The sequence below is a fragment of the Populus nigra genome, chromosome 3 (genome assembly GCF_951802175.1).
Source record: "Populus nigra chromosome 3, ddPopNigr1.1, whole genome shotgun sequence".
Taxonomy (NCBI): Eukaryota; Viridiplantae; Streptophyta; class Magnoliopsida; order Malpighiales; family Salicaceae; genus Populus; species Populus nigra.
This window is the reverse complement of record NC_084854.1, coordinates 5,757,885-5,828,752: the sequence shown is the minus strand read 5'-3', so window position 1 is coordinate 5,828,752 and position 70,868 is coordinate 5,757,885. Positions and strand designations below refer to the sequence as shown.

The 70,868-nt window shown below is 33.6% G+C and overlaps 8 protein-coding genes and 1 pseudogene across 9 annotated transcripts; 6 read left to right on the top strand and 3 right to left on the bottom strand.

The window, feature by feature from the left end:
- The first annotated feature begins 3,077 nt into the window (after nucleotides 1-3,077).
- Nucleotides 3,078-14,130, top strand: LOC133688442 ((+)-borneol dehydrogenase 1-like). The gene is made up of 2 exons (XM_062107925.1): nucleotides 3,078-3,350; nucleotides 13,330-14,130. Exons 1-2 carry the CDS (start codon nucleotides 3,078-3,080, stop codon nucleotides 14,128-14,130), a joined length of 1,074 nt encoding a protein of 357 aa, XP_061963909.1.
- Nucleotides 14,131-18,704: 4,574 nt separating this feature from the next.
- Nucleotides 18,705-19,726, bottom strand: LOC133688440 (secoisolariciresinol dehydrogenase-like). The gene is made up of 2 exons (XM_062107923.1): nucleotides 19,701-19,726; nucleotides 18,705-19,500 (listed from the first exon to the last, which is right to left on the bottom strand). The coding sequence occupies exons 1-2, from the start codon at nucleotides 19,724-19,726 to the stop codon at nucleotides 18,705-18,707; spliced, it is 822 nt and encodes a 273-aa protein (XP_061963907.1).
- An 8,198-nt stretch (nucleotides 19,727-27,924) lies between these two features.
- On the top strand, nucleotides 27,925-32,374 carry LOC133689044 (IAA-amino acid hydrolase ILR1-like; annotated as a pseudogene).
- A 2,925-nt stretch (nucleotides 32,375-35,299) lies between these two features.
- LOC133688829 (IAA-amino acid hydrolase ILR1-like) lies at nucleotides 35,300-38,021 on the top strand. The gene is made up of 5 exons (XM_062108446.1): nucleotides 35,300-35,725; nucleotides 36,112-36,237; nucleotides 36,333-36,647; nucleotides 37,208-37,336; nucleotides 37,417-38,021. Exons 1-5 carry the CDS (start codon nucleotides 35,378-35,380, stop codon nucleotides 37,819-37,821), a joined length of 1,323 nt encoding a protein of 440 aa, XP_061964430.1. The 5' UTR covers nucleotides 35,300-35,377; the 3' UTR covers nucleotides 37,822-38,021.
- Nucleotides 38,022-39,991: 1,970 nt separating this feature from the next.
- LOC133688985 (IAA-amino acid hydrolase ILR1-like) lies at nucleotides 39,992-42,510 on the top strand. The gene is made up of 5 exons (XM_062108671.1): nucleotides 39,992-40,457; nucleotides 40,715-40,840; nucleotides 40,941-41,255; nucleotides 41,708-41,836; nucleotides 41,927-42,510. The coding sequence occupies exons 1-5, from the start codon at nucleotides 40,107-40,109 to the stop codon at nucleotides 42,329-42,331; spliced, it is 1,326 nt and encodes a 441-aa protein (XP_061964655.1). The 5' UTR covers nucleotides 39,992-40,106; the 3' UTR covers nucleotides 42,332-42,510.
- Nucleotides 42,511-44,993: 2,483 nt separating this feature from the next.
- On the bottom strand, nucleotides 44,994-47,266 carry LOC133688989 (putative pentatricopeptide repeat-containing protein At5g37570). The gene has a single exon (XM_062108678.1). The coding sequence runs from the start codon at nucleotides 47,170-47,172 to the stop codon at nucleotides 45,529-45,531; it is 1,644 nt and encodes a 547-aa protein (XP_061964662.1). The 5' UTR covers nucleotides 47,173-47,266; the 3' UTR covers nucleotides 44,994-45,528.
- A 433-nt stretch (nucleotides 47,267-47,699) lies between these two features.
- LOC133690164 (uncharacterized) lies at nucleotides 47,700-48,196 on the top strand. Its single transcript, XM_062110380.1, has one exon. The coding sequence runs from the start codon at nucleotides 47,802-47,804 to the stop codon at nucleotides 47,985-47,987; it is 186 nt and encodes a 61-aa protein (XP_061966364.1). The 5' UTR covers nucleotides 47,700-47,801; the 3' UTR covers nucleotides 47,988-48,196.
- A 5,191-nt stretch (nucleotides 48,197-53,387) lies between these two features.
- LOC133688958 (bifunctional nitrilase/nitrile hydratase NIT4B-like) lies at nucleotides 53,388-56,215 on the top strand. 2 transcript variants are annotated; one of them, XM_062108627.1, is made up of 5 exons: nucleotides 53,388-54,088; nucleotides 54,202-54,372; nucleotides 54,747-55,040; nucleotides 55,249-55,518; nucleotides 55,743-56,215. In XM_062108627.1, the coding sequence occupies exons 1-5, from the start codon at nucleotides 53,650-53,652 to the stop codon at nucleotides 55,802-55,804; spliced, it is 1,236 nt and encodes a 411-aa protein (XP_061964611.1). In that variant the 5' UTR covers nucleotides 53,388-53,649; the 3' UTR covers nucleotides 55,805-56,215. The 2 variants fall into 2 exon arrangements, with proteins under 2 accessions (XP_061964611.1, XP_061964610.1); XM_062108626.1 differs by having other exon boundaries at nucleotides 54,199-54,372.
- Nucleotides 56,216-60,989: 4,774 nt separating this feature from the next.
- On the bottom strand, nucleotides 60,990-64,855 carry LOC133687779 (uncharacterized protein At5g41620). The gene is made up of 3 exons (XM_062107096.1): nucleotides 63,887-64,855; nucleotides 63,079-63,201; nucleotides 60,990-62,720 (listed from the first exon to the last, which is right to left on the bottom strand). Exons 1-3 carry the CDS (start codon nucleotides 64,340-64,342, stop codon nucleotides 61,296-61,298), a joined length of 2,004 nt encoding a protein of 667 aa, XP_061963080.1. The 5' UTR covers nucleotides 64,343-64,855; the 3' UTR covers nucleotides 60,990-61,295.
- Nucleotides 64,856-70,868: the final 6,013 nt, after the last annotated feature.

Here is a 70,868-nt window from a genome sequence, read left to right as displayed (position 1 = left end):
GAATTTTTTTTATGCCCCCCAGTATTGTTTGGGCACTTTCAATCGTTGAGGTTTTTCATGCCCCCAAGAGTTATTTGGGCACTTTCAATCATTGAGGATTTTTTGGCACTTGCCCCCCAGTGTGGGGTGTGATCCTAGCCAAGGTTATTTCAAGAAAAATCTATTAGGCTCAAAAGGGGACTCTGCAAAGGATATATTTCTGCCTTGCGAAAGGATTATCAAAGATGGCCTTTCTTCATCTCAAATGCATGCATTTAGGATCGGTAAGCCTTGCTTTCATGCGAGTATGCAGAGTGATTTCTCATTATTCATGCAAATAAAACTCAGCTTTAGAGTCACTTCATGATGTTTTTTTTGGTTTTCTAGGTGTATGGTTACCTCTCTAAGGAATCACCTGAATTTTCCAGAACTTGTTTGTTTGAACAAACACCAATATAATTTATGTTTTTTGTACTAAACTTTAATTTCCCAAAAATCCTTGTGAAAACATGGGGTCATGCTACTTGTTTTGGGAAAAAGGAAAAACACGCCCAAAGATTCTTGGCGCAATGGTTTTGTAAGTACAAAGGTATGCTCAGTATGTTATTTGCATGAACACAAAAAAAGAAAACACATGATTTTATTAACAGGAAAGGCTCTTTTGACAGAGAAAGTCTTGTGGCATTTTGAGCCAAATTACCGATAAAAACTGGGATAGGTTGAAAAAGAGAAGAAGAAAAAAATCAATTTTTTTTTTGCAGGCATGATCAAGCAGGGGTAGGTTTTTTTTGGGAGAACAAAAACAGACTCCATTCTGCAACAGTGATGCAATTCCCCTTCAGATTGTGTCAAGGCTTTTGATCAATTTTTTTTTGGGCAGAACAAGAACAGACTCCATTCTGCCATGGAGGTGCAATTCCCCTTCGGATTGTTTTTAGGCTCTTGACCATGTTTGCCCCCCAGTTTCTTTGGGTTGAGTCGTTGTTGGGGTTTGAGCACAGATGATAGGTCAGTTGGAAGGAACTTTCCTATGGTCATTTCTCAATATTTGCTCGAGTAAGCCAGAAGCGAGTCAAGCTTTTGTTCAGAGACTCCAACTTTATTGAAAATGGGTGATGCGGCGAGCACACTCTGTATCTCCAATGTTTGTTGCTCAAAATTGGGTGATGCAGACTCATAGGGGACCCACCTTTTATTCTGGTGCATGCATGAGAAAATGTATGAACATGCAATCTATATGATGAACTTGCCCTTCGAGGGGTGACATATGATCGTCACTTTTGTATGATGAAACAAGAATATTGATTCTTGCACAAACTCTACAATGAAAATTTTCGAAGTGACAATCATTCAGTCACCCACAAGTCTTGAATTCAAGATGTTTCAAGAAGGGTTCGCCCCAATGCAGATAAAGGATAGCACATACAACCTAAGGACAGGTTCTATTGATTATGTGAACATGGGTAGGTTTTCTACCTGGTCTCAAAAGGGTCTATGAACTGCCAAGTGACCACCTCTCATGAAGGCAGTATAGGGGTTTACAAGGAATGGTTGGGGCACCCTGTGACCGCCATTACCGAGTAAACACTCAGCTCATAGTTGGATGTTTCACAAATCTGAACCCCGACTGAAAGTCATGAGGCAGACCGCTACTCCCCTCCTAACTTAGAGGTTTGTGTGTGCTTTCAAAATAAATACAGGTGATGCATGAAACAATTCTAAAAATGCATGGATAAAATAAAACAAGACGAAAATGGCAAAATTTAAACACATTAAACACACAAAGCTTAGTCCAATGTTAGAAACAATACCTCCCCAGTGGAGTCGCCATTCTGTCGCACGTCGGAAAACACCCCGCGCGCGCGTCGTCGGCCTGTCCTGGCGATGGCGGTTTTTTTGCTCTCTGTTAATTGGAATTGATATCGTTGGGAGTCGCCACCTAGTATTTAATTGAGGGTTACTAGGAAACCCAGGTTGACTGGTCTTATCAGAGATTCACGGGTAAGGGACTGATTGTGGTTAGGGAAGGTATTAGCACCCCTAACACACCCTACCTGAGGTAAGCTGCTTCGTGGCTTAATGTGTTAAAGAAGTTTTAAAAATTTTGTCTTTTCATCGGAATTTAGAAATACAACTTCCGTACAAGTTTGTACTTCTACACCATGATCCAACCAAAATATTAAACCCTTCTTTATTCTTTTGCCGTCTCATCATGAAAGGATCCCTGAAATAAATACAAACATGCATTTTATATTTTTTTGTTTTTCTTTTTTATAATTCAATAACATGATAAAAAAATGCAAACACAAACACACATTTTTTATTATATTATATTTTTTCCTTTTTCTTTTTCTTTTTTCCTTTTTCTTCTTTTTTCTTTTTCTTTTTTTTTTTTTACATCCACAATACAAATTACAATATTTAAAAATAAATAAAAATTACATAAAATAATTTCAAATTTACAAAATAGTCCCTCAAAACTCCAGAAATTGCAAGGGAACCACTGGAACTGCAGGAATTCGCGCGCAGGGATACTGCGGCGCGTGTTCCAACGCGCCACCGTCACTGGCGGCGCGTGGGTTCACGCGCCGCCGGGAAAACAGCCGGCCAAGTTTCTTCTCCGCTCCTCTTCTGCAACGCTGGCGACGCCGTGACCTGCAAAACAACAAAGAAACGCAACAATCACAGGCAGTTGATTTTAGTTTCTTTTATTTCAGATTTGTTCTTCTCGGGTCCTTTAGATCTGCTCCGGGTCAGCTGTTATGGGTTCATCTTCTTCTCTTCTGCTTCGGCGAGATTGGCGACCGGCGGTGAAGGAGATGAAGAAAACGGCGGGGTTGCTGCAGGAGGAATCTGCTGCACGGGGAGGCGCCGCCGCTGCTGGAAGAAAACGAAATCGAAGGCAGAGGGGCTAGCGTCCGATCTCTGTTTTTGGAGGAGAAGGCGGCTCGCTTGGCTGGTCCGAATGTTGCTGTCGCTGCCACCACCGGGGGAAAAGAGACTGTTGTTGGCCGGTGTCCACGGCGGCTGAGGAGATCGGGTCTGCTGCTGCTAACGGCGAGGGAGGAAGGGCGTGGGGAACAGCTGAGAAAGGGAAGATGTCGCTGCTGATGGCGAAGAAGATGGGTTTGTCTTGGCTCGCAGCTGGGGAGAAAGATGGTCGGCCGAGAGAGGGGAAGCCTTTGGCGTGCGGCGGTCGAGGGTTGGTGTTGATGGAGGAGCTGGGTCTGCTCGGGTTGGATGAAGAGGGTCCGGCTGGAAGAGGAAAAATGGTGGCTGAGCTGCTTGGTGAGGGAGAAGACCGAGGAAGGGAAGATGAGCATAAACGGGGTGAAGAAGATGAAACAAAAATCCAGCCCTGGGGGGAGACGGCCGGCCGAGGAAGAAGATGAAAATTTAATGTTTTTGTTGGGGGAGGCGGCTGCTGCAGGAAGAAGAAGATTAAGTTTTTTAGGGTTAGGTTTTTTAGGGTTTGTTCTTCTCTTTTTTTTGTCAAAATTGCCCCCCCTTGCTTAGCTGAAATTGAAGGCTATTTATAGGCAAAATAGTTTTTCGGGCTTTAAAATTGGTCCCTCAAGTTTTGTGTTTGACCCCTGATTTTAATCAATTCACTTGGTAAAAATTAAATTGGGTCTCTTAAAATTCTGATTTTTCAATTAAATCCAAATTAAGCTCCCAAACTTAATTTTCACCAATTAAGCCCTCCAATTAATTTTGACCCGCTTAAAGTATAATTAAGTCCTTGCACTTAATTAACTCCTTCAATTGGACCTAAATTAATTCTTAAACATAATTAAAATTCAATTTGGCCCATGATTAAATCAAATTGGCCCATTAAAAATTTAATTATGTCATTAGGCTTAATTTTTATGCAAATTCGTCCAATACTTATTTAATTTGACCTTTGAATTTGCATTTTTCTATTTTTGGGCATAACAGCGTACAATTGGGCCTTGAAATTCTTCCGAAAATTGCAGCTTGATTTTCGCCTATTTTTGCAGCCTTTATTTTATATTTTTGATTTTGATTTTTTGATTTTTTTGGAAAAAAGAGAATTTTGGGGAATCATCCAAAATTGGGTGATGACATCACCAATGGACTAAGACAATAAATACAAAATGCATCCATAAGATCATGTAAAATACTTGTATCATCAAGTGAGAATCACTATGTTTTATTTATATCTTATATTAATTGACTTAGTTTTTAGATGGTGTAATCACGTCTACCTACCAGCCCTCGCCCTTTTCTTTTACAATAAATGTGCATTGGTCCTTTGTATGTAAATTTATTGCATAGCTAAGGTGCATGGGGCCATAGATATGCAATCGTTGCCCCCTGTTTCCAGATTAGGTTGTTAAGGATCATAAATACTACGTGGAAATGCATTGAACCAGGCTACAAGATGAGAGCACCGCCATGTATCACCGTCGGGAAAATTTCAGCGTCTCCAAGTACCATACTAGACCCATCACATCTATAACCCTCCATGTGCAATGGAGTTTCATCTAAGTTCCATACTAGACCCATCATCTCTGTAACCCTCCATGAGCGATTGAGTGTGTAATTAAACCCTCCATATGCATTGGAGTTTCAAAAATATTTTTTTATTGTTTTTATTTTATGAAATAAAAAAAAATTACATCTGGATGATATAACCCATTTAAGGATCACACTACCTATATGGGTTTATTCTTTGAAAAAATAAAGTAAAAATAATTTTTTTTACATGAAAATAGCCCTACGTACCTTTATTTGAAAATTGATTGAAAATTTTTAATGTAAATTTCCTTTAGAATGAAAATTAAAAAACAAAACATGAAAAATCAAATCATTCATATATGCAAAAATCGTTCGGGCTTGAAATCAAAGCATCCATACATAAAATCACACTCTTTTATACTTTTTTTTATTAATAAGCTAGATTGTTTTTTGTTCAGCTGAGTTGCGGAATTATATCAAAATAATTTTTATATAATTTAATTTTAAAATGAAATTAAATAATAAATTACATTGGAACATTTTAAAGTTAATATATTAAGATAAACTTAATAATAATATAAATAATTTTTTATAACTTGAATATTTTTTATGATACTGATTATTTTTTTTTATCCCAGTCATAATGCAACGCGGCTGTAAACTAATTTATCTAATGTTTATATTAAATGATTTTATCCATGATTTATATTTTTCAACTACGAGCCATTAACAGAGGGACCATCTAGGGATCAGAACTTTTAATTCGATAGAAGCTGCCAAGGGTGACCGACTTTCAGCCATAAATGACATTGACAGCGACGTTACAAGAATTTGGTAATGGAAATTTAGATCTATGGATCAGAACTTTTAATGCTTATCACATGAATATCGACCAAAATCTAATGATACGACTTTGTGTTAGATTATCTGCCTTGAAGGAATTTAAAATTATCTACGTACATGATTTGATATTTGTGAAATGCCGAAGGATTTAATCCGTCTGTATGGACGTCAGTGATTGTGGCATTTTAAATAATTATTTTTGAACTCTCTATGAAATGTCAACGGACTTATTTCATCGGTATGGATGTCAGTGATTCTGGTATATCAAGTAATTATTTCGTGTTACAAAATATATCATCCATGACTATACTTCTTTCAAGTAATTATTTCGTGATTGTGGCATTTCAAGTAAAAAATATTTTGTGTTACAAAATATATCATCTATAATCTAAATTACATGAAAAAAAGGGTTTTACACAGGGCTTCATTTTGGTAGTTAGTTAGAATTTTCTTCTTCTTCGTCATCAATTGAATTGTCATCACCTTCATCGCAATCTTCAATATGGATATCATCTTCTTCATCAACATTTGCTTGTCCGCTAGAGCTCAAAACAAAATTCAACTCCTCTACGTCAACATCAACAAGACTATCATCGAAAACATGAAAATTTGAATTTTCTTGCAATTCAATCGAAGGAGCAACTCGATATAGTTCAACCAACTCACTGACTTGAAAGACTTCATCTCGCACACTTGTGTCTTCGTTCTCATCCTGAACAACCTCGACACGACCCCAGGGTTTCTTTTTAAAACGGACAATCAATCCACTCTTGATCGATCCTTTCTAAATGAAGAGGTGTATATGCAATAAACTTGTTAACATTGCTTTGAGAAAACAAAGACATCGTTTATGTTGCGGAGTCAAGCTTTTGAGTTGATTTCGACCAGACCATAGTGCAGATCAACTTTGATTCCTCTGTCAGTCGTGTCATACCAATAGCATTTGAATAAAAACACTTTATTCTGCTCATTATGATATTGCAGTTTGACGACCTCTTCTAATCTACCATAGTAGTCAACTTCTAACTCACTACTGATGGATCCCTTAACACAAAGACCGCTGTTGTATGTCTTTCTTCCTTGCTCATATTCTTCAGTATGGAAAACATATCCATTGACAAAATACCCGTTGTAGCACTTTCATTTTCTTTCAGGCCCTAGGCTTAGTGAAGACAATGACTTAAGTGCACTCCTTTCCATTTGATAAACCTTGTATGTAATGTACATCAATAAATAGTAAATGAACGAGAATCTCGTAATGACATGCATTCGTATAGTAATTTTGCAAGTTAGAATGCGTTTGTGATAGTGCTTACATGTGTTCAAAACCACGTGGCAAATTGTTCATCTTGTAATTGAAAGATCTAGGATTCGATGAGCTGTGAGTTATTGGAGAGCATATATTGTCAATGTTGCCTGCAAGTGATAGTTAGTGTATGATATTACAATATATAATTAACAATATATTACTCACAAATTTTAATTAGTATTACACATATATAAACTTACTGAATAAAAGGTCTCAGCTCATCACAGTTAAATAGAACATAGTTGTGTGCTTGTTTGAACTCTATTTCTGAAAAATATCTTCCTCTTACAGTATTTTTAGGTGTAGGTCGTCCAGTATTGGAGAATATTGACAAGTTCTCATTGGAAGGCACTTCACTGCCATCATTATACCGTGGAACGCGATTGATTCTCGTTCTCAGATGAAGTTTGAAATAGTACGAGATAAATGTTGAGATCTCCTCAACAATATAGGCCTCACATATCGAAGCCTCAAAATGCACCTTGTTCTTAACCTTTTTCTTGAGATTAAACAAGTACCTGGATTGAATTAATTAAGTATTTTCAATTAAGAAAAACATAAAAAATAGTTTTATATGAATTACATTGCAACTGTAATATCTAATCGTTCAAATGGGTACATCCATCTATATTGGACCGGTCCTCCAGCTTTTGCCTCAAACGATAGATGTATAGGGAGATGCTCCATTGAGTCAAAAAATGATGAAGGGAATATCATCTTAAGTTTGCATAGTGTCCGACGATATTCATTTGAAGCCTCTCAATATGATCAACATTCAACTTGCTGGAGCATATATCTCTGAAGAAATAACTGATCTCCATGAGTGCATCCCATATTCCTTTTAGCAACAAATCACAAAAAGCTAATGGGATGAGTGTTTGCATTAACACGTGGCAGTCATGACTCTTCATTCCATACAATCTGCAGTCCTCTATATTAACCAACCTTGATATGTTCAATGCGTGTCCATCCAGAAAACACAAACTCTTAAGCCATTTATAGACTAGTAGTTGTGTGTTTTTCTCTAACACGAAGCTTGCTCTTGGTTTTGCGACCCGTGACTCATCATGAACTAACTCCATATTTTTTCGGTTACATTATAAAGCTATATCCAATCTAGCCTTGATGTTGTCCTTTGCCTTCCCTTTCACATCCATGATGGTGTTGAAAATATTCTCAAACATGTTCTTTTCGATGTGCATGACGTCAAGGTTATGGCGGAGTAGATTGGTCTTCCAATAAGGAAGCTCTCAAAAGATACTTCGCTTTACCCAATTATGGGTCAAACCAAAACCAGGAAACTTTTCCTTACCTGATTGAAGGCCACACACAATGTCACCGTACTCTGAAACAACATCATGCAATTCTTCACCAGAAAGACACGGGGATGCAACATCTTTTTCAACTCTGCCAACAAAGAAATCTTTTCTGTTCTTTCTGTATTTGTGATTAAATGGCAAGAAGGGATGGTGACAGTCAAAAAAAGAAGCTTTACCTTCATTTGCTAGCGTGAATGCCTTATTGTTTTCCATGCAGTATGGACATGCGAGTTTCTCATGCGTGCTCCAACCAAAAAGCATTCCATAATCTGGAAAATCATTGATAGTCCACATCAAAGCCGCCCTTATAAGGAAATTTTGTTTCCTTGATATATCATAAGTCAGAGCTCTAAAGGACCACAACTGCGCCAACTCATCAATCAACGATCGAAGACAAACATCTATATTCCGCCCCGGGCTGCTTGGACCGGGTATGACAGTAAATAAAAACACAAACTTCGGCCTCATACACATTCCCGGTGGCAAGTTATAAACTGTGAGTATAATCAGCCAACAAGAATAAGGAGCAGCAAATGACCCAAATGGGTTGAATCCATATATACACAACCCAAACGCACATTCCTTGATTCAGCTGAAAAGTGAGGATTCACACTGTTAAAGAGTTTCCATGCTTCGCTGTGAAAAGGATGCGTCATCACTCCATCAACCGCATCATGTGCTTGGTGCCATGTAATATGCTCAGCAGTTCTTAGTGATATGAATAACATTTGCAGTCTAGGTGTGATCGGGAAGTATCTAAGTTTTTTATATGCCACTAGAGTCTTTCCCCTGCCAATTCTAGGTTTGTAACGGGATTACTCGCATGTCATGCACTCGGTCATCTCAGTATTTTAAAGGTAGTATAACATACAGAAGTTAGGGCACATGTCAATTTTCTGGTATCCTAAACATGGGGGTTTCATCATGGACTTCGTTGCATAGAAGTTCTCTTTCAGCCTGTTCCCTTCAGGTAAAATGCTTTTTGCCCATTCAATAATCTTGTCATACCCGGCCTCACTCAACTCGTGATCTGACTTGATGGTGAACACCTATGTTACGGCCGATAATTTATTGTGGTTCGTGCAGCTATCCCATAATAGTTCGTCTGAATCTTTCAACAAATCAAAAAACCTAGCTGCATCTGCATTAGGTTCTTCTTCTACGATTGGACATTGACTAACATTACCTTGATTCATTCTCATTGCATCCATAACCATATTGCTGTAAGGATTAGTGTTGTCATTTGCCGCTTCATGCACGTTACTAGCACTAAAAGTAGACCCAACTACCGTTTCTTCCATTCTCCTCTTACTAACAAATAATTCTCCATGTGCATACCAACACTGGTAATTCTCCATAAACCCTTTGTGTAGAAGATGCATCATTACAACATCTGCATGCAGATACTTTTTATTTTGACACTTCCTGCATGGACACCTAATACCGCCTCCAGTAAAATTTCTGGGAATAGATGTTGCGAAATTAATAAAACTCTAAACCCTGTTACAATAATCCATCCTTCGCAGTCCTTGGGGTGAATCTCGATACATCCATGAACGATCATCCATGACTTATATCGAACCTCTATAAAATTATGATGACATCATGTATTAATTAACTAAGTTAGGTAAATAAACTTGCAAAAATATTACTTTACCTCGAGATTATCAACAAATCAATCACAAATTCTCATAAATATTAAATATTCATTATCATTTATCAACGTCCATAGAAATTAAAATATATAAATTTACGGAAATTACCACTCCGTAATACCATTGATAAAACTTTAAACAGACCCATTAAGCAAGCTATTAATTATTTCAAAACAGCACATGTACTTCGGTAGTTCTATAAAGTTTTAACAATTTACAAACAAATACAATCTTATAAAATCTAAAACAAACCATAACAGGTATAGAATTATAGATTCATATACTACAAGTTTGTTTGAGAAATAACAATAAAACATGTACATCTACTAACAAAATACATATACTAAAAAAAAATTGACATTTAATTAAATGTTAGAATTTAAAAAGATAGAATTACTTATAAAAATTGAGAAAATCCGTCGGTAAATCAGAACACGGATGTTGTGACCACAAAACTTCAAGAAATATAACTTGTTGTGCTGATATGAGGGAGATTTTTGTTTGGGGGAGAGGGGGGGCTGGTTGTTTGCAGATGGGGAGAGTTGGGATTAGGAAGAAGAAGGAGAAATAGGGGAGGAGAGGGTCGACAGAGCTGACATATATTAACTTTTTTTTACGGTTTCACAGACGAAAACTCCGTCGGTGATTTTGACCGAAAAATTGACATGTCACCGTACGGATCTGTCATTTCAAATCCCTCGGTGATTCCGTCGGCAATTTAAATGATGAACCGGTCACGTCACTGTATGGGCTGTCGTTTTGAATCCGTCGATGATTTCGTCGGACAAAATAACTCGCCAAAACCTCCACATCAGCGACCCGCCTTTTATTTTAATTCAGAAACTTTTCCGTCCGTAATTCAGTCGATAACTACCGACGGAAAGTTTGCATCGGTAGTTACCGACTGAATTACGAACAGAAAAGTGTCCATCGGTAATTTCGACCTCAAATTACCAACAAACATATTCCGTTGATAAATTCGTTGCTATTTAGCGAATTTCTGGTAGTGTAATGTGTTGGGGTAGAGTGAAGAGTACCAGGCACAAATCCCAACTTCGATGAGGGAGACAACAGAGTATTAACCTGTTTGCAAGAAGTCATACTTGCTTAATGGATAATGTCTAGCATATACTTGTGTTGACTGAGTAAGAGACCCATAGAAGTAGATTTAGCTTCTATTACTAGGAAGAAATGAACATAACTTAAGTCTCGAAAGTTAAACTCTGATTTCAACAAAGTAATCAGTTCGTATTTCTCTTAATTTTTTTTATTGTTTAACAATTCCCTCCATCCCAGGCGAAGCGTGTCTTTGGTGAAGAAATGATGTAGTTCTAGCATCCATTTTCTTTCTTGTCTTCTTTTCACTCTTTCGTGAATGTATTGTGGAAAAAAAAATTATGGCCGTCCAAAGTGATGCACGAAACGAGTCAGTATAACCCACTAGAATTTGTTTTTGTGTTGCTAGTTTATATGTCAAAATAATAAAATTTTATATGTAAGGTGAGAAAAATACCACTTTTTTTTTCTTTGTTTTCTTTCGAGGACTCTGTGGAGAGTATATATATATGAAACAATCTATGTACAAAAGCCTTCAAATAAAGACGCCGAGCAAAAGGCAAGCTTTTTATCTTCTTTGCCTAGGTACCTCCAGCTCCATATATTTACTAAAATAACAGGTACCAGTTCGGTTGCATCACAGAAAAGGTAATCAAAATGAAGTCACTATTATAGAATAATATAAATTATATTTTAAAATTTCATCTAAAAAACTTCAATTATTAGATTGAAATGATTTTTTGATATTTTTTTTATTATTTTTTTTTTCTTTTCATGTGCATTGCAATCCCACTGCCGAATTATATATATAGAGCAAGTCTATACATCTTTATATACAAACAAATTGTAAATAATATTCATATATGTGAAATTACTTTTTTTTCATACTCATAAAATCGTTTATTGATTGTGGGATCAAAATTCATTACTTGTATAATTTGCCACATCTATTTATAGTGAGAGACTTGAACGTTGTAATAATGAATATGGTCATTATCACTGACGTGCTATGTATTGTAAGGAAAAACATAAAAAAAAACTTTAATATATTAAAATTTTATAATTTAATATTTTCTATGAAAGTTAAACATCCCTGTTTATAACCTAAAATCTTTATAAAAAATGATTTTTTATTAAAAATTATATGACTAATCTAACTAGCATTACAATTTCTATACTAATTAAATTCTTATAAATATTAATAGTTAAATAAATATTATAATAAAAACAATTATATTATAAAATTTTTATACATAAAAAAAAAATTCATTCCGACGTCAATCACTGCACCCGTTAATCTGACCCCAATACAATATCAACTGAAATTATAGTAAATCAACTATGTATACAATATCACTGCACTGCACCCGTTCCTCTGACCCCAAACTAGTAGTTGTGACTAGGGACTCTGGCGGTTCGAGTTTTATCTGCCGAGGATGCTTGAAAATAGGTCAGAAGTTATTTTTTAATGTGTTTTTTAATTAAAAATATATTAAAATAATATTTTTTTTATTTTTAAAAAATTATTTTTGATATTAATATACCAAAACAATTTAAAAATATATAAAAAAATTAATTTAATATTTTTAAAAAATTAAATTTTCATAAAATATGATTTGGAACGTGTTTTCAAACCGTTAATTAGGGCGCAATTATGGTCACACTTCTCTAGGTATGTTTATTAATTGTTGCTCTAACCCAAAGTCTCGTTGGGAAGGCAAAGAGAAGGTGGTGGTTGTAAGGGAGGTCCAATTAATCTTCCCGAAGGAGGATTCTGATTAGATTTTTTTATATATAAAATAAGATTAATAATACAATATTTATCAATTGTATTATTCTTAAATCTAAAGTAGCTTCCTGTACCCGCGTTTTACTGCATGTTTGGGCGACACATACAGCTTCCTTCAGGACCGTATACGTACCACCTTTCTTTATTGTCATCGAAATCATCTTGTCATCCTCTTCATCCCATGGCAATTCGTGTCTTTGGTGAAGAAATGATGCAGTTCTAGCATCCGATTTTCTTTCTTCTCTTCTTTTCACTCTTTCCTCAATGTATTAATTGAGGTCGTCCAAATTAAGTGATGCACGAAACGATCGAGTCATGCATGGTGTATACCTCACTAGAATTAGTTTTTGCGTGGCTAGTCTATATGTTAAAATAATAAAACCCTCTAGAATTTTATATGTAATGTGAGAATAATACCACTTTTTTTTTCTTTGTTTTCTTTCAAGGACTCTGTGGAGAGTGTATATATATATGAAACATTCTATGTACAAAAGCAAGCCTTCAAGTAAAGACGCAGAGCAAAAGGCAAGCTTTTTATCTTCTTTGCCTAGGTACCTCCAACTCCATATATTTAATAAAATGACAGGTACCAGTTCGGTTGCATCACAGAAAAGGTAATCAAAATGAACTTCCATTAATCTTGCACTCTAGCTGTATAGTTTCTTCCTAGCTATTTGAACTTGGAAATATTCCCAATTACTCTGATTCGCCTTGAATTCATTTTGCTTGTGACATTTCAAGATTATAACGTGTACGTACTAATTTTATCAGATTGGGTTTCCTCCAAAAGCTCCAACTAAATATTTGATCACCGGCACCATTTCACAGTAGATAACGTACAGCATCTGCGTTTAGATGTTTGTTTTCACATTTCAGCTTGTCTTTAATTAACGATAGTACTATTTCAGATTAGCAGGCAAGGTGTCAATCATAACCGGTGGCGCGAGCGGCATAGGAGCAAGTGCAGTGCAACTTTTCCATGAAAATGGTGCTAAGGTCGTTCTTGCCGATATCCAAGACAACCTAGGCCAAGCCCTTGCTCAAAAACTTGGTGAAGATGTTTGCTACATCCACTGTGATGTTTCAAACGAAGATGAAGTTAGCAATCTTGTAGACGCCACCGTTAAAAAACATGGTAAGCTTGATATAATGTATAACAATGCAGGCATCCTCGGTCGTCCTTTAGGAAGCATTTTGGACACCCCGAAATCAGATCTAGACCGCCTAATTAGTGTAAACCTGGTAGGTTGTTTCCTTGGAGCCAAACATGCAGCTAGGGTCATGGTAAACCAAGGTCAGGGTTGCATTTTATTCACAGCCAGTGCTTGTACAGCTATTGGTGGACTTGCAACTCCCGCTTATGCAGTGACCAAACATGGTATCGTGGGGTTAGCGAAAAACTTAGCGGCTGAGTTAGGGCAGTATGGTATAAGAGTAAATTGTGTTTCGCCTTATGGAGTAGCAACCCCCATGTATGAGGGATTTTCAGCAGATACTGCGCCAATGATAGAAGAATCACTGGAACAAATGGGTAATCTAAAGGGGAAAATTCCCAAGGTGGAAGACATGGCCAGGGCTGCACTATACTTGGCTAGTGATGAAGCAAATTATGTGAGTGGGATGAATCTTGTCGTGGATGGTGGGTTCAGTGTTGTTAATCCTACAATGATGAAAGCTTTGTACCCCGCTAAATTATAAGTTGATCTCGTTGATGTGCTTCTTTCTTGGTTTCAAAAAATTAGTAGAATTCTCAATGTATTCGGAAATGTGTTGAAGAATTTTTTAATTTGTAAAAGTAATTTTTAATTAAAAATATATAATAATAATAATAATAATAATAATATTGTTAAAACAACAATCTTCTCTAAAAACTTAATTTATTAGTTAAGATTTCAAAATATAATTTATATTATTCTTTGATATATATTGCTTGTTGGGATATGTAAAATACATTTCAACAGCTTTTTAATTTAATTTTTTAATTAAAAAATAAAAAATACAATGTAAAAACATTAAAACATTCCCGTAATCTTTTTAATTGCATAATATATTCATTTTATTATCACAATTAATAATAATTTATGTTTAAAATTACAGTAAAATTCTCAAGCCATTTAGTTTTTTTATAAATTGTGTGAGTTCATAGGCAATACACTTTATCGTCTCTTTTTTGTTTTTTTCTTTCTTTTTAATGTGCATTGCAATCCCGCTGCCGAATTATATAGAGCAAGTCTATACATCTTTAGATACAAACAAATTGTCAATAATATTCTTTTATGTGAAAAAAAAATTCATACTCATAAAATCGTTTATTGCTTGTCGGATTAATAATTCATTACTTATATATATAATTTGCCACATCTATTTATAGTGACAGACTTTAACGTTGTAAGAATGAATATTATAATTATCACTGACGTGCTATATATTGTTAAAAAAAAAAACCTTTAATATATTAAAAAATTATAATTTAATATTTTTTATGAAAAAAACAAGTTAAACATCCCTGTTTATAACCTAAATTTTTTATAAAAAATAATTTTTTATTAAAAATTATATGACTAATCTAACCATCATTAGAATTTCTATGCTAATTAAATTCTTATAAATCTTAATAATTAAATAAATATTATAATAAAAACATTTATATTATAATTGTTTTTAAAAAAAATATATCATTCCAACGTTAATCACTGCACCCGTTACTCGGACCCCAAACTAGTAGTTGTGATTAGGGACTTGGCAGATATTGTTTTCTCTGCCAACCATAGAATTAATTAATTGCTGTGCAATTATGGTCACACTTCTCCATGTTAGTTTGGAAGGGGAACGTGGTGGTTAACATTCCTATTAATAAGCAATACAATTATTATTATTATTATTATTATTATTATTAATTTAATAACTAATACCAAAATTATTATTATTATTATTATCATTATCACCATCATTACAACAACTATTATTAATATTTTTTTACCATTATTTTTTTTCTTTATCTTTTTGTCTCACATCATCATTATTGTTAATACTAGTAGCAACAAAACACTATATATAACTATTATTTTATTATCATCATCTTTTCTACTGCTATTATTATTACTATATTACTATCATTAATAATTTTACTATTTTCATTTTCACTACCACTATAACTGCTATATCAACATTATCTTCATCATCATTATTAATTTTACTAATACCACCATCATCCCTATCACTACCACTCTGCAAGGGTGATCATTTTTTATAGAAAAATTCTAACACGAAATGACCAAAGTTCCTCGAAATCCAACCAAGACTTGTAGTAGAGATGCCGTACGTCCTCCAAGTCCAGAATGTAGAATCACCTCCCCAGTATATATATATATTGGATACATCCACGGGTGGGTGGCCTAAGGAAAGAGATTGCTTTTGTCACTCAAAATTCCTTGGCACCTCCATAACCTTTGAGAAAAATACTGTTTTCATTTCCGATAAGAATACAAATTCACGCAATTCCACTTTCAGGATAGCAGGCAAGGTGGCGATTGTCAGTGGAGTTGCAATTACTGGAGTTGCAAGCGGAATTGGGGCAGCTACTGTGAACCTTTTACACGAAAATGGTGCCAAGGTGGTTATTGCAGATATTCAAGAGATACACTAGGCCAAGAAATTGCTGATAAGCTGGGTGAAAATGTTTGCTACATTCATTGTGATGTATCGAATGAAGATTATATAAGCAACCTTGTTAACACCACCGTAGCTAAACTCTGGAAACTCGAAATAATGTAAGACTACGCTGGCATCTTGGACCGGCCCCATGGTAGCATTCACACTGCTATCAACTTTATATTTACTAACGGTATTTTTTTATCTGTGTTTGTATTAATACTTTATTGGTAATTAATTTCTCAATAAAATCACATATGGAAATTTTTCGTTGGTAAATCTTTCGTCGATAATTTTTTATCTATTGGTAAGTTCATTAATAATAAAAATATATTATTACTAGTGGATTTACTGATGAAAAAAATACGAAAAAAATTACCCGCTTCATTCCATCAGTATTTCCCTCAGAAAAATACCGTATGTAATTCCGTCAGTAATTATTTAAAAATATTTTTTAAAAATCTATTTTACAAAATTATAAAATAATTAAATTAATATAAATCAACACTCTAAAATACTCAAAACTGAGTTGCTTGGAAAAAAAATCAATTAAAAATTGATTTCATATGAAAAAACAAATCTTACAACAACATTCATACAATTATTAAGAACCAAAAAAAAATTAAAAATAAAATAAAATAACAAATATAGTGAAAACAAAACATGAAAAAAGAAGAAAAAAGAAAAATCTTACCTTAATATAGTAGCAAGTGAAGCTGAGAAGAGAAAAAAAAAATTCGTAAAGTATATTAATTAAAAAAACTGAGAAGAGAAAAGAAGAAAGGAGAAGAAGACATATCTGTGCATGGAGGGGAAAGAAGGAGTTGAGAAGAGAAGAGAAAGAAACAAATGTTGATTTTTTTAATATTTTTGTCTGTATTTGTATTAATATTTTATTGGTAATTAATTTCTCAATAGAATCACAAATGGAAATTCTTCATTGGTGAATCTTTCGTCAGTAACATTTTGTCCGCCGGTAAGTCCATTGGTAATAAAAATATATTATTACCGATGGATTTACTGATGAAAAAAGTGCGAAAAAAAAATTACCCGCTTCATTCCGTCAATATTTCCCTTAGAAAAATACAGTATGTAATTCCGTCAGTGATTATTTAAAAATATTTTTAAAAAATCTATTTTACAAAACTATAAAATAATTAAATTAATATAAATCAACACTCTAAAATACTCAAAATTGAGTTGTTTGGAAAAAAATCAATTAAAAATTGATTTCATATGAAAAAACAAATCCTACAACAACATTCATACAATTATTAAGAACAAAAAAAATTTAAAAATAAAATAAAATAACAAATATAGTGAAAACAAAACATGAAAAAAGAAGAAAAAAGAAAAATCTTACCTTAATATAATAGCAAGTGAAGCTGATAAGAGAAAAAAAAAACAAATTCGTAAAGTATATTAATTAAAAAAAAACTGAGAAGAGAAAAGAAGAAAGGAGAAGAAGACATACATGTGCATGGAGAGGAAAGAAGGAGTTGAGAAGAGAAGAGAAGAGAAGAAAAAGAAACGGATGTTGATTTTTTTACATATAGGGAAGAAGAAGAAGAAATAACGTATGTCTGTTGTGAAATTAGGGATTTAGGCTTTTTATTGAGGCGCTATGCCGACAGATAATTAAATATTAATATTTTTATAATCATTCCATCGGTGATTCCGTCTGTAATATTTAATTAAAACTTTTAATTAAAATTTTTAATTTAATAAAAAAAATTTAAAAATTATCAAATATCACCGACGACTTTTCAATTCGTTGGTAATTCCATCTATAATATTTAATTTCAATTTAATCAAAAATTTTCAGAAGCCTGTCAAATAACACCGATGACTTTTCAATCCATTTGTGATTTTGTCTGTAAAGAACAGTAATTAACAATACAATTGAAAAGTGAACAATTTCAGAGCTCTCTAGAAAATACCGACGGAATTTTCTGTTGGTGATTCCCTTTGTAATTGACATGATGAATAGTGTTAACAGTTTATCAACGATGATTTTACTGACGGATTTTACCAACATAATAAATTCTGTCGGTAATTCTGTTGATATAAATGACATGTTATCGTATTTTTTGGCTTTATTTTAATTATTTTTTTTCCACTGTAATTCCCTTGGTATATACCGAGGGAATATTTCCATCAGTAAAATTCACTGTAATTTACCAACGGAATATTTTTATTAGCATTTTCATTTGTATTTATTAATTTTCTGGTAGTGTTTGGATTAAAAAAAAAAAAAAGGGACCTAGCTAGACTGCTTTCTAAGAGTTAACTTAGTTGGATCTTTCCTAAGAGCCAGACATGCGGCTAAAGTCATGGTGTAATAGTGAACTGTATGTCTTCCCATGGTGTGATGACTAGCATGACTATATTAGACTACTGAAACTGATTTATCAAAGATAGAAGAATAATTTATCATGATGGGTAATCTCAAGGGTCAAATTCCCAAGGCGGGAAGGCATTGCATGTAAAAGCAGAAGATGAAATATAATAAACAAAAAAGGTGTGAGATTCAAATTACAATCAGAGCGGATTCCCAGCTTCATAAAATTGCAACAATTTTTCAATAATAAATAGAAGCCCCCATAAATTTGCAGCACAATTTATGACGACTCTTCAGGGTACTGGAACATGCGGAATGATGGGTTCTGAATGGTAAAACCCCCATCTATGAATAAATTGTGCCCACTGACATATCTAGCTTCATCACTTGCCAGATAAAGTGCTGCGTTGGCTACATCTTCTGCCTGAAGGGTCACACCCTTTAGGGTACCAAAAGCGTGCATCAAATTCTCAAGCTGTTCATCATCATGACCAATAACTTGTTTTGCTAAAGGGGTTGCAAGCGCATAAGGTGATAAACAGTTCACTCTGATGCCAAATTGCCCAAGCTCAACAGCAGCATTTTTGGTGAGTCCTAGAACAGCATGCTTGGAGCAACAATATGCATGTGAGGCAGCAGCACCAACTTTTGAGCTAACACTGGCAGTTGAAATTATGGTACCATTGCGTCCCGGGATCATGACACGGGCTGCATGTTTGATGCCAAGAAAAACTCCCGTCACATTAGTCTGCAGAACACGTTCAAAATCAGCCTTTTCATTGTCAATTATGCGTGCTTTGCTCTCATCAGCAATGCCAGCATTGTTGAACATTATGTCTAGCTTGCCATAAGTTGTGACAGCGGCGTTCACAGCATTTTTTACTTGGGCCTCATCAGTTACGTCACAGTGCACATAGGTAGAGTTTGATGGGCCTAGGGCTTTAGCAAGTGAACGACCCGATTCATCTTGGATGTCAGCTACGACCACTTTGGCACCGTGGTGGGCAAACACTTTAGCTGTGCATTCTCCAATGCCGCTGGCTCCTCCAGTGATTAAGGCTACTTTTCCTTCCAGCCTGCACGTCAAAGGAAATAAATGGGAAAATTACCCAATCTGTTTTTTATATAATAGAATGAGTTTTCAATGTATTTTGATATCTTTAATTGAATTAACTTTATTCAAATAACTAAATTTTCAATTTATCATTATATTATTTTTTTGTTTTTATTATTATAATATGGAACACGCATAATTTAATATTATATAAAAAATGACCATTTAAATGAAAGAGGAGGGGTCATTGGAGAAAGGGAAGATAGATGATAGGGAGAGGATTATAGTTTCATTTTTTTTAATTTTTTTTTATCATGTGTTTTGCATATAATTAACATGTTTATAGAGAACATTACTATTTTCAATGAAATATTAAATTATATGAATGGTTATTTCAATTAATTTAAATAAAAATTAATAAAATAATAAATCGACTTAATTAAAATATGAAACAGATTGAACTCATTTTATTGTATAAAGCACAATTTTAACTATTTTTCCCTATAGATTAATGATCTTTGCTAGCATATAAAAATTGGACGCGGCATAGGTGATTTTGAAGGAGGTATTTGAAAGTATAGTTGCGTTGCTTTTTATTTGGAAATGCATCAAAATAATATATTTTTTTATTTTAAAAAAATTATTTTGACATCATTTTATAAAAATAATTTGAAAAAACCAAAAAAAATATTAATTTAAAGTAAGAAAAAAAATAAAATAAAACTTAAATGTTTTTTTAAAATACTTTTAAAATATAAAAACAAATAGGGATGATATCACCTCATCTTTTTACAGCTGAATGACACTTCATCTTTTTTTTTTTACACAGATTTCAAAGTTATTATTCATATACTAATATAAAATCAAATGCACAATTGAAATTTTCTTGAATTTTGTTTATTGTAATGGTACTGTAGTGATAGTAAATCTGTAATTTTTGAGGCTTTTTTAAATAAATTTATCTTGATTTATTTATTATTTTACACTTAGTTTATTTATTAATATTTATCTTTTTTGTAATATTTATTTTAGTTTTTCCAATTTATATTAATATTAGAGATCTATGATGGAGTGAATTGTACAAAAATATTAGAGATCCATGAAAAGGTAGCCCACATGTAAAATGATGTTCTTGATGAAAGGCATTTTTTAACTTAAGGCTAAACTTGATAGCAAGTTTTTTCCAACCCGGGAGACTGGTGCAAGAATATTTTAAGAAAAATAGATACTTTTCTTATTTAATTTAACTTATTTCTATTTTTGTTTTTCTATTCTTTATGATGATATTTTTCTAGTTTTTTTTTATTTGTAGGGAATATTTGTTTTCTAATTTATTTTTTTGATGTAGTATTATTATAATTTTCTAGTTTTTTTTCTATATAAATGATTTTAATAGTTTTTAGACAAGTTGAATGAATGAATAAAATAAAGTACTTTGAAAATCTATCTATATTTATAGTGGTTTTTTTTTTATCATTAAAGATTTTGACATATAACAAACCTTTTTATTCTTTGTTCTCGTTCACATCAATGCTCCTGGTAATAATTTTCTATTTATTTGGTGGTGATAAATTAAAATATTTGCAGTAAATGTAACATTCTGAAATATTTCCGCTTGCTAACTTATTTTTTGTTATTTTAGGTCCAAAATTTAAGTAATTGGCCATTATTTTGTTGGCTAATATTTAATATAATGGATAGCTATTGTTTAGAAGAAGAAAAAAATCATAGTTTTCAAGTTGTAAATATGAAAAGAATACTTCCAGCATACATTTAGGCCCATAAAAATATAATTAACTCTAGCTAATTTGGAAATATGAAAAGAATATTAAATCAACTTAAGACGAAAAATATGAAAACTAGGAGGGCTAATGAGTTAAAAACTTGTTTTATAAAAAATAAACAAGACAAAATAAAAATACAGGCAAAAGAGAACACAACAACTCTTATTGAATGTAAAGCTAGGACATGAATACGTATAGCTAGATCCATCGAAAAAAGAAATGGAATCATAAGGAAACAAGTTCTGATGCTAGAACGTCTCGATCCTTGCACGTTGCTTAAGATTCTGCACTCGGAAGCTAATACTTCGCATGTAAATATTGAGTACTAATACATCAGAGCAAAACGAATTGAACGCAAGCTCAAGAACAAAGAAATTATGCCTAATTAAGATTGCATGGCATGATTATTATATGTGAAGCATAGCATACGGAGAGACAAGTCGACATTAATGCAGAGGACAAATCTGTTCATGTTTGCGTTAGCCTGTTACGTACCTTCTAGCAACTGAAGAGATAAATCCTGTTGTCGTCATTGTTTTACCACCTTGGGCTTGAAGAGAGAAAGTAGCAGAGATGTACTTGTAGTCTCTAAGAAAATGGAAACAGAAAGATGAACGTGTAGCGACTGGCAAGGCATAAGACTTCGTCTATATATTTAGTTTTGATTTTGTGAGGCGTGGATCAATTTGTTGAGTTCCTTAAAGTGGAAAACTGGAATAGAAGAAGCTATTTTTTGGTATTTTCGGTTATGAATTGTATGGCTATAAATGTCAAGGTTATTTTCAATAAAATAAACAGAGTTATCCTCTGCTACGTTTCTTCTCATATATATATATATATGCAATTATGCATGGATTTGAATTAGGTGAAATAAATAAAATAATAAAGAGTTAAAGTTGTTTCTATTTTTTTGACGATTCATATTTTTTTTTTCTTCATTTAAAAACATGACCGGTGATGTTCAAAATCCCATCATTAATTATTAATTTTAAATTCGATGATTTGTACTAAATGAAAAAAAAATAAGATAATGAGTTAAGATGTTACCATTTTTATCATAAACTAATTAGATAATGAGTTAAATTATTACCTTTTTATCCTAAACTAATTAGATAATGAGTTAAATTATATTTATTTAATTTGAATTCAATAATTCAGATTTAAATAACGTATCAAAACATTAAAAGAGAATAAAAAAAAGATATAAGATAGTGATTTGGTTACTATCTTGGATAAAATGAATAAATTAATATAGTAGAGACATAAATATATTTTGCTAAAAAAATAAAGATATAAAAATAAATATGTATGTATATACTATAACTTTATAAACAAGAGATGCAAAGGGGATATATACCTTCAAAGACAATATTTTTTATTTCTAAAATATCCTCATAAAAAACTCTCAATTTTAAAATTATTCAATTAAAATACATAATAATAAAAATAGTTATTATCATAATTTTAAAACTTAACTTGGGGTCTATCCAGGGGTAAGACCTAGATCACGGGTTGACCCGAGTTAATGAAAGAATAAAAATAGTTATTATCACAGTTTTAAAACATAACACAAGGGTCTACCCAGGACAGGGTCTGGGTCACAGGTTAAGTTGATCATTGACATTGGTCAATGTAAAAATAAAATGATTATTATCATAGTTTTAAAATTAGCTTAGGGATCAACCCGAGGCAAGACCCGAGTAACGGTTGGAAGGGTCAACCCAGGTTGACTTTGGTTAATATAAGGATAAAAGTAGTTATTATTATAGTTTTAAACTCAACCCGGGGGCTGACCCGAGGCAATGCTCAGGTTACCGGTTGGGAGGATCAACTTGGGTTGAACTAAGTCAATATATAGATAAAAATGGTTATTATCAAAGTTTTAAAACCCGACTCGGAAATTGACCTATAGCGGGGCCCTAGTCACGTATTGTTTGGGTCAATCCGAGTTGTTCCAAATTTTTTTAAATAAAAAACAATCTTGTTTTGGTCAAAAAAATAAAAAGTCAATGAGTTTTCGATCTATGTTTTATCTTGGGTCGACTCGGACATGAGTCAACCCGATTGAGAGTTGTCCCGGATTTTTATCTAAGTCGGGTTGAGTCAACCTCTATTTATAAAATTTCAATGGCAAAAAAAAATAAAAATTCAGTGGTTAGAAAACAAAAGGATGAGATGGCATAAAAAAAACAAGAGATAAGAGATGAAAATAAAACAATTGAAGAACAAATATTATATATTTTCATCTAAATAACTCAAAGTTAAAAGAGTGACAAAATGGTATTTTACTCCCAAATCATTCTATAACACCCCATTTACCACCCTTGAGCTTTACATAAATCGGACACTGTGTACCCTCAGCCCAACTCCTCTTTATCTTATTCCTTGATTTAGTTTTGGACCAAGCTAAAACAATCCAAAGCTTCGTGTTTCGCTGATTTCTTTTCATGCTTTGAAAGTTCGAACTGAATCAAATATGCCATAATGACAAGCAATGTGAGTGTCAAAAGTAGCAAAGATGACTTAGAAAATAATCTAGTCATCATCATAATCGCGCGTTTAAGTTAAGAGTTATTTGGACATTAATTCAAAGCCCCAACTTAATAAAAAATTTAAAAATAAATAAGGTATATTTATCAATTATATTTTATTAAATAAAGATTATTTTCACTTAACGAAAGACCTCAAGTGCAAAATAAAAAGTGTTCAAGACTCCATTTATCATACATATTGTTGTAACCTATTTTTAGGTCTCCACAAATAAAATAAAAAAGAAAATAAAAAAAAGAGAACACTAGTCATCTCTTTCTCTCTCCACACACATTGTCTAAAGCCCCACGCCCCTTAAAACATGGAACAGTGGCCGAACCTAAAGCCCCACGCCCCTTGTCTAGTCGACCAACCACCGGGTGCCCTGCTCCCCATGCACAACAGCAGGCCGCTCCCCTGCTCCCCACGCATAACAGCAACGTCCCCGCTCCCCCTTTGCCTATAAATACTGCTCTTAGCAGCTGCAACAAAGGGGGGTTTTTTGGAGGGAAGACCGAGAGTTCAGTTTTTGGAATGAGAGAGAGGGCTGGAAAACTAAAAGAGGGGGAAAGTTTTTGAACGAAAGTGAGGGGAACGGGAAAGAAGTTTTGAAACAAAGAAAGCTACTGTGAAAGGGTAGGAAAAGAGGAAAGAAAGCAAAAAACGGAAGGGAGGGAGCTGCTGCAGAGAGGAAAGAACAGTTACTGTCACCGGGCTCCCTCAGCCACCGACCCCTCTCAACAGCCATTCCACCAAATTAACTCGACAGAACACCAGCTTTTTTTTTTCTTTCCTCACAAAACACACAGCCGGTGTTCCCCCTATCCTCTCCACCTCCCACACCGGACTACCTCTTCATCCCAGCCATGCCCTGCCACCAGCACCTCTACGAAGACGTTGCAGAAAAGGAAGAACATTGTTGACGGCAGAAAACACCGTCAGCAACAAAAGGAGAAGACAAAACAGGGGCGAACAAAGGAGAAATAGAGGAGAGAAACTGGAGTACAACGGACCAGAAGGAGAGAAGACTTTGGGACAAGGGAGATGAAACAAAGACAGTGACAGAGAGTAGAATAAAAGCAGACGTGAAAAGGAAATAAAAAACCAGAGGTGGGCACCTCTGCACAGGGAAGAAGAAGAAGAAGAACTGCTATCATCGGGCTCCCCAGCCACCGACCACCCTCCCGGCCATCCTCCAGTCAGCAACCGCCAGCAGCACCACCTTCAGAGCCACCACAGGTTAGCCCTCTGACCCTTATCTCTGTTTATTGTTCATCGTCTTGCATGCACCTGGTTACTGTGTGCACAGTAATTGGCTAATTAATTAACAGGTACTGTTCACCTGCACAGTAACCCCGGTTACTGTGCCGTGAACAGTAACCAGTCATGCGGTTTTGGGCTGGGCTGAGTCCAGCCCTGTAGGAAGCAGGCCCAATTTATGTTGGGTTGATTTTGGCCCAGTTTCCTTTTGGGGCAGGTCTGGCCCGTTCGAACAAAGATTCTTCAAAAATTATTTCAAAATATATGTGATTTTCTGTAATTTTATTACTGTATTTTGATCAATATCGGTTTGTATTTTTATACTGTAAAGATACAAATCCGGTATTAAAATACCTGGTTTTTGTCAAGTTTTCAAAAAATGTTTTGTTTTCATGCATACGGCCTAGTCTCTCCAACATATATATATAAATATTATAACATCATATTTTCACACAACAAAAGAAAATTTCAAAAACAATATATGTATTAGCATGCATTTAAGCTTTAATAACCAGTTTATTCAAGCCATGAGAACTAGGCCACTATTTCGAAAATTCTAAAAAAATCTTTTTGTCTTCTTTTAGTATATGGGATTATGAATTTATATGTAAAACGTATTCCTGATATTAAAAATATGTTTTTTTACATAGACGTTAGAACGGTTAGGTTTTACCCGATAAGATAAGGACCTCCTTATTGAGGAGGACTTTTCTTGAACCATAAACGGACCAACAACTAGAAATACAATAACACCTTAGCTTTTTTATCATACAATCAAAAAATACAGCTTACCTTAGGTAAAGCGTATCTGGGGTGCTAATACATTTCCTTTACGCAACCAGTCCCCGTGCCCGATCTCTGAGACCAGTTAGGGTTCCTAGTGACCAAAATACTAGGTGGTGACTCCCATTTCATTTTTCACTGCTAAGAGACAAAGAATTCCTTGTCTCCATATATTTACTAAATATATATCCATACATTTGAGGGTGGACGATCGCCGCGACGTGAAAATCAGATGCTCTAAGAATTAAAGAAGCTTCAAGAGATGTATTTGTTATCCATGAAACAACTAGATGCTCTCAAAATCATGATTCACCAAAGTTTTGAAAGGGTTTGTATTTATTTTTTTATAAAGAGAATAATTCATTTTGTATCAATTTAATATTAATAAATTTATTATTTTTCAAACAAATTTTTAAAGATATGTGATGCAGAACAAAGTGAAAATTGAAAAAAAAAAGTAAAGAGAAAAAAAAAAAGTTGAAAAAGAAAGGAGAAAATCAGTTAAGGAAAACTAAAAGTATGTAACTTCTTATCAATTTATCATAAATTGATTATAATGTTAAAAATTACAAATAAATAGTAAATTCCTAATCAAAATCAAATATGAGCTTTCATTTCAATATAATCATTAATAGAAAGATTATCTTTCATCTCCAAACAATCCTTAATATTTTTCTAATAAAAATGAGCTTCACCAATGAGATTTAACAAATTTAACTCTTCTATTATCTGATAAGTTAAACCAATCAAGCAAATAATCCATGTCATGAATCTATCTATTGAAAATCCAAGAGTCATGACTATTATCAAAAGTTAGGGCATTTATTTTGTTAGATCTTGTGACTCGCTCATTAAGATTCTTATGGTTGGAGTTGCCTAAATAGTAGTTATATTAGTGATGCTCATGGTAAATCTCTATAATGATTATTTTTTTGTAATTTTACTAGTCCTAGGGTGTCCTGTTTGAGAAATCTCTAATGGTTCAACTCTCTTAGACAAGTTAGTCATCTAGGTTTTTTTAAGTTGTATTTCATTTTGATTGGCTTTAAAGGTATCACTAAGGGTTAGGTGATTATAGACTCAGGATTAGATATTAGATGATCATGACACAAATGCATACATCATTGGGTTATAAATGAAATTGAGAGCACAAATGCATCTGGCAAGTAAAAACATGACATAAAAATAACACTAATTCTATTTTTTTTAATATGAATATTAATCAAGACCAGAATATAAAAAAAAATTATAAGCATGCAATGTTAAACCTTTAAATGTAAATTGTTAATAAAATAAAAGTGAAAACTTTTACTAATTTAGTAAGCTTGGCAATTAAAAAATGACTAGCTATTAAGTATCAACAAAGTGGGTTGATAAGTAAAAATATAATAAATAAAATGCAAGATGAAGTTTTTATTTTTATTTTCTAGGCACAAAATATTATTAATGACAACTTTAAATAACAAGTGTAAAATCAAATAAGTAAAATTCAATGAATCAAGAGGTTGAGTGATTTATCAACCAAGATATTTAATGATGGTGATATATCATTTTGATCATATGTAGTTAGTGTCTCTAATGTGGAACAACAAATTTATTTAATATATTCATGGTGTCCCCACCAATATGTTAAATAACTCAAAATCTAAAGAGTAAAACTACAAAGATAAAATGGTAATTTAATCTCAAACCATTCATATAACACTTCATTTAGCACACTTAAGCTTACACCAATCAGACCTTGTATTCCGTGCCATATTTCACTAAATTAAATAGGTAACAATAATTTTCTTCTTATATTTTCCATGCAGAACTAGCTTAAGCGAAGGGCTACTTGGGCAATGGCCTAGGCCTCCACTTAACAAAAGGCTCTAAGAATCAGTAAAGTATATTTGACAATCAAGTTTTATGAAATGAAGGTTACCCCCATTTAATAAAAGATTTCAAGTATAAAATAAAGATTGTTTAAGGCCCAACTTGTCTGATATACATAAAAAAATAAAAATAAAATATATTTCTCAAATATTTTAAAATACCTCATTTATAGTTTTGCTCAAAGCCCTTATTCATCTTAATCTAGCTCTGTTCCCATGGGGTTCTTTAGCTTTTTCTCAATGTTAATGTTTCTTTACCAACAATCTTTGGCTTTGAAGTCTAATCCTGAATTTGACCTTTAGTTCCTGACTCTTAAGCTATTATCATCAGCAAGGGAGTCTGAGTTTTTTAAGTAGGTGAAGGGAGTCATGAAAAGAATCCATTAGTTTCTAAAGTTAGCATTTAAAGAGTAAATAACAAGTGAAGTCATCAGGTCTAAGCTTGACTTGCTTGGAATCGACTATAAATGGCCAATAACCAGGACTAGAGTGGTAGCTACCATTGGTTCTGGTCAAAAACCAATTTTTGATCTTTGAGCTGACATAGATGCCCTTCTTCTTCTCTTTCTTCTCTCTCAAAAGTCCATGGTCCCATCACACTTCAATACATGGATTTTTTTGAAAAATGACATAGTTTGGTAAAACTATCAGGAGAACAACATAGATTGTAAAAGTATTTGGGAAACAACACAGTTTGAACACAGCCGTGTTTTTCAATACTGATTATGTGCACAATTGTTATTGAAAATAATAGTTAAACACAACCATATTTTCTAATATCAATTATATACACAATCATTATTAAGAATAGTGGTTATGTAGTGGTGTTTCATCTATTATAAAATAATTAACCTTGTCAAAAGTTCACTCAAATTTTTTATGAAGATCCAATGGATAAAAAATAAGATTCAAGATCTAATAATTAAAAAGATAAGGTGATGTGGTAGGAGAGAGAAATATAAGAAGAAAAAATGGGTCATTAGAGACACATCGAGGATCTGTTTTTTACACACGTGGTGCCATTAGAAAGATTTTAACGAGATGATTTTAACTACATCTTGAAAAACCACTAAACAAGGTTGTAATTAACCTTAAATTAACACCAAACAAAACCCCTAACAATTTACAACCATGTTTGGTGGTCTTTTCATCGAGATCTTTTTAAAGGTACTGGGTATGTCGGAAAAAAAAAATCTTTAGTGTGTCATCGGTGACCCATTTTTTCTTGGCCATTAGATTTTGAATTATTTTTTTTCTATTGGATCTTCATAAAAATTTGGATTGACTTTTGTAGCTGTTAATTAATTTGATTAAGAAATGACTTTTCAAACATAAAAATAATTATATTCAAACTATATTATTTTTCAAATACTTTTTAACATATGTTAAGTTTTCAAAACTTTCATTAAACTTAATTAGAATTCCCTAATACATACAAAAGGCACAGTATGTAATCAAACGCAAACACAAACATATACGATTGCATATCCTATCTAAATAGGGCCACCATTAAGGTCTAGTGATGGACTACTATATATAGCTTATACTTGAATATATCAACTGTTTTGACTCTTGGAGTTATTATTGACTTCTCATTTCCTTGAAATTGGCATAAACAATTTGAAGGAACAAGATGAGTGGGAATACAAGAGCAAGATTGATGGGAAGATGGATTATTACGGTCATTATAATCATGTAGCAATGTTGTTTGGAGTAGCTAAATTAACCTATTCCAGAAAAGACAAACTGAAGGTAAGCTCTAAACCCTCCAACATATTATTATTATAAAAGGTGAAAAGACTCTAATTTATTTTTTTATGCCTTTATGTTGGTACTAAATTATAGTATTTGCTTCATGAACAAAACTGTGAAGCTTGTTTTCCAGCCTGCAGAAGAAGGTTATGTCGATGCTGACCATATGTTTCAAGATCAAGATGGTTGTCTTGATGACATCGATGTCATCTTGAGCTTACATGTTATGCCATCAATACCGACCAGTGTTATTGCTTCAAAACTAGGTCCAATGCTTGCTCATATAGGGCTTTTTAGGCTAAAATTGAAGGAATAGGTGGACACGCTTTACTCCTGAATTTGGCTATAGATCCAATTCTTATGGCATCATCTACAGTCATTTCCCTCCCACAGATTGTATCTCGAGAGATAGATTCTCATAAAGCTGCAGTAATTGTTCTTCACTTTTACTGAAATATTCTTCAATTAATCTCCCAATATAAATGAAATGATGCTTAGTGTTCATGATTATCGAAGATATAGTCTATAGTGGTAAAATACCTATAAAATTAGCCATAATTGTTGAGTGGATTGGGTCACATTCAAACTGACTGTATCATTTGATACACCGACTTCAAATATAATTTTTGGTCCCTGCCTTTAATTTTTGATGATATGTAATCAGATTTGTCAGAGGTAGATTGGTTACACGTGACATTATTAAATTAATGAAATACATATTTATTATCAATAAAGACTTAATTTATCTTTAATATTTATATAATATTAGATTAAGAATTTGAAGTAAAGATAAAGTCCATGAAAAAAAATGCTTTGTAAGGAAATTATAAAGTTGTTATAATTATGGGATTTCTATTACATCAAAGTATCGTTCCTAAAATATTCTTGATTGATACTCTTTTATATGCTGCAAATTCATTAGAACTGTAAAGACTGTTACATATTATGTTCTTTCCTTTATAAAATGAAGTAGTTGTTCTCATAAGATAAGGTATAAGGGATACCTAGAACTAATATATAGGTGTTTTTATCATAAGGCATGTACACTAAACTAATCCCCGCAAGATAATTTCATATGGAGATATCACATATCTATGTAAAGGCTCATGTAATAGTTGTGTAAGTGATCTTTAGACTTGATATCACTAAGTTATGTTATATAGAGAATATTATGATTTAATCCTATTACATGTTATCTTAATCGAGGTAACAAAAGGGCAAAAATTGAGTATAGCATGAACTATATAAAAGTACATAAGTGATCAAGAGATGATTTATCACCCTAGGTAAATTAAAAAAAATATTTCATTTGTTGTCAAATAGTATTGACTGAGAAATCCTTAGTTAAGGTGGAATGAGATTTGAAAAAAGTTTTAAATCTTATTCAAACAGTTAATGACTATATATGTAGAGAACAAATATGATTTAACATGACAGAATATTTAAATAGTAAGGTATATCTCTTATTTTTTGATGATTGTTTGTTAGATAGAAAAACTATGTAATTCACATAATAGAGAGCTAGTACTCTAGGCATATCAATTTCTCTCTCCTAAATAAGAATTTAGAAAAAATTTTATTTGTGATTCATGTGGATTACTATTGGAAACCAGATAAATGGACAGCTTGTGGTTTACAGTTTATGAAAACCCAGCCTTTAAAAAATCATTCAAAGCCGAAGAATATCAAATTTTCAGGTAATAAATTTCTAAACAACTCTAAATTTATCTAATGGTATTCTATGGACTCCTGAATAATTTTATTTTATTGTTTTCTGTGAATGATATTCGGGGACCAATATATAGTTGTGTGTGTGTGTGTATGTGTGAATCTTTTAATCTACCATTAGGTTATAAGCTCATCTAGAACCAAATGCAATGTAAAATTTTTCGCATCTTGTATCAATTCTTTGATGGGGTTAGTCCTGGTACCAATAGCCTTAGCATCCTTTCCGGCAATTCATGCATTGAATTACAATGAACTCAAATTAATTTCCAATAGCTGTTGTACAGAAATAAACTCAATTCATCCATTGTGGATTATATTGGTGGTGACAATAGAAGACGGTAGAGCTGGAAATGTAATTCCAGAATCTGTGAAATTCGGTGGAACTTTCAGGAGTATGACGAATAAAGGTATCTCCTGCCTTCAGAAAAAGGATTAACGAGGTAAAACACAGTTCATTCTGTGATCTTTTACATCCTTTTGTTGTCATGTTTAATCATTGAAAGAAAGAAATTAAGAAAGAAGTAAAACAAATGAATATGTTGATTTTATGACATTTTTAAATTTTTTATAATTTTCGAAAAGTGTTTTCCGTCCAAATTTTTCAGGAAAATACTTTCTTGAAAACCAAGTCAAATTTTCCTTTAACTGAAAAATATTTTTAATTAACCAACTTTTCTAATGACAAATAAACATAGAAAAATTTGGAAAATAATTTTTCAAAAATTATTTTTGAAAAACAAACATAGCCTCTATATATATATATATATATATATATATATATATATATATATATATATATATATATATAGATGATAGTGCTAGCAGTGCATAGGTGTAATGCCACGGTGAAGTTTATGGTTGATGAAGCAGTGTATAAGCATGCAAAGAAGGTTGGAGAGGCCTTACTTGGGAAACCCAACTATTCCCAATAAACATGGGGTCAGAGGATTTGAGCTTCTTCTCGAAAAGGATGCTTGCTGCACTATTTTTAATTAGGACAGTGAACGAGACTCTGAAATCACATAATCCACTTCACTCTCCTTACTTCTTTATTGATGAGGAGCCTCTTCCAATAGGCACAGCTTTTAATGCTGCTGCTGCTGCTGCTGCTATCTCGTACTTGGACAGCCATTTAGTGGAGAGTACTCATTGTAATCACGAACCTCCCTCAGCTTTTGAATTTTGAAAAGCAAGTTTAGCCTAAAACAAATTCTGCAGATGCTGCATGGGATAAAGAAAGCACCCACGACAACTTTTTCTTCCTTTTAAACTCCCCATATTTTATTCTATTTTGATCCCTAATATTCCAATTGAACAAATTTTTATTGTCAAACATCTTTTTCAAAATTGTTTTATTATGAGATGAATAGCAGCAATGAATCAGATGGCTTAGTCTGGCGGTGGGAGGGGCTTATCTCCTTCTATTGCTTCTGGATTCGAGCTCTTATATGCATGTCTGTCATTCCTGCGGTGTCTTATATGTTCACTGGATTTGCAGGGTGTTCAGTGGGCCGTAAGATTAGTTGTAGTGTGCGCAAGCTGACCCGGACACGCACGTAAATCAAAAAAAAATAATAATAATAATTGCCTTTGCAAGTTAGTATCCATAATAAATAAAGGAAACGAAACAATGAGTGTACAAAGACGTGCCAATATATATATCGTGTCAGATTCCAAATTAATTTTTAATGTAGGACTGATATATAAATGTTTTTGTTTTATATAATATTTTTTTTAATTGAAAAACAAAAAAAAACATAATACATATGCTTAATAAAATAAAATAAAAATTACATGAACCGGTAAATAAATAAATAAATAAAAAGTGTAATCTAATTAAAGACCATAGCAAGAAGTTGATTAAATATCTACAATTGCAAATATTTTACTTCATATATTTTTTTTCATACATTTTCTTTTATTAATTCATTTTAGAGGTTAATTTTCGTGGCTATTACAAATGATTTTATCTTTTTGTAAATGTATCATGTATATACAACTTATCTATCTAATAAATTTCAATAATCTATTAAAAATATTATAAAATTATAGAAACAATTCAAAAAATTAATTAGTACTTTTAAGAAAAATTAAACTAAAAAATTTAAAAATTTAGAGAGAAGGTGTTAATTAAATTCTTTTGAAAAAATAATGAAAAGTAAACATAAGAAGTAAAAGATAGATGTAAATACAAATATTTACTTTGATAATTATTTTTATTTAATATGTTTTCTTTTATTTATATTAGAGGTTAGTTCTGTAGTGATTTTTATTTTTATAAATATATCATGAAAATACAACTTATTTATCTAGAATTTAAAAGAAAAAATCTAATGATAAATTATAATAATCTCTTTAAGTATTATGAAATTATAGAAACAATTCAAAAGATTAATTACCATATAAAAAACAAATTTATACTAAACAATTTAAAAGATGAAAAATAGGGTATTAATTAAGATTTACATTAATGAAAGTACGAAAGAAAAAGGCCAAGCACTGTAAGGCCAGACAAGTTAAGTCCACACATCTGACTTAGTTTTTTAATATATAAAAAAATAGATGATGAGTTGTCCACTCTAGTTTTTTTAATGGACAACACGTTGTATGTCAGAGCATTTTTTAGTTTTTGATGAAGAAAAAATAAAGATCTAAGTTTTCATATTCTAAAATCTCATTTTTCAACTTGCTTTCACCTAATCACCTCATAAACATCCTAAAAATCTCAATAAAAAAATTTTCAATACTAAAAAAACCATTTAATTGGTCTAAATACATAGAATCAAACAAAATTAAAATAAAATTTATAAAATTCGATCTACTTTTTTTTTTGCATGTTTAAAAAACAAAACCACCACCATTGAACTTCTTTATTTAATACAAACTCTTTGATACCAAGTTCGGCTTTATATGATTCAATGAACATTTTATCTCTCTTCCTAACCATCCAAGAATTAAAGCATGATAAAAAGTAAAGGTTTGGATCAAAACTTAAAATAAAAAGGACCAAAGATGAATACTTTAAAACTTCAAGGAGCAATTTGACTTTTTCACACATTTTGGATTGTGAAAATTAAAAGGACATGTTTTTTATATATATTAATTTTGATCTTTATTTTTTAAATATTTCTAGTTATAACCTAAATTTCTATTTTGTAATATTGATAATTTAACATCATAATGTTTATTAACATGTTGGATATATGAGAGTATGCAAATAGAAATACATCCCAACACATAAAACCATGCCAATAAAGTTTAAAATGATAAAATTAAAAAAAAATAAAGTTTAATACTAACATATCAAATACACGATAACATGCAAATAAAAACAAATCCCAATACATAAAATCATGCCAACATAATTTAAAAGGATAAAATTAAAAAAATAATCAAAATGCAAACAATGAAAAAATTCAAAGACCGAAAAGAAAGAAACTGATAATGAACAGACATGTAAACAGTAAAATTTGAGTATGAAAATAGCTTTTATAAAGGTGTTAAGGATATGTGATTGAGTGACTCAAACATAAAAAAACATTTATAATGGATAAAAAATTTAAAATGACATATAAAATCGAGGACAAGATCCTTTGAACTTAAAGAAACTGAAGCAATAATTTTTTAGAAAAATAAATATTTTTTTTAGTTAATTTGATATTTGTCAATTTTTATCTTTCTATTCTATACTATTTTGCTTTAATAGTTTTTTATTTGAAAAAAAATAGTTTTTCTAGTTTATCTTTATATTCATATTACTAATATTTTCTAGTTAATTTGTTCTATATAAAAAAGTTATAATAGATTTTTTACAAGTAAAAACTATAACAAATAAAAATAAAAATAAAAATGAAATATTTTAAAAGTCTCTTCATAATTCATAATTATAATGTTTTTAATTTTAAAAATTATAACAAACCTGCTTTTGTGTGTGCATCCCATGGGTTAATTCACTATAATCTTAATGAGAAAACTACATAGACAAACTGGTAATTTGCCTCCTAGTGGTTTGTGTTAAAAAAAGTAAAACCCCCTTATAATTTTATAAAACCAATGCCACACTGGGCCCCATACAAAATATATAACAAATTAGATAAAACTGCATGCCTTCTTAAAATAATCAACCTAAAAGAAAGACTCCAAAATCCTTCCATCAAGCTACAAAATCAACAACCGGCCTGCATTTCCAATGGGGTCAAGCACCTGGTTAGTCCTCTCAATCTTCCTATGCCAACAATCTTTGGCTTTCCAAACTGGTCAGGAACTGGGTCTTCAGTTTCTGACTCATGAGCTGCTAGCAGCAGCAAGAGAAGCAGACTTCTTTGAATGGGTGAGAGGAATCAGAAGGAGAATTCACGAGTATCCAGAGCTAGGGTTTGAAGAGTACAGAACAAGTGAGATCATCAGGTCTGAGCTTGAATTGCTTGGAATCGACTACAAATGGCCTGTTGCCAAGACTGGAGTGGTAGCTACCATTGGTTCTGGTCACAAGCCAGTTTTTGGTCTCAGAGCTGACATGGATGCCCTTCCTATACAGGTCCTCGCTCCCTCTTTTCTCTCATAGGTCTATGATTCCCTCATCCTCAACACACACATAACGCACATAAGTATGTGGAACTAGTCCCTTCACAATTGATTACTGTTGGTCTATGCAGCAACTTGTACAAAGGATATCTTTTTTTATCACTATTTTGAGTTGTTAAAAAATTTTCATACCTTGAGATTGACATCATCTACCAATAGGCAATAGCTATCGCCTTTAAGACACCCAAAAGACACAAAAATATGGGGCAAATCTGGAATATGCTGGAAGTTAACAACTGCAGCAACTTATACCCAAGTAAATTGGGTTTTTCTTTTCGCCCACTGTTTTGAGCTGTTAATAAATTCGCATACCTTGAAATTGACATCTTCGGTTCGAAGGAAGAGGTAGATTGGGAGCACAAGAGCAAGATTGATGGGAAGATGCATGCCTGCGGTCATGATTCTCATGTAGCAATGCTGCTTGGAGCAGCCAAGTTACTTCAAGCCAAGAGAGACACACTGAAGGTAGATTGAAACTAATCATAAGAGACAACAATGAAAATTCAAAGTTCAAATTTTTTTATCCTTCTATTGATTCTAAATTATTTTCATTTATGAAGGGAACTGTAAAGCTTGTTTTCCAGCCTGGAGAAGAAGGTTACTGTGGTGCTTACCATATGTTACAAGATGGCTGTCTTGATGATATTGATGCCATCTTAAGCATACATGTTATCCCATCAGTACCAACTGGCGCCATTGCTTCAAGACCCGGTCCATTGCTTGCTGGTACGGGGCTTTTTGAAGCTAAAATCCATGGAAGAGGCGCACACGCTTCATCCCCACATTTGGCTAGGGACCCGATTCTTGTGGCTTCATCCACTATCGTTGCACTCCAACAGATTGTGTCTCGAGAGACAGATCCTCTTGAAGCTGCGGTATTTCTTTCCCACTTCCCTTGAAATCATTCTTGAATGGGTCAAAGTAGTTCCTCAAGGCAGATGCAATTGCCAGTGAATTGCATTCACATCTAATCTGGCTATATAGACAATCTGCCTGATAATATGGACGGTTTAATTCACCGAGTCAAATCAATACTGGCTCTTATCAATCCACTGTTAGGTTTGAAGATTGAATGGAGCCAGATGTAAATTGCGCTAATTCACTGGTGGCAATAGCCCTTGAAGCAATATCATCTTATCTGTTGTTGGTGTCGTTTAATTTTTGTAATTAATTTAATTTGGACATTTGTGATAAAACTGATTGTTACTAAGAGCAAAAATACAAAACAAACGCGTTTCTCTTTCCTTTGTTTTTTTTTATTCTTATTTTTTCATAGATTTAAAGCGCTTAGTTGTATCCTCGTGATTTCATTCCCAAATAGTTCACTAACAATATCTACTAGTCTGGTGATACATGCATTGAATTGCACTGGAACTCCGCCTTCCACAGCAACTGGATATTAACGAAATTCTTTCATTCATTTGAAATCATATAGGTGGTGACAGTTGGGTACATAGAGGGAGGCAAAGCTGGAAACGTAATTCCAGAATTTGTGAAATTTAGTGGAACCTTCAGGAGTTTGAGCAACGAAGGTGTCTCCTACCTGCAAAAAAGAATTAAAGAGGTAAAAGCATGCACTCATTCTGTGGTCCATTCAAAGACAGAAATGCACCAGTGAAATAACTGAACTTGTTCATCTTATAGATTATAGAGACCCTCGCAGCAGCGCATCAATGCAATGCTACAGTGAACTTTATGGAGGACAGACATCTGCCACAGCCCGTGATGATTAATGATGAAGCACTGTATAAGCATGCAAAGAATGTTGGAGAGGCCTTACTCGGAGAACCCAATGTTCAGCTATTCCCAGTAACCATGGGTGGGGAGGATTTCAGCTTCTTCTCCCAAAGGATGCCTGCTGCAATCTTTGTAATTGGGACAATGAACGAGACTCTAAAATCATATAAGCCACTGCACTCACCTTACTTTTTTATTGATGAGGAGGCTCTTCCAATCGGCACAGCTCTGAATGCTGCTGTTGCAATCTCATACTTGGATACACATGTTATGAAGACATGTGAGGAACCTCCTTCAGCTTTCCCTATCTGAAAAGCAAGAATAGCATGCAAGCTTTCAGAAAATAAAATCAGCCGAAGTACAGTTGACAAGATGCAAAAATGAAGATGCTGATGCAGTGTTTTAGTAATTGCATAATGAATATACTGTAGCAATTCTATACAATTGATGATATGCAATGCAACTACACTTCAAGAATCTTTAATGGTGAAGAATATTATTTTCATTACCCATTTTTTATTGTATTTTCAGTCCAATTTAATTTTTTTATATTTAGTTTATTTTATTATGACGATAATGTAGATAACATAAAAAGAAGAAGAAAAGAAAAAAAAAAGCGTTTAGGGGTGAAATACGAAGAAAGATAGAACAAGGGACTAAGATGATTAATTAGGGACTAAAAGATGATGTGAATGATAATGCATAAGAGAAAAATAAAAATAAATTGAAGGAGCAAGCAAAATTTAAAAAATATTTAAAAAGATTCTACATATTAAAAAGAGAAAATTTAATTAATTAGGACTCTATAGTTAAGAAAGAAATAATAGAATTATCTAATATTATTTTTTCAGATTATTTTTTTCTTATTTTACAGGGATTCTAGACAATATAAATAGGACACTTTCAGACAAAGAGACAGAGGAGAAGGACAAGATACAAAGAGATTAAAATGAAGTAACCATATAGGTGGTGGCCTAATGGTAATAGCTTGGAATCAAGAGGTTTGCTTCCTCTGTGGTCTCAGGTTCGAACCATGTGGTTGCTCATATGATGGTCACTGGAGGCTTACATGGTTGTTAATTTCAGGGCCCGTGGGATTAGTCGAGGTGCGCGCAAGCTGGCCCGGACACCCACGTTAAACTAAAAAAAAAATCTCTTGCAAAATAAATTAGCAAAAATCCTAGCACAGAAAGAAATTTACCTGGCAGCAGCCACTTCTAGGCTTCGGGTCTTATCATAGTGGGAGGTGGTCAGCACCTCCGGCACCGACAGAAAGAAAAGAGATTCTTGAATTTTAAGGGGTGTAATTTAATTGATCAAATTCTAGATTTATTTTTTAGAAATTATCGGTTAAAATTTTATAAATATCAAAATAATTAAAAACTTATATAATCATTAATTTTAAAATTTATTAAATTAATCAAAATACACATAAAATATCCCAAACGTTTATGTAAAAAAAAAAGTTCTGTGCGGCACGAGGTGTTCCAATTGCCCCACATGGAATGACGCTCCGAAAGGAAACTTGTAGGTATACACGTGCAGACCATTCGTTGGGGCTGTTTCGTTTTTTTCAGAAATGATCTTCTCGTTACAGCTGACTCTGACGACTAGTAATAATGGTCAATCTTGATCCCGTATACAATTTATTTGTTGTTCGAATAATTTTCTTGCTTTGTTTTGTTAATTCTCAAATCGCAAATATATTTTTGATGTTGACGTTGTTTTGAATAAATCCATGATGTATTCATGATTTTATTTTCACTTTTGTTTATGCATTATTATATTAATTGGTTGAGATATTATTATTAATATGGGTATTCAGGCCAACTTGCGTATATTTCGATTAATTTTATGAGTCTTGAAGTTAATGACCATTTAAGCTTCCAATAGCATGAGGTTTGTTAGACTCGAACTAATAATCTTTTAGAAAATAAATTCAGGATCTGACCGGTTAAAATACACTACTCAGAATTTAATTAGTTGAGATATTTGTTGTTATTTATTATGGTTATGTTGGTAAAATAATTAATTTATAGTAGTTTAATATAAATTAGGTAATTAAATAAAATAATTCAAAACTCGAGTCCCGTTAATTATTATTAGAACTCGGTATGCTATAAATTTTTAACTCTAATAAACACACGTACTTAGATGAGGTGAAATATTAACATGTATAGATATTTTTATTATAAAATTAAACAACAAGCTAGTTTGACTTTGACGATATATTTTAGGTGATTTTCATTTTGTTTTAAGCATAACCCGATCTGAGATTACGTGCTAACTCTTCTTCAGAGGCGTAAGCAGGAGCAATGGGTGAGATGAATTAATGGCTTTCCGAGCTAGCTAGTATCCATTATAAATAAATAAAGCAAAAGGAAATCGATGAAACAACCACTATCAACCAGATAACAACTAAACAATATAAATAAGAATATTGTTCTTATTATATATGTTAATTCACTCAAATCTTAATGATTAAACTAAGTAGACAAGATGGTAATTTGCCTTCAAATCAGTTTATAAAACCCTCCTGACCGATTACAGAAGGAAGACTCCAAAGCTTTCCACCAAACATTTTGCTTGTATTTTCAATGAGGTTAATCACCTGGTTCTTGCTCTCAGTGCTCTTCCTTTACCAACAATCTTTGGCTTTCCAAGCTGGTCAGGAACTGGGCCTTCAGTTTCTGACTCGTGAGCTGTTAGCAGCAGCAAGAGAACCAGACTTCTTTGAATGGGTGAGAGGAATCAGAAGGAGAATTCACGAGTATCCAGAGCTAGGATTTGAAGAGTACAGAACAAGTGAGATCATCAGGTCTGAGCTTGACTTGCTTGGAATCGACTACAAATGGCCCGTTGCCAAGACTGGGGTGGTAGCTACCGTCGGTTCCGGCCAAGAGCCAGTATTTGCTCTCAGAGCTGACATGGATGCCCTGCCTCTACAGGTCCTCACTCTTGCCCTCTTTTATCTCAAAGATCTATGGTCCCATCACCCTTTACACATACACAAGGACACGAATAAAATTGTGGAACAAGTCCCTCTCTATGATGGGCCACCATTGACCAGTGGTGGTTTTTACTTTGAGCTAATAATTACAGCAACTTATAATAGGTATATCTGTTTTTTCTTCCTTCTTCTTTTTTAACTATCTTGAGCTGTTAATAAATTTGCATACCTGGAAATTGACATCATCGATCGAAGGAAGAAGTAGAGTGGGAGCACAAGAGCAAGATTGATGGCAAGATGCATGCCTGCGGTCATGATTCTCATGTAGCAATGCTGCTTGGAGCAGCCAAGTTACTTCAAGCCAAAAGAGAAACACTGAAGGTAGATACAAACTAATTTTAAGAGAGAAAATAAAGACTGGAACTTGAAAATTCGAGCATCTTAATTTCTCTTGGTACTAAACTATGTTTCCTTAATGTAGGGAACCGTGAAGCTTGTTTTCCAGCCAGGAGAAGAAGGCTATGCCGGTGCGTACCATATGTTACAAGATGGTTGTCTTGATGACGTTGAAGCCATCTTAAGCATACATGTTATCCCATCAGTACCAACTGGTGCCATTGCTTCAAGACCCGGCCCATTGCTTGCTGGTGTGGGGCTTTTTGAAGCTAAAATCCAAGGAATAGGTGCCCACGCTTCATCTCCACATTTGGCTAGGGACCCAATTCTTATGGCATCATCTGCAGTCGTTGCTCTCCAACAGATTGTATCTCGTGAGACAGATCCTCTTGAAGCTGCGGTAATTCTCTTTTACTTCACCTGAAATCATTCTTGAATTGAGATTGTAACACTATCCAATTAACTCATAAAAACAGTCCATGACATCATCTATGATATAGTGTCTATGGTCGCTAGATTCGTGTCTGAAAGCCTCAACTGTCAGTGAATTGCATCTACGTCTAATCTGGTTGTATAGTTTGACTCATCGAGTTCAAACACAAGGTGGACCTCCGCCTGCAAAATAGACAATTTGATTGTCATGACATGATCAGTGATAGGTTCTTCCAACCTGCTATTAGGTTACCGATCTAAAAAAGGTTCACATGCTGTGCCAGTTGACAGGTGACAGTAGCCCTTGAAGAAACAACCTGTCTGGCAATACAAGTTTTGAATAACGATGAACTCAGCCTTCCAAATTCCAACAGCAATGAAATATTAACAAAATTCATTCATTCATTTTGAATCATATAGGTGGTGACAGTTGGGTACATAGAGGGGGGGAAAGCTGGAAACGTTATTCCGGAAACGGCGAAATTTGGAGGAACTTTTAGGAGTTTGAGCAACGAAGGTGTGTCCTACCTACAAAAAAGAATTCAAGAGGTAAAACATGCACTCATTCTGTGATACTTTGGTTGTTTCCAATCAGTGAAAGAACGAGATGCAGAAGCAAAATAACTGTCCATTTTATAGATCATAGAGGCCCATGCAGCAGTGCATCGATGCAATGCTACAGTGAACTTTATGGAGGACAGACATCTGCCACATCCTGTGATGATTAATGATGAACAACTGTATAAGCATGCAAAGAGGGTTGGAGAGGCCTTACTCGGAGAACCAAATGTGCAGCTATTCCCAGTAACAATGGGAGCAGAGGATTTCAGCTTCTTCTCCCAAAGGATGCCTGCTGCAATATTTGTTATTGGGACAATGAATGAGACGCTGAAATCACATCAGCCGCTTCACTCACCTTACTTCTTTATTGATGAGGAGGCTCTTCCGATAGGCACAGCTCTTAATGCTGCCGTTGCAATCTCCTACTTGGATACGCAAATTGTGAAGAATTGTGAGGAACCTCCCTCAGCTTTTGCTTTTTGAAAAGCAAGAATAACATGCAAGTTAACAAAATCTGCAGATATGCAGTTGACATGGTGCAAAATAAATGTGCTGTTGCAGTTTTTAACTAATTGCAAAATGAATATGCTGTAGCACGTCTTTGCTAGAGATGATATGCGACTACATTTCTAAGAATCTAATGATTGGGATATTTAGTAAGCTTTCAAGATCTTAATAAATCAAGTTGAGCATCCAAATCCCCCAGGTTAGTAGCAATATCTGAGATGCTTCCTGCCCTATGGGAAAAGGAAGGAAACGGAAACAATGAAGCTTTGTCAAGAAATTAGCGATGCTACAAAAATTGAGATTGTTCAAGTGGCATACCTGACTTTACTTTCCCAACCTTATGCTCGCTTCTTATGTGTGCAACATAGGATAAAAAAACACCCAAGGCAAGCTTGTTGGGAAGGTGATTAAAATCTTACGTGCATGGTATTGTTAGCGAACTGCAGATGGTAGCAGTTAATAATTTATCAAATGTAAGGCATCATCTTCATTCAATCAATGGACAGCGAACATGGTTGCTTCACTGATATCTTTTACAAGCACCATCTTTCCGTTGCTTTGACAGCAATTGAGCTGCTGACGTTTTCAGGTCGATGCAGGTTGAAACGGTGATGGAAAATCAAATCAGTTCCTTTCATAGACCTACACATGAACTTAACTCTAATACTGTTTTGAGAAAATCAAGCTCACTCCTCCCAGCTACTGAATACTGTGTATCCATGGTGCTTAGTGGTTAGTGCTGAGACAGCAGTGAAGTAACCTGTAAAGCTGTTTACACGCACCTAAAGAACGAAAGTGAAAAAAATCGTTCACACTGAAAATCCCAAACGCAGATGAAAGCTTCACCGCTTCTAGATGTTGAAACTTGTATCACATATTCATATTCTTATATGTTTTAATAATAATAATTAAAACAAGTTTTATCTAAAAAATATATTTACAAGTAAAATAGAAATAAATCCAAAAACAAAGCAAGTGAACTTAGAATTACTATAAGTCTTTATATCTTATTTTGATAATACAATTAAAAACTAGCACACTTCATTCTGCATGCAAATAATAAATTAATTGGTTTACAAAATTTACCTGGTTCAAACTGTTAAAATTTAAAATTTTAAATGAAATGATAAATTGTTTTTTTTTGTGATAACAAATGAACTGGTTGACTGTTTATTCATTAAGGATGAACACTTAGAAGTTCTATAAGAATCGGTCAACTAATTGTCTTGACCAATCTAAATTGGTCAACAATTTTATCTATAAGAGGAACAGTAATGGTTATAAAACTTGTCTAATTGTAGAATTAAGGAAAGAACATATATCATATACAAGCTTTTCTAAGTACAAAAATATTACATAAATATTAGTCCTTGATTATACTCATATTTGTACAATCAAACCTTCATAATCTTGCATAAGAATATACTTTTTTATTCTCGTTACACTTAAAAACTTTCTAAATCTTATAAGTGTTATCTTGTGAAATGTAGAAAAACTAGAACTTTTAATTGTATTATCCATTCTATTAATAGAATATCTTGATCCAAATAAAAATCATCAACTGTAAATTTTTGAGAGTTTAAATGTAAAATTCTTAGTTATTAGTGAGAGACATCACCAAAATAAAATCTTGAAAACAAATTTTTTTTCAAGTGAAGAAAAAATATTTAGTATGGATTCACCAAGTGGTAATTGTCTTGACCAATCTAAATTGGTCAACAATTTTATCTATAAGAGGAACAGTAATGGTTATAAAACTTGTCTAATTGCAGAATTAAGGGAAGAACATATATCATATACAAGCTTTTCTAAGTACAAAAACATTACATAAATATTAGTCCTTGATTATACTCACATTTGTACAATCAAACCTTCATAATCTTGTATAAGAATATATTTTTTCATTCTCGTTACACTTAAAAACTTTTTAAGTGTTATCTTGTGAAATATAGAAAAACTAGGAATTTTAATTATATTATCCATTCTATTAATAGAATATCCTGATCCAAATAAAAATCATCAACTATAAATTTTTGAGAGTTTAAATGAGAAATTCTTAGTTATTAGTGAGAGGCATCACCAAAATAAAATCTTGAAAAGAAATTTTTTTTCAAGTGAAGAAAAAATATTTAGTGTGGATTTACCAAGTGGCATTGTATCTTTGAACTTGAATTAGTGAAGAATACAATGCTCAAGTACACTTTAATACTTTGATATTTAAAGTGTGGATGTAGACTTGCTATAAACTATATTAAAAATCGAGTTTATAATTTTTATTTTTTAACTCCTTACTTTACTGATTTAATTATATTATTAATTAATTATATTAAATTAAATTAATTAATTATTATTAGTAAAACACCTAATTTACTTCCTAAATATATTTAAAACAACAATAACAACAATATAAACCATGGCAGCAAAACATGTGCACAGATGATTAATCTACCTCCCCGCTTCCCAGTGAATATATGAAGCTTGAGATAACTTGTTTCTTGACTTTACTTTTTTTGTTCAATGTCGTCTCTAATAACAGTCATGATTGAACAGATCACCATTCTCAAGTCAAAAACATATTATGAAAGCCTTGAACATGCTTCATTCAAAGTTGTGAAGGAATGAGCACCTTGACATAATATTCAAGATCAAATAAACTTCTCCAACAGAAAACATGAGTACAACAGCACATAGAAGTGGTGCTTAGGTTAAAACTACTGTAACATTTTCATGAGGAAACTCAGGCAGCAAATAATTTGCTCCTTCACCAGTTAGAACAGTCAATTGAATGGGTAAGTCTTAAATATGTACAGGACTCAAGCTTCTTAAATTCTTAGACATGATATCAAAGAGCAAATTTGCCAAGAATATCAACTGAAAAGGGATTTCATCAAATATCTGAATGCCCATGAAATACTCATCATCTCTACACGCTAGCTTAATGTTTGAATGTTTGCAATCAAAATGCAATTTTCCAAGTTCAATTGCCTAACGCTGCAACCAGGGACAGGGGACAGAAGGTCTAAAGCTCTAAAATTAATGGAGCAATGGATTGGAATCCACATATAGGTTCCTCAAACCAAACCCCTTCCAGAAAGTCAATCTAAAATACTTCTTTTATACACCAACTAATTCTACACGGAAATATGGGATCGTTGAGGATGATGCCATTAATTTCAGTCCTCTGTAAATATATAACTGCAACCAGGTATTTTTCTAATCCCTCTCCCTTTCATTTCATCCCTAACAATAGAAACATCTAACCATTGATTTGCTGAGGCATAGATGTTAGATAAGAGCACATAACTACCAGCCTTTTCAGGTTCAAGTTCTAACAGCCGATTAGCAACCTCCTCTCTCAACTCAACATCACCATGCAATTTACAAGCCCCAAGCAGTGCACCCCAAGCACAAGCATGAGGCTTCAAAGGCATTGACTTCAGAAGATCGTAAGCTGCCCTTAGCTGTCCTGCTCGGCTAAGTAGATCAACCATACAGGCATAATGATCAGGAGAGGGAACTACAGAGTACTTGTTTTTCATGGTATCAAAAAACTGCCAGCCATCCTCAATAAGCCCTCCACGGCTACAAGCTGTCAAAATTACAGTAAATGCCACTGTATCTGGAATTAACCCCTCATCTAACATCCTGTTAAACAACTCAACAGCCTCAACTCCTCGTCCGTGAATAGATAATCCTTGTATCAAAGAACAACATGGAATTAGGTCACGACTAGGCATATCTTCAAACAATTTTACCGCTTTTTCCATGTTCCCACACTTCGCATGCATGTCAATAAGGGCAGCAAGAACATGAGCCTGACGAGTATCAATTGATGTCTGGCTCAAATAACTATCAACCCATTTAGCCAAGTCTGAATTACCCAGTTGGGAACAAGCAGACATCAAACTCACCATTATAAATTCATCGGGCTTAACATTCATAGACACCATTTCAAAAAATATCTTGACGGCCTCATTAGGCTGTTCATTCCGAGAATACCCAGAAATCAATGCGGACCATGCAACAACATCTTTTTCTGGAGCTTCATCAAACAATGCCCTTGCAGACGCCATATCCCCTACTTTCGCATATCCATCAATCATAACTGTAAATGAAACAACATTTCTTTCGACCATTTCATCAAACACCTTCCTCGCTCCACTCAAATCCCCTGCTTTCCCCATGCCACTGATCATTGCATTCCACGACGGTAAATTCCTCTCCGGCATTCTCTCAAACACCCTCTTAGCGTTTTCCAAATCCCCAACACTTGCATATCCAGCAACCATTGCTGTCCAAGAAACCACATTTCTTTCAGGAATTTCATCAAACACCTTACGTGCACTCAATATCTCCTTGCATTTACCATAAAAACTAATCAAACTAGACCCAACATAAACATCATCACTAACTCCACACCGTATTGCCGACCCATGAACAATTTCACCTTCTTTCAGTCTCAATTCATTAGAACAAACCTTAATTAGCAGCGGATAAGTGTATTTATCAGGCAATGCATACTCGCTTTGTTTCATTCGATAAAAGAGCGAAAACGTGTCAATGAATTGGCAATTTTTAGAGAAGATTTTGTGGAGGATGTTATAGAGGAAAGTGGAGGGGTTAAGGAGGCGATTAAAGATAGAAGTGGAGTAGGAAACTGAAGTAGAGATGGAGAGAAAGTGGGAGATTATAAAGTGGTCTTGTTCAAGACCTTTGTGGATTATGTGGGCGTGGAATTGATGAAGGTGAGGGATTGTTTTGCAGGATTTAATGAGAAGTGAGATTGAAGGGTTAGAGGAGGAAAGATTTAAAGGCATGGATGGGCCTGTAAGAGAGAGGGGGGTTTCTTTGCATGGTTTGGTGTCTGAGAAACATAGGAGACAGATTGGCCGGTGAGAGATAGATGAACTTAATTACTGTATTAAAATAATATTTTATTTGTTTTTAAAAATTATTTTTAATATTAATACATTAAACTGATTTAAAAATATTAAAAAAAAATAATTTAAAATAAAAAAAATAATTTTAAAATGTAAAAATAAATAGGGTTTAATGGGCTAGATAATTGGATGGGTTTCGGCCCATTTATAAGATATTTAACTTCTGTTCAGTATATGAAAGAAATATATTCTTATGAATTTATCTGGTAGATATATAAAAATTGTGCCTTTTAAGTTATTTTAAAATAATAATAATAAATTTGATTAATTTGCAAACCAGCGTGAAGTAAGAACAGGGTCGAGGAGAGTCGATTATTAGCTTGTTGATAGCTTTATCCATTGATGGCCCAACTCGCCTCATGGGCTTAGCCCATCAAACTCGAATAAATCCCCTTTGCAATGCAATCAGGAATCATCTCCGATTCTCCACCAAGAAAGAGGAGGCCAAACCAAGCCGATTCGGTGAAATTAACAAACAAATACGATAAATCAAACCCAGATAGAAAATGATCTGGGCATACCCACCAACTCGGAAGCAACTAGCTGCCACTGTTGGGTTGTTTCTCACCGGTGCTTCACTTTCAGTCTATGGAGCCTACATGTCCCTCGCCAACATTGCCCCTCAACAAGCCCGAACCAAGGCTCGTAGCGATTATATTAAAGACCGCCTTCGGAAGATGCTAGACGATTAGACCGCTTCCATAGCCTCCTTAACGGCGGCGCGTGATGGTTTGGAGGACTGCAGCAGATGGCCTATGGTTTTCGTCATTCAGTTTTGTAACTTTCAGTTGTACTTCGGTTGGGCTTTCTAGTTGTATTGGGCTGGGCTCCTTGTTTTAAAATTGTTGTGGTATTTTATGCGCCCCATTTATTTACAATTATTAGCATTATTAGTTTTTTTAATGATATGAGGTTTCTCGGATTAACTCTTTTTTTTTTTTAACAGTCAGCCCAGAATGCGAATGAGATATATTTAATTTTTCATATGTTCAGAAGCAAAAATAAAAAAATATATATATAAAAAACTAATGTTAATATAAATGCATCCTTCCTATTCCTCTTAGGTGCAACGAAACAATTATATAGACACTAAGTGGTATAATTCATTTCTCAATAATATCACATTTGAAAGATATTTAAAGAATAACATTTTATATATATATATATATATATATATATATGTTAAAAGGTCTTGGTTTCTAGATTCACACTGTTTTTTCTTTTCCTTAATTTTTTTTCTATTTTGGTTATTGAAATTTGTTTTTAATTTAATCTTATCACATTGCATGCATTGATAATTGACCTTGATAATTTGTTTCATGTTGCTTTTTATTTTTAGTTTTCCTTGTCTTCAAAAAAAATCATAGCATTGAGTTGATTCTTGATTTTGTATAAAAGAATTCGGTTTGTTTGTTTGTGAATAATTTCAAATGAGGGGATCAAAATTAAAAATAAGGTGAAATGGAAATCCTCTATTTTAAAAAAATCTTTTTCGGTCTTTTATTTTGTTAGTTCTACCATCAACTTTTCTTTTTAATTTTATCATTCAATATTGTGTTAATTAATAATTTAATTTGATGATTTGTCTCATATTGTTTCATTCGAATTAACTTAGTCTAATAGTAGGCCGACATGCTTAGGCCTATTTTTAAAGGCCTTGATGCACTGGGATATTCAGGCCTCCATGAGCAGTTTTTAAAAAAAAATAAAAAAAAAATAGATGATTGAAAATATAATATTTTAAAAATGTAATTTCTTTTAAATTCTTAGATTATATATATATATATATATATATATATATATATATATATATATATAATGAAAATCCATTTAATACTTATTTGTTCTCAAATGATTTCTTATTTTTGTGTAACTCATCATAATTATTTTTTTATTTTGTTCAGTTGCTTTACTATGATTGCAAATTCTTATTATTATTTAATTAAATAAAAAGTTGTTTTAAAAAAATAAATAAACTTATTGAACCTAATTGGGTTTGTGACTCGGGTTTCAAGTTTGACAAGTTGACTCGAATCGAACCGATATGTCAACATCTTGATTTTTTTTAAATTCAAACCAAGTTTTTAACAATCTTTCAAGTTGTTTTTAGACTAGTCAAGTTGACCAAGTCACATTAAATCAACTCTTATTTGGTTTAATTTAAAACTCGGGCTAGAATTCAGGTCATAAGGTTTTAAAGATGAGAAATCTCCTAAATCTTTTTAGGAGAGAGAGATTGCTTACATATTGTACTCTATTTACTCTTAAAAAATAAAAAGGCATAACTTTCTTTTATGTTAGCTCAAGTGTTAACTCTTTTCTTTTGTATTTTAGGTGTTTACGTATTGTACTCTATTCACTTTTAGAAAATAATAGGCATAACTTTCTATTTATAAGAAAATCTAAAAACCCTATAAATAGAAAAATATCAATTTGTCCCTTAAATAATATCACATATATTATTTTAAATTAATTTTATAAATTTATTCAATCGAGTCCTTACTTTATTGTTTTTAGGTCTAGAACTGTAATCGCTTGTATTAATTATATTCTAGTCCTTAATTTCTAAAATTTATTTACAATCAAGTCATACCTAATTAATCATTCCTTTTTAATTGGCAACAAGATATATATACTAATAACAAGATCACTAGCAAATGGCAATTCAAATGTGACCATAAAAAAAAACATCTTTAAAAATTTATTATTCATTGCGTTGATTTGAGAGACCTTTTGTCATTATCTAAAAAGAAAAAAAAACCATGCTAACCATCTTTTTGTCTTATTTCCTTCTTCCTGGTAGCCTACATGGGAGTAATTTCCTTACAAGGCTAATACATGATGCATGTATTTTTGTATTTGCTTGCTTCTTTTTTTTTTAAAAAAAAAGGGGCTCTAAATCCAATCCATATACAATTTTATAGCATGTTGGTTGATAAGAACTAAGAAGTCAAATGGCTTAAAAAAGAGTCCATTAATCATTTTTTTTTTTGCATTAACACTATAAAAAAGATTGGTAAAATATCATATTTCAAAAAATATTTAGATAAATATCATAGTTTTGCGAGTCACAAATGGTGCATATGTCACTATGATACAAATCACAATTAAAAAAAAAAGAGAAAAGAAAGAAAAAAATAGATTTCAGAGTCACACTAAAACTCCGATGACAACATCATTGATATCATCAGAAGGATCTTAATGATACGAATCCAATAAAACTAAAAAATGTCATCAACAGTGATCGGAGTAGGCCTCACGAGTTTCTCAAAGACAAGTAAGCCACTTGTGCCGCTTTTGAATGGCTTGTGTGACCTACTATGATCATCATTGGTGATCTTCTTTGGTATGTTGAATTTTTTTTGTCGAGATCTTTCTGACTGTACTAATAGTGTTGTCATTAAAGTTTCGTTGTGCTTTCAGGATTGATCTCTCTCTCTCTCTCCCTCCCTCCCTTCTCTCCTCACGAATTACAATACGAAGGGATGAGAGATGAGAAAAAAAAGAAAAAAAAAAGATTTTGGAAGCACACTGAAACTCCAATGACAACATCATCAGTACCGTAAAAACAATCCTGAGAAAACGAATCCAACAACATCTAAGAAGATCACCAATAGTGATCGGAATGAACCACACAAACTGCTTAAAGGTAAGGGAGTCATCCACCACCTTTAAACGGCTTGTGTGACCCACTCTGGTCATCGTTAATGATATTTATTAATGTTATTGGATTCATCTTATTGAGATCTTTTTTAATAATATTGGTGAAATTATCATTTAAGTTTTAGTGTGCTACAAGGTCTTTATTTCTTTTTTTTCTTTTATGAGTGTACTATTTTTCTAAATATTTTATAAACCGTTATTTTTTCAAAAAAAAATTAATGTGCTAAAAAAAAACCCTCCATTTTTTCCTAAACTAGAGCCAAATCTGAGCACAATACTTGATATTGATGTAGAGAATCTGTTACACGTCAGATATACATGATATCAGCAGGATTCCAATTACAATGCCTGAGCACAAGTAGTCGTAACTAGTTACATTAACCCGCGCGATGCCGCGGGTTAATTTTTTTATATAAAAAAAATCAAAAAAGGCTAAGATCTAAGAGTGTTAGGTCTTTTTGCATAGTTATACCCAAAAATCTTGGATTTGACTGCAACACCTGACCCAAGAGCAATATTTATAATATTATTAATAACATTAAACTTGCATGACCCAGGTTTAAGTGGGTTTGGCTACAATACCAGACCCAATAGCTTTGGATGTGGGTTTGACTGCAAGTTCGTGTCATAAAAGTATGATAATTAAATGGATTAATTAAAAAGAAAAAAACTAACAGGAAGAATGAAGAAAAAGAAAAACAAATATGAATTAACTGGGTTAACCCTTTAAACCAGGTTAACCCGTCAAACCTGAGATTTGTGTTGTGAAACTTTGATAACTAAATAGGAAAAAAAACATTAACGGGTTAACCCAGAATTAACTGGGCTAACCGGTCAAACCCGGAATCCGTGTCATGAAAGTTTGATAACTAAATACAAAAAAATGTAACATTAACAAACTAAACTAAACAAAAAAAATTAATTAAAAAGAAAAAAAATTATGGGTTAATTCGTCAAACCTGGTTAGCCCGTTAAACCCGGGTTAACAGGTTAACCCTTCAAACCAGGTTAACCCATCAAACATGAGATTTATGTCGTGAAACTTTGATAACTAAACAGGAAAAAAAAATTAACGAGTTAAACCGTCAAACCTGAGATTCGTGTCGTGAAATTTTGATAACTAAATAGGAAAAAAAACATTAACGGGTTAACCCAGAATTAACTGGGCTAACCGGTCAAACCCGGAATCCGTGTCATGAAAGTTTGATAACTAAATACAAAAAAATATAACATTAACAAACTAAACTAAAAAAAAAATTAATTAAAAATAAAAAAAATATGGGTTAACTCGTCAAACCTGGTTAGCCCGTTAAACCAGGGTTAACAGGTTAACCCGTCAAACCTGAGATTTGTGTCGTGAAACTTTGATAACTAAACAAGAAAAAAAATTAACGGGTTAACCTGTCAAACCTGAGATTCGTGTCATGAAATTTTGATAACTAAATAGGAAAAAAAACATTAACGGGTTAACCCAGAATTAACTGGGCTAACCCGTTAAACCCAGGATCTGTGTCATGAAAGTTTGATAACTGAGTACAAAAAAATTTAACATTAACAAATTAAACTAAACGAAAAAAAATTAATTAAAAAGAAAAAAATATGGGTTTACTCGTCAAACCTAGTTAACCCGTTAAACCCGGGATCTGTGTCATGAAAGTATGATAACTAAATAAAAAAATTAACATTAACAAACTAAATTAAATAAAAAAATTATTAAAAGAAAAAAAACAAAAAAATTAACGGGTTAACCCGTCAAACCTGAGATATGTGTCATGAAAATCTGATAACTAAATAAAAAGAAATTTAACATTAACAAACTAAAGTAAACAAAAAAAATTAATTAAAAAAAAATTCCGGGTTAACTCATCAAATCAGGCTAACCTGTTAAACCCGAAATTCGTATAATGAAAGTTTGATAACTAAATAAAAAAATTAACATTAAAAAACTAAATTAAACAAAAAAATTATTAAAAAAAACAAAAAAAAATCTGAAATGCATAAAAAAACAAAAAGTTAAAACCATAAACAACAAGTGGATTACATCGTGGAATCGATAGTAAAACACTAATTCGTTTTAATACATGTTACAATAGATTACCAACTGAAAAACCAATACTTACGATCTTTCTGGGTGAACCCTCGAAATTGTTGTCGCAAACTAAAGATCATGTTGGCTCTCTGATTCCAGTGGCTACAAACCCCTTTGACTGCCATTAAAACCATAAACAACAAGTGTAATCTCACAATTAAACTTACTATAAACATGCATCTTTCTCAACATAGAATGCACATCATATTCTTAAGTACAAATGATAATGTCCAGTCACCTTTAGATAATTTAATTTATTCAATCCATAATCTATAATCAAACTACTTATACCAAAAAAAAAAGAGTTGTTACTGGATGTTTTAGCATCCGTTGTTTATAAAACATTTGTTTGAGCATCGGCTATTGATGGTATCGATGTTCTAACATGGTCAAAATATCAATGTTTTATTTACTAGCACAATGCTGATGCTGAAACACAACGGTATGGACAAGCATGAAACCAGATTTCCAGCAGACAGACAGCATTTGTACGAGCGTCCTATTCCTACATAGTTCATAACGCCAAGTGCTGCCAACAACCTCACTCACTCAAGAGGCAATAGTGAAAAGTGTACTGCTCAAGTAAAACTTGTCTGTCTTTAATGGAGGAATCAACAAAAAATGCGGAGGCTAAGAAAGTAAAGAAGAGAGGACATCGTCCTCTCATCGTAGCACAATCACCGGCCGAAAAGGCCCACATCATGGTCCCTGCCATGTGTAGCACTGCCATTTACCGCCTCAGAGGTGAACTGGGTCTCGGATCCTGCGGTGCAGCCATTCACTGGCTCGTCCACCACGCCCGGCCTGATCTCATTCCCGCCCCCGAACCACCCACTAAGACTAAATCGTCTAAGACTTGCCCCAGTCGCAAAACGGACTCCGTTGATCATGACCCAATTCCAAAACCCGCTTGCATGGCGAGGGCAGATGGTGATACGCCTGTTTCTGATTTTCCGGCTACCGCCCCGGCAGAGAGGTCTCCGGTGAGAGCCACGGTGGTTCAGGCTTCGACGGTGGTTTTTGACACTCCGGCAACATTGGGTACTTGGAGTTGTGTCTTTTTCCTTTTTCCTTTCGTTTTCTAATCTGATAAAGAATGGGTTTTCTTCTATATTTTTTTTTTCTGTTAGTCTTTTTTTTTTCTTGTTAAGCAGATAAAGCAGAGAGATTGATTGCTGGTGCAGCAGCATATGGGTCACAACTAGTTGTGTTTCCAGAAGCTTTTGTTGGTGGTTATCCTAGGAGTGTGAGGTTTGATGCTACAAATCCAACTGAAGGAGATGATGGTTTGCAGAGGTACTATGCCTCAGCTATTGATGTGCCTGGTGAGAGCCCCTTTTGATCGCTTATGTGGCATTTCGCTTTCTGTAACTTGGCCCAATCTATGCCTTACTCCTTCATCTGCCAGCTAAGAACTTTTTGTAGCAGAAAAGGAACTTAGTTGTAAGAAACAAGTGCTCCAGAAATTGACATGGCTTAACATCAGCAGAAATGGAAATAAAAATGGGTGCATTGAATCTGTAGATTGTTGATCATTTCATTGCGATTTGAATTTTTAGAATGCTGAATAGAGGCAGCTGCTGGAGCTGAAAACAAGCTGACCTAATAAATAGCCATGCTTCTGAGTTTTGATCTTATAATTCTATTACTTCGTTATGTGTATTGTAGCTCATTTTGGTTTGGACACGTGAATTTGCAGGTCCTGAAGTTGAGAGACTTGCGAAAATTGCTGGTAAATATAAAGTACATTTAGTAATGGGAGTGGTGGAGAGAGCTGGGTTTTATCTCTACAGTACAATGCTGTTCTTTGATTCCCAGGGACAGCATCTCGGACAGCATCGCAAGATAACACTAGTGGCATCAGAGAGTGCAGTGTGGTATTCTGGAGGGAAATCAACATTGCCAATATATGAGACCTCGATTGGGAAAATTGGTGGCCTTACCTGTTGGGACAATAAATGGCCACTTCTAAGAACAGAGTTATATGATAAAGGTACAACTCTTCTCCTTGTTACTTTAAAAGAAGTTCTGTTTTTTAACATTGAAGTTCCCATGTCTTTCAGCATTACAAAGTTGGCAAATCGCATTCTACAATCTGCAGTTTCAATTACCCTTTTATGCCTTTTCCCCATCAGAGATGTTCTCCTGCAAAATGGAGCTCTCCAATCTTTCATTAAGTCTGTTTTGTACCATAAATATAGGTGTAGAAATATATTGTGCGCCTACGGCTGATGCAGGGGAAATATGGAAAGCATCCATGATCCATATTGCCCTCGAAGGTGGTTGCTTTGTTCTTTCTGCAAATCAATTTTGCAGGAGGAGAGATTATCCATTTCTACCTGGAGATTCAAATGGTGATGCATCATTAGATGCCATCACATGCGCTGGAGGTAGTGTTATCATTTCACCATCAGGGACCATCTTGGCTGGTCCTAGTTACCATGGAGAATGTCTTATCTCAGCTGATCTAGGTATCAATTCATTTCTTTTATTGATTAATCTGCTGATCCGTTCATTTCATTTAGTATTCATCTACATAATTGGTCCCAAAATGTATACGAAGTTAGCACCTCTATTCCTGTAACATGTGTTAGACCTGATTTTATTTTTGAACAGATTAGCCAAAACATCATCTTCTCTTTCTTGCCATATTTTATGAAACTCTCTAATCATTATTTTCAATCCACTATCTCAGACCTTGGAGATATCATTCTAGCAAAGACACAATATGGCGGAATTAGAACCATGTCGGGGTGACTGCAAATGGATCCAATCCCTTTTTGTCTGCGACAGAAATGAAAACTAAAGCTCCTGGAGAGCTTTCAGAGCAACTTAGCTGTGTAGAACATGTTAGTTCTAGAATAACCTCTTCTAGTCTACTAATGGGAATGCCTAGAATTTGTTTATCATCAGTTTTCTCCAGTTTCCATGGGTACAAAGTGCAGGGCAAGACTTGTCTGCTGGCCTAAATAACTAGGTTCAGAGAAACTGAGTGTGCTTTTATAATAGCCATTCTGGGCAATTTTGATGTGGACAGTAGGTCCGAGGTTAAATTAGATTGTAAGATTTGGCCAAACCCGGTGTAACATAGAGTAGCTGAAACTAATTCGAATGCTTTTGATACTGTTGCAAAATCTAGATTATCAATGAATTCTCTTGCTTGAGGAATGCTAGTAACAGTCTATGCATTTTGATTTAAGACACCGGACCCATCCATTGTTCTTGTGCTACATTCATGGCTATGATGGGATGCGAGAGATGTGGCATGCACAAATGTCACTAGCGTTTCTCTTTTTTGCTCAAAGACACATGTTGTTGACTGTTACAGCAATGTTGAACCTAAGAGTGTATGTAATGGAAAATTACCAAACAGCTGGATCTAGAAAGAGTTGATCCATGATGAATTCCATGGGGACACAAAGAAAGGTGTCTGGGAGAGGCGTGCCTGAAGCGTGATTTCCTGGACTGCACCCATCCTGTTGCTGGCTTGGTGCTTTTTCAGTCTCATAACCGAATTCCATGATTACTTGGCCATTTGTCTGCCTCCAAATTTAACTAAACTCGCCACTCTTGGGCTGATTTGACGCAAAATAACCGCGTTAAAAAGAGATAAAAGAGTGAATTCACGCTATCCTAGTGCAAAGTTTAGTGTTATTAATCATGGTTTGGAGGTTGGTACGGTTAAATGGACGGAATAGATCATGAATTGATTAATTTGAAAAATTAAAAAAATTATATTTAAGGTTTTAATATTTTACGAGAAAAATTTCAAAACAATGCATGTTGATATGGATGTGGACTATATGAAAAAAAAATATAAGATATGAAGTATAATATAGTTATTCTACATTAAAAAGTTAAAAAATAATTCAGGTAGATGTAGGTTAAAAAAAAAAATATAAGACATGAGTGTAGTATAGTTATCTCACATTAAAAAACAAATGTAAGCTAGATGTAATTATTCTATATTGAAAAGTTAAATGATTCATTTGGATGTGGGTTATAATTTTCCATGTTGAAAAGTTAAAAAACAATGTGGATGTAAACTATATATAGTTATTTCACATCAAAAAATTAAAAAACAAAACATGTGAATGTGGGCTACAAAAAATTTTGATACATGAAATATAGTATAGTTACCTCACATAAAAAAGTTAAGATTCAATCCATGTGAATGTAGACTATGAAAAAATAAGAGGCTAAATACTCATAAATTAATTTTATATTTTTAAGGTTTATTAAAAAAAATAGATCTCAACTGGATTAGACTAGGTCACCTGGATTTTGAATTGACTCAACAAGTTATTTAGGTTTGACTAGGCCAATTGTATCTTCGGATTAAATGGTTTGAAACCTGGCTAAGGTCTCAAGTCATCTTGATTCCAGGTCAACCCGTCGGACCAGGTTTCATAACTATAGTACAAAATTATAGCAACAACATGGAATATAATTCAAGCTGATGTCATCCAAATTTCATGTCGATCTTTTCCAAAGGCAAGTTCTCATATAGGCTAATATAGTTTTAGATACAAGTAAAGATACTCATTAAAAAAACATAATTACTTATTGTTTTTAGTTTACCTGCATTCTTTTAAATATCAAACTTTACTTTACTGAAAAAATGAGTAAACTTAATGCATAAAGACTTTTAGGGAAAAATTATTTTTCTTAGTTATTATTTAGTTTAGGAAAATATTTTCTTTTATGGTTATTTTATTTTTTTCTATTTATTTTAGGAAAATAAATATTGAGATTGATAATTTTATTTTTTCTAGTTTGTTTCAAAGGCATGAGCAAAGGATTGGTGTTCTCCATCAATTTATGATATTTATTTTGATGATGATAGTGTTGATGATGATATCATAAATAACGATACTAATGGTAGTGATGATATCATTGATGAAGTTCTTGTTAATAAGATAGAAGTTGAGTGCAAAGAAAACATGGACTATTATCTCAAAGGTAGATGTATTCAAGGGTTATATGGACACAATAAACATTCATGAAGCAAATTTAAGGTGTGCAATTTATTATTCAAGAAGCCAATGGAAGAGAAATAATTTGTCAATTGTTATTTCTTCTTCAAGCTTTAAGATAAGGAGACTAAAGTTGATGTCTAAAAATGTTATACACTTAAAGCGAATACATAAAAAGGGCTAGAGAGTCTTGATTGGACCTCCACGAGATCAAGGTCAAAGCAATTTGAACATGAGGATGAGTTCTTTTTGGCCTAGAGAGACTGATGCAAAAGATCTTTTTCTAATGCATAATTTTATGTTATTGAAAATAATTTTGTATATGACTATTGGATCAGATTGAGAATTTTCTAAGAGATTCTAGAGTGTCTGTTCTTATATAATTAAAATTTCACATTAATTGGAGATCGAAAAGGTCTTTCTATAATGCTTAAAATTTATTGTTCAAGATTTGTTATATTTTTCTAATTGATTTAGAATTATTTTTCTATTGGGATTAAAATCCTTTATTATTTTTCCAACTTTACGTATGATATTTTTCCTAGTTTTTTTTAGGATTTTTATTACATTTTTTTATTTTTGGGGTTTTCTTGTTGGTTTATGTGAGTTTTTAGGTTTATTTAAAGAGTTGTAAACCTTTGAGAAAGGTAGACCACCAAAACATAAAATATTCAGTAACGAAATTTTAAATTAGGATTTCTATGTGATCCCTTTTTAGCATAGTTTTATGTTCTTCTGCTTGATGTCTTTCTTGTATTGCTTTTGTTCGAGTTAACTGGTATCTGAGGTAGATTGTGAAGCTTACTTGGTGGTTGGCTCTAACAGGAGGAAGAAGAGACTGACTAAGGGTCTCCAACTAGTGTACATAAAACTTATTTTAAAGGCAAATATAAAGGAGGCAACCTCTCGATAAGGAAAAGTATCATGGAGATTTTAAATTTCGAATTAGGTTTCCTGATTTTACAAGAACTTTACAAGTAGATAAGTTTATCGATTGGTTGAATGAAGTTGAATGAATTTTAAAGTATAATGAGGTTTTAAGACGTATGATGGTGAAACTAATTGCGATCAAATTGAAGGATTGGAGCTTCTACCTAGTGGGATATAAGTTAAAAAGGTCATGAGAGAGGTGAGAAAAATTGAGAATTAATTACTATATATATATATATATATATATATATATATATATATATATATATATATAAAAGATGAATGAGCACTTCTTTCCTTTTTGTTATACGTAAATCATGCACCAAAGACTTGAGACAATAAGGTAAATCTATTAGTGATTAAACTGACAAGTTTTATCAATTAGTGGCCGGGAATAATTTGGTAGAAATGGAAGAGCATTTTATGGCAAGATTTGGCGGTTTATCCAGGATATGTTGTGCTTGCAGGTTTCGAAGACAATTTCAGAGGCTTATCAGAGGGCTTCGACAATTGAAAAACAACAAATTGCTCGGGCAATTTATAGAAATTTCTATGCAAATTAGTACAATAAAGAAGGGCACAACATTAACAATGGCCAACCACCCTCCAAGCCAGACCTACTTAGCAAACTTCACAAGCAACAAGTCAAAGTATAGGTCAGGGTTCTAGTTAAACTTTCCCAATTTGTTGTTACAAATATGGCAAATTAAGGCATCGAGTTAATGAGTGTAGCAAATCAAAAAGTTATCCAGGTAAAAATTTATTGATAGAGAAACTTGTGGATGATCTTGTTTATGACAACTCATATAATAGAGAGTTGAATTTGTATGGAAATGGTGGTGCTAACCTAGTTATCCAAATGAGCTTGTTGACTCCCCAATGTGATTCAGATGAAGATTGGCAACGCACTAACATTTTCCACTCGACATTCACCATAAAAGATAAGGTCTGCAACTTAATAATGGACGGTGGTAATTGTGAGAATATGGTGTCCTCGGAAGCAGTAAAAAAGTTCCAACTAAAAAATAAAAGCCACCCTAGGCCCCGCAAGCTAATTTGGTTGCATAAAGATATTGAGGTAATTGTGGATAGGCGTTGTCTCTCGTTTTGTTTTCTATAAGCAAGAGATGTTTTGATAATGTTTGGTGTGATATGGTGTATATGAATACATGTCATCTACTATTTAGCAGGTTATGACAATATAAAATGAATGTTGTACATGACGGGTAACATGATACATATACCCTTAGTATAAAAAATAAGCATATAATATTGGTACATAGAAGAGAGGAGGTGGTTGTTGAAAGTAAGGATAAATATTTAAGAGATGATATTACGACATGCCTGTTGCTAGAAAAGAAAACCAATATATTACTTATGGAACTTACCCCTATTGTTTTTATCCAAAATTATAGAGAAGGGAAATAAGGAGAAGGAAGAAAAAAAAAGAAAGAAAGGTGGGGGGGGGGGGTCCAAATAATATGAGTAAAGATATAATGTGAAACACGTTATTAACAATTAGTATTGATTTTGTCAAGATTAAAGGTGTTTTGGGAATGGATTATTAGCCTACTTTATATGACCTTGAGTAGGACAAGTCAATAAAACACAAAGACACCAACATTGTTTTAAATGATAAACAACAATAGCAGCATAATGATCAAAACTCGAAGATAAATTCTTTTTAATCCAAGAAGAACGATACATAAAGACTTTTATTGGGAAAATTATCATTTACTAGGTTATTACTATTTTCTATTTAGTTTATGAAAATATTTTCTTTTATGATGATTTTATTTTATTTATTTAGTTTAGGAAACTAAATATTAAGATTGATGAAAAAGAACCATTTCCTAATTTAGATGTCAACCTTTTAAAAAGGAAGACCATAATACTACCCTATTTCGATAATTAATATGTTTTGTCTTGCCATTGTCCTGTTATTTGTGCTTACACACTCGTCAAAACTACATATGAGGCTTTTTTGGTAATTAACCCTTAAAATAAAAAAGGGAAGACGCTGCCGGAGAGGAAAAGAAAAAACAAAGGTTACATATCAGAAATTATATTTGATGCTTCTGGCATGTCGAGGGAAGTAATGCCAGAAGTTTTTGTACACGAGTCATTTGGCCGAATGACAACCCTTTTTTTTTTTCCTACAAGAACTCTATGGGCACGAGCATTCTTACAAATTGACAAAAGTTCGGTGAATGTTGAACAACGATTGCAGCAACTTCAGTAATTCTAGAATGGCGACCAGGGGATAACTTCTCAGTTCTCACTGCCTAGTTCTTCTAGCATTAGGCATCTAACCAGCCTTGCCTAAAAACTACCTGGATTTCTCACCATTTTGATTTTCTTAAATTCATTCCTTCAGCTTTGGCCTCTGACAGCCTTGACTTAGAAACATTCCCTGGTATCACAGGTGGTCTCTCTTGCGCTAGATTGCTTGGGTCTAGTGAGGACCGCAGCTGCCCCGCTTGTCGCATAGGACTAGCATACCCTCTTGGAGAATCTAACCTAGAAACAGACAATAAGTAGTCCCTAAGACCCTTCACTGATTGATGCCCATGCATTTCATCTCCGTAAACTTTTCCTTGCCCTTGCCACTCCAGTCCGGAAAATCTCCCCCAATCTATCCCGTCTCCTGCAAATGGGACCCTCTCATTTCGGGTGTCCCATTCCACTCCATCCGATATGCTTCTTTGCAGAGAAGTGCTTCTCCGGGGTAATTTGCTTGAGGTAGATTTCCTCCCTTTGATGTCTTCTTCATCATTTGCTGCCTTTCTCACATCGCGGGGAGTTCCAGAAGGATATGTTGTCCACTTGTAGCTTTTGTTATTGTTATCCATATTCAATTCTATGGAATGAAGATCACTTTCAGCAGAGCCTTCCTCGCATATTACCCCATCATCTACTTCTCCATCCTCCTCGTTTATTTCACTTTGATGAGAAACAAAACGATTTTTACTTAGGTAAGCAGCTATCTCTTCATCATTCATATAATTAGAAGAACTACGCCCTTTTTCTTTAGTTCTTTTGGTTCCTAGAAAAGCTTCAAGCTGGTTCTGAAGTTTATCAACAGCTGCATTTTTCTCCTCAAGCTGATATTTAGCTTCTGAAAGTTTCATGTGGACTCTCTCCTCACGTAACACGTCAGCTAACTGCATCATCTCCCTTTCCTTCTCAACCTCTTCACAAAGTTTTGCAGATTCCCTCTTCAGTTCTTCAACTTCAGCTTTATCGTCACCAATATCCCTGGCTAGTTCGTCACATACCTTCTGCATTACAACTCTTGCTCTCTTCTCACTCTCAAGTTCTTTCACTGCCTTCAATAGAGATGCCTTTGTCTCGGCCAGTTCCTTCCCCAGCTTCTTGTTCAAGCTTTCAAATCGTCTTCTCAGCTTCTTCTCTACATCAAGTTCTCCTGCAATGGACTCAATAGCAGCCTCAACCACTTTCTGCTCTTTGTTTTTCCATGCTGCCTTTTCTTCAGCAAAGCACTTCATTAGATAGTTTATCTCATTCTGGTCTGAGCACTGTTCTTGAATAAAGTGATTGACCTGCAAACGTGCCCTCTCAAGCTCAGCATGCAAGGCTGAGATGAGAGACAGGCTTGATGAAGGCCTGTCTTCATTACCCCATACACGGTTGATAATTTTAAGTAGTTCCTTTGATGTAGTCAAAGCATTACTAACATCCTTCAGACGAGGTTTAACTCCAACAGTAGATCCACTAGGAGTTTGGGCTCGGGAACGAGTCTCAATCTGCATCATAAGAGAAACAAAAATTACTGTTGTGTTTTAATACAAGTACCTTTTAAAACTGTACGGTGCATGGGAAGATTAATGATAAATTGATCGTCTTAAGTTCGGTTTAAAAAGGAAAACTACAATAATTCTCATCAATTTTTTGAAGAGTATATGATATAACTCGTCATCAGATTCATAAAAGATGGCATGGATAAATTATTTGTCCAACATAGAAAATTAAAAATCTCAAGATTCCAATTCAAACTATTGGTGTGTCCAATTCCTGACCCCAAGAGGCAGTAAATGTATAAGCTCTTGCTCTCCAGGACACATTATAACATCTCACAAGACTGACATTATTAATTAAGCGTACCTCCATTAAACTGGCATTACTAACTGAATCAAATGCTCCAATACTCTGGTCCATAAGCCTAAGCTTCTGAGAAATCGATGATGTTCTTCTATGGCAACTGCCAGTTCCAGATCGATCAATTCTCTACAAAAAGATGATTTCAAACAACAGCACCACAGTTAAGCAAACTAACATGGCAATATTAACTTTGATTTAGAGGAAGCAACCTTAGGGCCCTCAAATCCCAGTATCAATTCCGGTTGTTTCCTCAACATGTAGATGGTATAGAAAAACATTTGAAATTATAAATTCACAATAAAAAAAGTCATGCAATCTTTAAATTTGACAAAAGCAAGATTGAAAAATCAAGTCATCTACTGAAAAACACCATCCCCATTCTAAAATCCATATAATCATCCACAACCCAACTAATTTTTTCCAAACTAAGAAGTTTCAATCATTGCTATATTAAGAAAATGTTGAATCAGCTAAGACCAAACATAAGGCTTTACATTAATTAGAGAGACCCACAATACTCAACTAATACAAACACCACTCACCTTATAAAAACCAAACTAACACATGGTTGCAGATTCCAAAGTTCAAACTTTTTCAAATTCCCCCAATTCCCTTACCAACAATCAAATTCCACTTGAACAGAACCTTAAAAAAAAACTCAACCAATCCAATTTTCAATTTTCCCTTCTTTCACATCGTTTAAAACCAACATATAACAAGAAACCAAGATTAAAAGTTTACACTAACATCCTATCAACAAAACATGAAAAAAAAAAACTAAACAGGAACATAAAATCAAACAAAAACCCACCTCAGAAACAGGACTGTGAGAAGGATCAGACAAATGAGGAGGCAAAGAACCTGAATGCACCGGTCTCCTCTCTCTACCTCTACCCTCTTTCCTCAACCTCCTCTCCTCCACTATTTCCTCCTTCATTTGTGGCGATGGCATCTCATTCATCTCCCAAAGGGTAGCAGCCAGCTTCCTCGCTGACACTGGCGCCTGTTGCTGCTTTGCCTTTCCATTTAGTGACTTCGGTGAGGACTCCAAGGCCCTCAGTGTAGACGATGGGGTCCTCTTCCCCATCAGCTTCCATGTGGGCACTGGTGTACTGGATCCACCCCTCTTACCCACCAAAATTGCTCTCTTGAATCTGTAGTTTTGAATTATAGACGAGGACGATGACGCCGATGAAGAACACACTCTTTTCCTTATCTTACCAGGCAGCAATTCCTCCATGGTGGCACTTCCTTTTTGCCTTGGCATTATCAAGTTATCTCACTTATAGATCCCACTCACAAAATCACAGTAAACAGGAAGAAAAATATTTGAAGAATCAATAAAAGTTAAGAGCTTTACTCTTCATTTGGTGATTGGTAGCTAAAAAAGTTCAAGTTTTTGAATTTGGAGAGCTAAAAAAGGTAGAATAAGCAATGACTTGCTGTTTTGGCTCATGGGTCTTTGGATTTGGCTAATAATAATGAGAAAGATTTGAAATTGAGTGAATTGAAAGTTTTTTAAATGGTGAAAAAAAAAAGATGATGATTGAGTATAATGGAGTTTTGAGAGAGATTTGAATTGGGAAATGTGAGAGAGTGAGGGAATGTGTGTGTGTGTGTGAGAGAGAGATTTGAGGAGGAAAAACTAAATAGAGAACCCTAAAAGGGAGATTTGAGGGAGCTTTCTTTTTTTGTTTTGATGACTTGCACTATTTACTACTCCTTGGCCCTTGCTCGTGTGCTTTTGGAATTTCGATCAATACAGACTGTGTGCTTGCTACCTTGTGATGGTGTCAACTGTAAAGCGTAAGAGAAGGAGAAATTATATTTATAAACTCAGTCCTTGTATTGTTAGGAAATTAATAAGTTAGTCTCCCTAGTTCAGAATTATTTGTATTCGGTCCCATATTTTCATATTTATTTTCATTTTGGGTATTCATGGAAAAGGTGATGGCTCTTTACAAAAAAAAAAAAAAAAATTGATGTTCATTTTTTTCATAAAAAGCTATTGCATCAATTAGACGACTCTTAGAAAACTTGTATTAAAAGCAAAAGAACGGCTTGTAGATTTTTTTGTATTTTTATTTTAAAAATATTTTATATATTTTTTTGTATTAAATTAATTTTTTATATATTTTCATGTCATTTTGATGTACTAATATTAAAAATAAATTTTAAAACATAAAAAAATATTATTTTAAAATAAAAAAATACACTAACATAATATCTAATGAACTTTATGAATTCTCCACAACCCGTAACTATGGATGCTTATTTATTTAGTATATTTAGAGACTATAAAATGTTGAAAAGTAAAAAATAGCCACAATCTGTATTGATTTTATAAGAGTTTATAAAATATAAAAAACACTAACTATAACTAAAAAAATTCAGCCTTTTATTATGTCAATCCACAATAAAAGGTTGATTGTGTCTCTAGTGGGTAATGTTGGCTTTAGAGGTATATAAATCTTTTCCACAAGCCTTATCAATAATTACGTTAAAGAAAGTTGTTGATTAGTAATTTCATGTTTTTTTATACAGTATAATTATCAAATAATCCTTAAAAAATTTCCCTTTGGTTTGAGGGCTTTTCAGTTTTTTATATTTTTTGTGCATGTCAATTACTTCAATATTCCTAAAAAATAAACTTTTTGTACAATGGATACAAGGTCATTTTAGGTTTTTTTTTTTGCTATGGCTTTTTTTGTAATTCTGATGTGAGGTTATGGGTGATTTGGTATTTTAATTATAAATTAATTTTAAAATTCAAAAAGTTGTTGGCGTCTACTATGCATCTGCCAACGGGTGGGCACCGCCTGCACGTTTCAAGTGGCACTTGCGGTGCCCACATAACGCTGAATGCCACTGTTCAGAGCGACATTCGATGCGCCTCCCCACCTCTATTACGGTGGTGAGGCGCGTGTTCACCAGCGGTGTGCAAAGAGATGTTAGCAAGGACTTTTTCTTTTCCTCCTTATTTTCCTTCTCTCCACTTAGAAAAACATGTTGACTATTGTTAAAGAAAAAAAAAATTCTAGCTATTTGTTTGTTAAATTAAATTTGGTTTAGGATTCGCTTCAATCATTTCTAATTATTTTTAAAAATTTCATCCATCATCATTGAGTTCGTTGAAAATTGATTTTTTTTATGTTTAGGATTTTTTTATAAATTTGATTTTTCATTTTCATTTTGCACTTCATTTCAATATTTTTTATTATTTAAGATTTGGCATGATACTACTCACGGGTTTTTACGACCTCATTTGGTTTTCCTAGTGCTTCATTTTTTAATTTTTTTTTCTTATTTCATCATTCTACAGTTTGACGATCATTATTGTTTTTAGTTATCTTTCTATTATGTCGAGTCGTTGATTTTTTTCCTCGTTAAAATACAATAATAGCGCTTTAACATCGTTTTTTTCAACTGCAAAGAAATTGGCCTGACTCGTTATGAAATGCCGGCCATCAATGTAGTTCCTGTCATTTGTTATTTATCATCAGGGTGGGTCATTGTCTTAATTCTTTAAAATAAACAACTATTTTTCAATTCAATTATTTAAAGAATATGTTTAATAATTAAGTTTTGGTATTTTTATCATGTAATAAATTATATTCATGTAATTTGAAGTTATATATTAGTCATTAATGATTTAAATTGTGTCTCATCGGTCTAGGATGCTTTAGAATGTGGCAATAGTTATTTTGTAAAGTGTTGTTTCTTGAAAATACATTAAAATATTTTTTTTATTTATTAAAAATGATTTTTCTTAAAATGATTTAAAAATTTTAAAAATATATATATTTTTTTTAAAAAATATTTTTTAAAAAATATTGCTTGGAACGCAATTTCAAACATGCCCCGATATAATCTGTTTCCGGGAGGTCTAATTTGATAACCCAATAAAGTAGGTCTGTTGGGCCTTTTGAGCTTAGGCTGGCTGGGACAGGTAGAAGTGAGTTCGAAATGGAATATTTTTTTTTGTAAATACAATAAATTTGTGGAGTTATGAATTGGGCTGGGCTGAATCTTTTGGGCCCCTTTGATATAACACGGGACAAAATGCTAAATAAGAAATTGTTGAATTGAATTTAGTTATCTAATTCTTATAGCCATTGTTGAAGAGTGGAAGCAAAGGCCCTTTTGATGCAATAACTTCAAGCGGTTGAGTTTGGCTATCTAGTTATTTTAGCTATTTATTGAATTGAATTGAAATGGAATTGAATTTTCACACGTGCATGGGACTGGGGAGAGGTTAGGTCGTGAAGGAAAATTAATACTGTAATTGTTGTTAGGTTAGAACATGTTCAAGAATTGTTACTAGTTACTAGTTTACATCAATGCTATGTTGGGGTCGGATTTTTTTTTAATATAATAATAATAAATTATTTAATATTTTTATTAATTCAACACAGCGGGCCAATATAAGAGCCAGAGGTACACCGTTTTTTTTTATTGATATTCACCTGTTTATAATGTTCAACAGTTAACACTAGTAAGTGGGATTGTGCATTGCTATGAGTCTCTTTACAAAAAAAAAAAAATTAAATCTAGTTAAAATTAAATTTGACAAACTTTGATGTGTGCAATTGCATGTTAAATTAGATTATATATATATATATTATAAAATCTACAGCTGCAAGAGTTTTTTATTTTCAATTTGTCACGTATATTTTAGGAGAGCTGAAATAATGAATTTTTTTAACTCATAGTATATTTCAAGATTTATTTACTCATAATATTCCTTAATCCAAAAATATTAATTGTAAAATATTAATAATTAATAATAAGTTTAATTTTGCCACTAATCCATGGTATATTTATATATTTATTGTTGTAACCCATTTTTGGGTCCCCAAATAAATGAAATAAAATAAATAGCCAAAGGAGGTTAAAAAAAAAAAAAAAAAAAAAAGAAAAAAAAAAAGAGGAAGGCCAGAACAGTGTCGTTTTGAACGACACTGTTCATCTTCCTCCTTCCCCCGTCAAACAACAACAGAAGACAAAAACCATTTTCAAAAAAACCATCCCGCCTCTCTCTCCTCGTCCCCACCGAAGCCCCACACCTTTAGACCACCGAACGGGTCACTGGCCGACCAGCCGTTGCGTGATTGAAGGCGCACCTGCTCCATTTTTTCCTATAAATAGAGAAGAGAACAGACACAAGAGAGGGAGAGGAAAAACGAAAAAACAGAGGAGAAAAGAAAGAAGAGAGACAGTAAAACGGACCAGAAGGAGAGAAGACTTTGGGACAAGGGAGATGAAACAAAGATAGTGACAGAGAAAAAAAAAACCAGAGGTGGGCACCTCTGCACAGGGAAGAAGAAGAAAGAACAGCTGCTGTCATCGGGCTCCCCAGCCACCGACCACCCTCCCGGCCATCCTCCGGTCAGAAACCGCCACCAGCGCCACCCTAGAGCCACTACCAGCTGCTGCCTCCCTCCCTGTCATTGATAACAGCCCTGTACCGTGAGAAGAAGCAGAAGAAGCAACAGACAGAGGAAAAGCAGAAACAGAGGAGAAGCCGCCGCCTGGAACCACCGGAAGACCTCGTCGGCTGCCTCACCACCGCCATCAGCATCACTAGGAGTGTTCGCCGTCGTCTTCAACATTGTTTCCGCCACCAGGTTTGTCCCCTTTTCTCGTCTCTGTGCACAGACCATTTTCACGCATTTTACTGTTCAAGTGAAATATAATTCACTTGAACAGTGAAATGCTATTTCACTGTTCATATCAAATATAATTCACGTGAACAGTGAAATGCTATTTCACTGTTCACGTGAAATATAATTCGTGACCTGGTAAGGCCTGCTGGGTTTAGCCCAGCCACATGGGCCGAGCTGGGTCCGGCCCAAAAAAATAAAAAAAAATAAAAATTCTTCAAAAATTATTTCAAAGAATATGTGATTTTTCTGTAATTGTATTACTGTATTTTGATCAATATTGGTTTGTATTTTTATACTGTAAAGATACAAATCCGGTATTAAAATACCTGGTTTTCATCAAAACGTCAAAGATTTTCAAAATAAAAAATGTCTTTTGCTTTCAAAAATTTCCTAAATATTTTTAAAAATATTGTTTATTTTTTCTGCATATTTTTATCAAAGTGGATTAATATTTGGTGGTATTTTTATACCGTAAGGATACCAACCCAGTATTAAAATACCCGATTTGCGTCAAAAAATATACATAATTAAAAAATGTTTTGCTTTAAAATACGGCCTAGTCTCTCCAATATATATATATAAATATTATAACAGCATATTTTCACACAACAAAGGAAATTTCAAAAATCAATATATGTATTAGCATGCATTTTGGCTTTAATAACCTGTTTATTCAAGCCATGAGAACTAGGCCAATATTTCAAAAATTCTAAAAAAATCTTTTTGTCTTCTTTTAGTATTTGGGATTAAGAATTTATACATAAAATGTATTCCTGATATTAAAAATATAGCTTTTTTACATAGACATTAGAACGGTTAGGTTTTACCCGATAAGATAAGGACCTCCTTATTGAGGAGGACTTTTCTTGAACCATGGACGGCCCAACAACTAGGAAACACAACGAGACCTTGAATTTTATCAGACAAATAAACAATGCAGCTTACCTTAGGTAGGGCGTATTTGGGGTGCTAATACCTTCCCTTTACGCAACCAGTCCCCGTGCCCGATCTCTGAGACCAGTTAGGGTTCCTAGTGACCAAGATACTAGGTGGCGACTCCCACACCATTTTTCACTGCTAAGAGACAAAGAACTCCTTGTCTCACCATATTTACTAGATATATACCCCCCATCACAACACATTTGAGGGTGGACGATCGCCGCGACGTCGCGCACCCCGCGACAGAATGGCGACTCCACTGGGGACCTTGTGGACTAAGCTTTGTTTTTGTCTGATTTGTTTTTGTTTTCGTGTGTTTATTGTTAATATGCCTTTCCTTTTGTTATCTGCTTATATGCTTTAAATATTTTTACACATTGTTCATGCATTTGTATAGAACTGTCTCATACATCTTATAGAACTGTTACATGCCTTACATACTTTGATTATTGAGAGCACACACAAACTTTAAAGTTAAGTGGGGGACTAGCAGCTTACCTTACGACTGTTAGTCAAGGTTTAAGTTTGTGTAAACCCCAACTCTTCGCTGAGTGCTTAGACTGGTAATAGTTGGTACATGTGCCATCTCATTGCCTACAAGCCCCCATATTGCCTCCACGAGGGCAATCACTGGGACAGCAAGAGACCCTTTTAGAGACTGAATAGCCAACCTACCCTCGTCAAGCATAAAAGAATTAGAACCGGCTATAGGGTGTATGCTCCACAAAATATTTTTGCATAAGACAAAACCTAACCATAAGGCATTTGGTTTTCAGGTCTTTTCAGCTCACATCATATATGCATCATGCATTGTTCTTTATCATACATTCTTTTACATTTTTCCACGCACGCCAGATCGTGAAACATAGGTCCCACATCCAAAGTCCACCACACCCGGTCTAGATCAAGAATGGAGAACGAAGAAAGAGCTCACTTAGAGTCACATTATCAGACCGCGTTGGAGTCCGTAAAAAATGAAGTTTCTCGGCTAACCGACTTACTCGAGCAGCTTTTAAGAGCTAAGAATGGGGAGGGAACATCAGCACAACATGAAGGAGCGCCAGTAGCTCACATCCCTCAAGCATCTCAAAACCAGGGGGCAAACTCGGCCAATGAACAACATTTTGTGCCTATCACCCCTATCCAGCCAACTCACGCTCCAATCACTGTGGACTTAACAGCGGAGGG

What these genes read in the sequence shown, in the direction of transcription:
- LOC133688829 (XM_062108446.1), top strand. Translation starts at nt 35,378, where the DNA reads ATGGGGTCAAGCACCTGGTTAGTCCTCTCAATCTTCCTATGCCAACAA. An exon ending in TGGATGCCCTTCCTATACAG is followed by an intron (nt 35,726 to 36,111) that starts GTCCTCGCTCCC and finishes TTCGGTTCGAAG; the next exon opens with GAAGAGGTAGATTGGGAGCA. An exon ending in CCAAGAGAGACACACTGAAG is followed by an intron (nt 36,238 to 36,332) that starts GTAGATTGAAAC and finishes TCATTTATGAAG; the next exon opens with GGAACTGTAAAGCTTGTTTT.
- LOC133688985 (XM_062108671.1), top strand. Translation starts at nt 40,107, where the DNA reads ATGAGGTTAATCACCTGGTTCTTGCTCTCAGTGCTCTTCCTTTACCAA. An exon ending in TGGATGCCCTGCCTCTACAG is followed by an intron (nt 40,458 to 40,714) that starts GTCCTCACTCTT and finishes CATCGATCGAAG; the next exon opens with GAAGAAGTAGAGTGGGAGCA. An exon ending in CCAAAAGAGAAACACTGAAG is followed by an intron (nt 40,841 to 40,940) that starts GTAGATACAAAC and finishes TCCTTAATGTAG; the next exon opens with GGAACCGTGAAGCTTGTTTT.
- LOC133688440 (XM_062107923.1), bottom strand. Translation starts at nt 19,726, where the DNA reads ATGACCCCTCCTCTTTCATTTAAATG. An exon ending in CCTCCTCTTTCATTTAAATG is followed by an intron (nt 19,501 to 19,700) that starts GTCATTTTTTAT and finishes TTTGACGTGCAG; the next exon opens with GCTGGAAGGAAAAGTAGCCT.
- LOC133688989 (XM_062108678.1), bottom strand. Translation starts at nt 47,172, where the DNA reads ATGCCTTTAAATCTTTCCTCCTCTAACCCTTCAATCTCACTTCTCATT.
- LOC133690164 (XM_062110380.1), top strand. Translation starts at nt 47,802, where the DNA reads ATGATCTGGGCATACCCACCAACTCGGAAGCAACTAGCTGCCACTGTT.
- LOC133688442 (XM_062107925.1), top strand. Translation starts at nt 3,078, where the DNA reads ATGTCGCTGCTGATGGCGAAGAAGATGGGTTTGTCTTGGCTCGCAGCT. An exon ending in TCCAGCCCTGGGGGGAGACG is followed by an intron (nt 3,351 to 13,329) that starts GCCGGCCGAGGA and finishes AATTAACGATAG; the next exon opens with TACTATTTCAGATTAGCAGG.
- LOC133688958 (XM_062108626.1), top strand. Translation starts at nt 53,650, where the DNA reads ATGGAGGAATCAACAAAAAATGCGGAGGCTAAGAAAGTAAAGAAGAGA. An exon ending in TGACACTCCGGCAACATTGG is followed by an intron (nt 54,089 to 54,198) that starts GTACTTGGAGTT and finishes TTTCTTGTTAAG; the next exon opens with CAGATAAAGCAGAGAGATTG. An exon ending in AACAGAGTTATATGATAAAG is followed by an intron (nt 55,041 to 55,248) that starts GTACAACTCTTC and finishes CCATAAATATAG; the next exon opens with GTGTAGAAATATATTGTGCG.
- LOC133687779 (XM_062107096.1), bottom strand. Translation starts at nt 64,342, where the DNA reads ATGCCAAGGCAAAAAGGAAGTGCCACCATGGAGGAATTGCTGCCTGGT. An exon ending in CTCACAGTCCTGTTTCTGAG is followed by an intron (nt 63,202 to 63,886) that starts GTGGGTTTTTGT and finishes ATCTTTTTGTAG; the next exon opens with AGAATTGATCGATCTGGAAC. An exon ending in GTAATGCCAGTTTAATGGAG is followed by an intron (nt 62,721 to 63,078) that starts GTACGCTTAATT and finishes CTTATGATGCAG; the next exon opens with ATTGAGACTCGTTCCCGAGC.